General features: G+C 29.9%; 7 protein-coding genes across 21 annotated transcripts in view; 2 read left to right on the top strand and 5 right to left on the bottom strand.

Annotated features, from left to right (window-relative positions):
• Positions 1–7,406: 7,406 nt before the first annotated feature.
• On the top strand, positions 7,407–9,758 carry EXO70D3 (exocyst subunit exo70 family protein D3). The gene is given in 1 exon segment (XM_011038174.1): positions 7,407–9,758. A coding segment is annotated over 1 exon segment (1,890 nt). The 5' UTR covers positions 7,407–7,499; the 3' UTR covers positions 9,390–9,758.
• A 3,436-nt stretch (positions 9,759–13,194) lies between these two features.
• Positions 13,195–17,507, bottom strand: LOC105133978 (Lung seven transmembrane receptor family protein). Its single transcript, XM_011038173.1, has 5 exons — positions 17,047–17,507; positions 15,579–16,497; positions 14,880–14,975; positions 14,250–14,386; positions 13,195–13,642 (listed from the first exon to the last, which is right to left on the bottom strand). Exons 1-5 carry the CDS (start codon positions 17,256–17,258, stop codon positions 13,468–13,470), a joined length of 1,539 nt encoding a protein of 512 aa, XP_011036475.1. The 5' UTR covers positions 17,259–17,507; the 3' UTR covers positions 13,195–13,467.
• A 1,613-nt stretch (positions 17,508–19,120) lies between these two features.
• LOC105133977 (probable U6 snRNA-associated Sm-like protein LSm1) lies at positions 19,121–22,621 on the bottom strand. The gene is made up of 5 exons (XM_011038172.1): positions 21,945–22,621; positions 20,682–20,750; positions 20,476–20,591; positions 20,320–20,382; positions 19,121–19,497 (listed from the first exon to the last, which is right to left on the bottom strand). The coding sequence occupies exons 1-5, from the start codon at positions 22,003–22,005 to the stop codon at positions 19,420–19,422; spliced, it is 387 nt and encodes a 128-aa protein (XP_011036474.1). The 5' UTR covers positions 22,006–22,621; the 3' UTR covers positions 19,121–19,419.
• Positions 22,622–28,686: 6,065 nt separating this feature from the next.
• LOC105133976 (uncharacterized) lies at positions 28,687–31,501 on the bottom strand. Its single transcript, XM_011038170.1, has 6 exons — positions 31,172–31,501; positions 30,932–31,010; positions 29,823–30,349; positions 29,455–29,623; positions 29,281–29,333; positions 28,687–29,069 (listed from the first exon to the last, which is right to left on the bottom strand). The coding sequence occupies exons 1-5, from the start codon at positions 31,175–31,177 to the stop codon at positions 29,314–29,316; spliced, it is 801 nt and encodes a 266-aa protein (XP_011036472.1). The 5' UTR covers positions 31,178–31,501; the 3' UTR covers positions 28,687–29,069; positions 29,281–29,313.
• Positions 31,502–38,391: 6,890 nt separating this feature from the next.
• LOC105133974 (Nucleoside diphosphate kinase family protein) lies at positions 38,392–43,682 on the bottom strand. 10 transcript variants are annotated; one of them, XM_011038165.1, is made up of 8 exons: positions 43,575–43,682; positions 43,364–43,454; positions 42,742–42,957; positions 42,277–42,384; positions 42,038–42,147; positions 41,347–41,384; positions 39,513–39,552; positions 39,136–39,359 (listed from the first exon to the last, which is right to left on the bottom strand). In XM_011038165.1, exons 2-6 carry the CDS (start codon positions 43,423–43,425, stop codon positions 41,353–41,355), a joined length of 528 nt encoding a protein of 175 aa, XP_011036467.1. In that variant the 5' UTR covers positions 43,426–43,454; positions 43,575–43,682; the 3' UTR covers positions 39,136–39,359; positions 39,513–39,552; positions 41,347–41,352. The 10 variants fall into 10 exon arrangements, with proteins under 10 accessions (XP_011036463.1, XP_011036468.1, XP_011036466.1 ...); XM_011038161.1 differs by lacking the exons at positions 39,136–39,359; positions 39,513–39,552 and adding an exon at positions 38,392–38,702; XM_011038166.1 differs by lacking the exons at positions 39,136–39,359; positions 39,513–39,552 and adding an exon at positions 38,392–38,596.
• A 464-nt stretch (positions 43,683–44,146) lies between these two features.
• LOC105133972 (inter-alpha-trypsin inhibitor heavy chain H3-like) lies at positions 44,147–50,763 on the bottom strand. Of its 5 annotated transcripts, none has more exons than XM_011038156.1 (13): positions 50,201–50,747; positions 49,285–49,437; positions 48,969–49,181; positions 48,794–48,883; positions 48,521–48,637; positions 47,801–48,070; positions 47,299–47,455; positions 46,622–46,699; positions 46,388–46,488; positions 46,051–46,224; positions 45,317–45,391; positions 45,035–45,142; positions 44,147–44,701 (listed from the first exon to the last, which is right to left on the bottom strand). In XM_011038156.1, exons 1-13 carry the CDS (start codon positions 50,606–50,608, stop codon positions 44,369–44,371), a joined length of 2,277 nt encoding a protein of 758 aa, XP_011036458.1. In that variant the 5' UTR covers positions 50,609–50,747; the 3' UTR covers positions 44,147–44,368. The 5 variants fall into 5 exon arrangements, 4 of the variants coding, with proteins under 4 accessions (XP_011036458.1, XP_011036459.1, XP_011036460.1 ...); XM_011038157.1 differs by having other exon boundaries at positions 46,051–46,221; positions 50,201–50,746; XM_011038158.1 differs by lacking the exon at positions 50,201–50,747 and adding an exon at positions 49,635–49,735 and having other exon boundaries at positions 49,285–49,424.
• A 17,014-nt stretch (positions 50,764–67,777) lies between these two features.
• The window catches only part of LOC105133971 (Alpha/Beta hydrolase fold-containing protein), a 6,132-nt gene continuing 2,260 nt past the window's right edge, over positions 67,778–71,649 (top strand). Inside the window, exons 1-6 of one of the 2 annotated variants that reach the window (XM_011038154.1) lie at positions 67,778–68,038; positions 68,524–68,845; positions 69,849–70,046; positions 70,207–70,479; positions 71,262–71,364; positions 71,532–71,649. The exon at positions 71,532–71,649 is cut by the window's right edge and continues 1 nt beyond it. In XM_011038154.1, the coding sequence (XP_011036456.1) occupies positions 68,534–68,845; positions 69,849–70,046; positions 70,207–70,479; positions 71,262–71,364; positions 71,532–71,649 (1,004 nt within the window). In that variant the 5' untranslated portion in view covers positions 67,778–68,038; positions 68,524–68,533. The remainder of the gene's footprint in view (positions 68,039–68,523; positions 68,846–69,848; positions 70,047–70,206; positions 70,480–71,261; positions 71,365–71,531) is intronic. The other variant, XM_011038155.1, reaches the window with a different exon arrangement.

The raw sequence follows: 71,649 nt of genomic DNA, 5'->3' as shown, positions 1-71,649 counted from the left end.
GGTATGAAACTTGAACGTACTAGTCTTGGCTCAGTTTTCTACGAATAACACCATTCATAAAATTATAAAAACTTCATATTACATTTGGTCTTTCCATGGATATATTTTAGGCCACGGTGTATGAGCTTGTCATTCCATGCTCTCCTCCAAAAAATAAGATCCTATTATGCTTAATTGAGTAAATTATAGGAGGGAATGAAAATATAACAATAAAAACGAGAAAGTAGAAGAATGCATATGATAATGGTTCTGTATTCTTATATAGATTTATATTATTAGATATTTATATAATTATAAAAAATAATTACTTTATCATGTTGGTTAATCTAAAAAATAAGTTGTAAGTTGATGTGTTTTATTGTGTTAGTAATGGAAAATATTAGTGTTTACATGTAATTGGGTATAAAAGTTTGCACCGTGCTAACAAGACATACACAATACTTCCTATTGGAGGCAGCTATCAGAGAAAAAAACCAGACCTCTTTGAAGGTCATAACAATGCATTGTGATGTGTGCTATATTAGAGTGTTTAGAAATACGGGCTAATTTATATTTAAAAAAAAAATTAATTTTTTATATTTTAAATTATTTTAAAATATCAATTTTAAAAATAATTATAACTATATTTTCAAATATGCTTGCTTCTTTCTCCACGCCAACGGGCATGGCATCAAAAATTGTTATGCCCTAAAAAAAAAGGAGGATAGAAAAACTAAATCATCTCTGGCGAGCTGTCTTTTGTATTCATGATTGTAGAATGAAAACGTGAGGGCCGTCATGAGCCTGCTGGGGCTTGAAATTGGCCCAAATGATCGAACAGGATAGGTGCTGATGCTCTCACACTGCATTGATAAGTATTTAGTAAAAAGCCTATGAACCACTACGATCTATCGTATGAAACGATCCTAGTTTCATGTGGTGTCATCTACATCTTCTTGCTGATGAATTGAGTCTCGACTAGACATTTTTCAAATCTCTTATTCTCCCCCTTTTCATCTTGTTCCTTGCGAGTAGGTAGATGCAGTAGATGCAACCCTTTTCACCTCAATTATGTTAAAATGATTGACCGAATCAGCTCGTTCTTAAATCAAGGTGAAATCATCACCACCACAAAAAAACAGAGGGTTCAGTGATTCACCGAATGAAAAAAAGTGTACGGGTTGTAGCATTGTAATCATGCCTTTTCTCTTCTCAGGAAATGTAACGAAGCTTGTTTTCTAGGGTGATCCTGTTTTTTCTAAGAGATTCTTTAAACATTATCAAAGCAGCAAGTTTGTCTTCGCACATTTTTTATACATAGCTTTCACCAAGGGTTTTTTTTATATCTTCATCTTTTTATGAACACTGAATCGATGAAATTACGCTTAAAGTTATATATATATATATATATATATATATAGTCGTGCAGGGGAATTTTTATATTTTTATTCCAGTTTTTTTTTATAATTGATTTGGAAGAAGAGAAATTAAATTTTTTAATTAATATAAAATATTATTTAAGTAAAAAAGGAGGTATGTGGAAGATCTCGTAATATTTATGGCAACGGATTTCGGTGGCTTGCAAAGTGGCAACGAAATCTTCTCAGCAACCCTTCATCCTTAGACAGTACATGTAGCTACGTTATTTTTGGTTTGATATCAGTGGTCTTTTTTTTTTTGTCTTTTTCTCTCTTTCTTGATAACTGTGTTGACATTTTAAATTTTCTCAGCAGCTCTTTAGTTAGTTTTTCCTTTAGATTTCGTTGATGTTATTTTTATTAGTATTTGTTTTATTTAAAATAATTTAAAAAATTATATTTTTTTAATTATATTTTTTTTAATTTTTTTCAATAATTAAATTTGGTATCCATTCTTTTGATTACTATTTTTAATTTAATATAATTTTTAAAAAAATTTTACAATTCCATCCTTCTTCAATACTTTTCTTCTTATTTGTAGATTTATATATATTTTTTTAATTTCATTTTTTAATATTATTTAGATTTATATATTTTTTTTAATTTCATATTTTAATATTAAATTTATTAAAATTGAGTGTTTTAGTTGAGCCCAATCTAAAATTTTATATGTTGTGAATTTAGAAAATCAACACAAATTTAAAATATTTATCAAAGTTTACTTGATTGTTTCTTATTTCTAAAACAATGTCGAATGATTACGTTACTTTTAAAAATAAAAATAATTTAATATTTTAATAAATATAAATAAAAATTAAAAAATAAAAATAATGATGTGCCCTTCCACGTGAGGTAGTGACTTCTTCTAGAGGCTTTTATTCATTTATTATTTTTTTATTTTATTTTTTAATATTATTTATTTTAAAAAAAGGACTTCATGATTTTTTTAATTTTATTTCAATTCGGTTACAATCTTAGGACTTTGAAAACTAATTTGGTCGGTTAATTTGAGTATTTTTTTTTAGTTTTTTTATATTTATTTTTGATTTCATTATTTAAATTTGTATTCTTTTCTAGATTAAACTTTATTATTTTATTTATTTTTTAGATTATTTTATTTATATGATTTGACTTGTGAGATTTTATGGGGTTTATAATTGTTTAATTATTTTAGTTTTTTCTGTTGGCTGATTTTATTTCTATTTTAATTTTTTATATTTGAATTATTAGAGATTGACCACTATTATTATTTTTAATTTTTTTTATGAGTTTGGCTTAACCTTATTACAAGGATTGTGAATTTCACATGTTAGCTGAGATTAATTTAATACGCCTTATCTCGTTATTGTTTTATCTTTAACATCGGGTCACTCTTTTCCTCGTGGTTAACACTTTTCTTTTAATACTCGATTTATTTGTTACGATAGCTTAATTAACTTGGATTAAAAAAAAAATACACACACACTCACACTAACAATATTTAAACATTGTTTTTATATATATATTTTTTAAAAAAATCTGGTCTGCAGGAAACGAGTACCGTCTAGCTAGTCAGATACCACATCCATTCGTATAAAAGCCAAAACTTTGTTTTATATATATATATATATATATAGCTCCTGGAATTGGCTGGCCAGCAATATCATACATTTATAATTAGCATAACGAAGATCTTGAGCTCCTCTTTTTATAAGTGAGCCTGCAGCAGCGCCACTCGTGCAACTCCCGTTTAAAACTATTATCTTCTGATCTAGATCACTTGTTATTTATTAGCAAGTCATGCACAGAAGACTGCATAATCAGAAAATCATAAAAACAGAATGTGCTCTTGCTGCCGGTTTTGTTAGGAGGCCTGCACTCTTTTTATACAATATAATGCAAGCCATAAGTGTACGTGCGTGCATGAATGTCGGGCTTAATTACTTCATCCATTAGTTTCATAGTTAGGTTTTCTTTTTTGTTTTTTTGGAGATGGATTATTTGGTTTTAAGTTCTTAGAGAGTAAGGTGCAGGCAGCACATGAAGCCATTGTTTCTCTCCAAAACCAGCTGTGCTCTCAATTTCGGTGTTTGTCTTTTAAACTGTAGTGTGATGAGGCAATCAAGGACCAATGCCATAGACAGCTCTCAATCAAATGGTTGACGAGGAGAAGTTTGCCCCCTTCTAAGCCTTTATGAGGTGGAGATCTCGACATTTGCACCCAAAAAAACTGGTGAATAATCTTGTCCGCGGTGTCCCACAAATCAATCTGTGCAAACATATGCCTAGACTTCCCATATTATAATTATATTATAATTGCGGTGAATCACTGTAGTCACACCGCCACATAGTATTCATTTAAGTATTATTTTGTAATTTTTAAAATTTAATTATTTAACAATTTAGTTTTTAATTTTTTTTTAATTTTATCTTTTAATATTATGTTGTTATATTTTATTATTTTTATTTTTATTTCTTTGATAGATTATATACTGGTTTCATATATTTAATTTTTTTTCATTATTATTTTAACATTAAAGTGATGTGTCATAATTTACTTCAATTTAATAATTTAGGTGATAAGTTTAATAGGTTATTTCATATTGATTCGGGTAAGGTTTTTTTATTATCTTTTCTAATTAATTTTTTTTAATTTCATCATTTAACATTGAATTTTAATTTGCTTTCTATGAGTTTATATAGAACTTATAACCTAAATCGCGAATTTGACAGGTTGATCTAAGTTGACTTATTATTATTTTTCGTCCTGATTTAATTGATTTTTTTTTAATTTCACCCTCCAATAACTCAATTTTCTTCTTTATTTATTTAGATTTTTTTCAATTTCATCTTTTAATAATAGGTTGTTTAGAAATTAATTTTTTAATTTCTTTAATTTTTTTATAGAGTTATCCTAATCTCATGGATTTATTTATTTTTCATAATTTCAACTTTCAACATTGAATCCGTTAGAAATGGAGTTTCGTAATTCTCTTATTTGATTTTTATAAAACTATTTCGGTTTCATGATTCAGGTCACAGGTTTAACATGTTGCCCTATCTCAACTTGGGTTGTTCTTTTCCTTTCTTTTAATTGATTTTTTTATTTAACCATTCAACATTGAGTTGGAAGGAAATTAAACTTTATAATTTTTATTTTGTTTTCTATGAGATTATCCTAATCTCATAACCTGGTACATAAATTTGATAGATTAACTTGGGCTAACTCAAATAGTTTTTTATTTTTTTTGTCAAATTTGTCTTATAATATTGGATTTATTAGGAATTGACCTTCAAAATTTTTGTTGACTTGATTTCTATAATGTTATTAAGATCTCATAACTCGAGTTAATCCAATATGCCACAGTCTTAATAATTTTAAAAAAATATCATGAAATATGTCATCATATCAATATTAAAAAAAATTTAATTTAATAATAAATTCTTTTTATTAAACTTTTTTTCTCACCAATTACATACTTTTATGCCAAATTGAAGGTCAATTGATTCTATTTTATTGAGGAATAGTAGAATTGAAGGTATGGGATCAATATAAAAAACAAGAAGAAAATAGATAGCCATTTTGAAATTGACTAAATAAATTTATTTTAATCCTCTTGGATTGCAACATACCCATTTTTTATCCCTTGAATTTTTATCAAAGTTCACTTTTGATGCAAAACTTTATTTCTCTTATTTTTTGATCTTTGGCTTGAGGTATGAGAGAGAAATTTATCAAATTTTATTAGTAAAGAGAAAATATTGATTGACAACGATTCTTGCTATTAAAATGGTTAATCTTGGTGTCTAAAAATTCTATTTGATAAGAAAAATTCTAGCATGAAAAATTAAATATAAGCTTATTGTTGTTTATTTGAAGGCATAAATGGGTTCATTTTAGGTTTTGAAGTGTTTTGAAGTCAAAAAATAATTAAAAATATATTTTTTTTAAAGGTGCAAAACACTTTTGTCTTGACTTTCTGGTGATTGATGGTTGTTGGAATCTAATTAGAATAGGTGACACATCATCTTGTATTTTAAAAGAAAGTAGATTATTTGCCCTAAAAAAAAGCCCAAGGTATGTGCTAGGGTTTTTTTTATTTTTATTTTTTATTTTCTCCTAAGGATCCTTCACAATTAGATCTAATAGATTATTTGCCCTAAAAAAAAAGCTCACTAGGGTTTTTTTTTTCTCTCCTAAGGATCCTTCACAATTAGATCTTTTTTTTTTTTCTTGTTTATATATTTTTAATTTTATTCTTTAATATTTTATTTATTTTTAATTGAACAACATAATTTATTTTAATTTTATATTTTTAGGTTTATCATAGTCTGAAACAAACACCCTAATATTTAATTAATTTTTAATTTTATAAATATTTATTTTTTTTATCATGCAGTTAAATAAAAAATTATTAAACCTGATTAAGTTTATAATACTGATTGCTAACTTAACTAGTTAATTTTATATAATTTTTTTTTCTTATCATATAATTAAATAAAATATTAATGCAATATCATCATATTTATTTTTTTGCGTTGAAAATAAAATCCCATGTGGGATGCAATACGAGCTAGGCTTTCTTAGAACCATTAACAAGATTTAACAAGATTTAATGCTTAAAGAAATCCATTATCTTATTTTATTAAAAATAAAATAAAATAAAATGACGCAAAGGATAATACCTCCAGCAGAGGAGGAGGCCTCCAAATTACGCAAAGGTTTCAGAATCATTTCATTTAAATGTTCTGATACCGAAAATCAAAAAATAAATTTTAAATTTTCTTTGACAAGTTTCTTTTAACCCCGAGGATTTTTCCTAGTCCTAGAAAATTCACCAAATTCAGCTGCAACGTTGCATGGATCTAATGCTTAAAAAAAATCCATTATATTGATTTATTAAAAATTCAAACTTTAAAATCATTGGTCATAAAATTTATTTTCTTCAATACACTAGATTAATTAGATCAATACAAGGATGTGTTTTTAGATAACTAAAAATAATAATTAAATTAATATTATATTATTTAAAATTGTAATTATAATTATTTTTTAAAATAATTTTTTTAGAAACACGTTGAAATAATAATATTTTTTATTTTTTAAAATTTATTTTTAATATTAATATATCAAAACAATTTTAAAAAATAAAACAAATGTGAAGATTTTAAAACCATAAACGAACAACAAAAGCAAAAGCAATCACTACTTGGATAAAGTGGGAAAAATGATCTTCTTCTTCTTCTTTTCCAGGAATCATCATTGGAAAAAGTAGTCAACAGGAAGAATTACTCCCCCGCACAAATCATCAGAAACTGTTGTAAAACAACCCTAGCAATAGTGCGGTCAAGAATGGTATGATATGGTGTGTTGGCTCATATCCATAAAGACTTGCCTTCAATATTTCCAAATGTCAAGTGTGAAATCCTATTATAATTAAAAGAAAGAAGAAAAAAGAAAAAGAAAAGGAGAAATCTCCAACAGTACCGAAACCAGCTCGGCAGGGTAGCCGGTATATTCTATAACAGATTCCGGCAAGTGTGAAAAAACAAGTCAAGCTTCCAAAAAATGAAGTCTACCTGTTGGATTTTCTGTGTTCGAAATCGAAACTAATCAAACGTTTCACGTTCAGACAAAAATCCCTAACAGTAGCTGCCTTACAAGACCACACCAAAAGTATACTCCTCCTCCAAGGCTCCGACTACTATACTCCTCCCATCACTTTCACTAATATCCCCAAGATACAAATTCCTCTTTAATTTCACTCCCAAATATTTCATATTTCTCCTCCCTCCTTGTCCCACCACCATCCACCACCGTCGCCTCCTCCTCCACACACACACACAAAAAAAAAACAAAAAAAAAACACCCCTTTATCCAGATTCCAAAAATATTTCCATCTTTAGCTCCATCCAATTCCACCATCTTTCTTAACTCTGTACTTGCCAAGATGTTAGGGGAAAGGAAGTAGTTTTGTGTTAAATCCAACAACACTTACCTAAAAAAGAGCAAAACATCTCTTTTGAAGTTGTGATATTAATATAAAATAAACATATCCTTTTCAAGATTAAGATTCTGCTTCTTTTTACCTAGGAACCAGAATCTGAATCCTCCAGTCAGTCATGGAACCACCAGAAAATTACAGCACGGATACCTCTTTTGCAGTACCTTTTGAAGATGCCCGGAACATAATTCTAAGGTGGGACTCGACAGCATCTGAAGAAGCAAGAGAAAGAATGATCTTTGATGGAGATCGTCAAGAAGTGGATCTATACTGAAAGGCCGTAAATGAAATCCAGAAGTCTATGTCATCAACTTCAATATCATCTGACCATCATGATCAAGATAGTAATGATAACAAGGTCACCTCTGCTATACAGATCGCCATGGCTAGACTTGAAGATGAGTTCCGCAATATCCTCATTAACTATTCAAGCCCTGTTGAACTGGACTCTCTTATCATTTCTGATCGTGCTTCTTTGAACCATTGTACTAGTTCGGTAAGAAGCATCACTGAATTTGATCAGGAGGAAGTTCGTCGTGGCGGTGGTGATCATGATGATGGTTTGGATCCTATACAGCGTGCAGATTCGACTAATAGTAGTGCCAGTTATCGATCTACGAGTAGTATTCGTGAGATCGATCTGATTCCTCAAGAAGCTGTAGCAGACCTTCAGTCCATTGCGAAACGGATGGTCTCTGCTGGGTACTTTAGGGAGTGTATCCAGGTCTATGGGAGTGTGAGAAAATCAGCTGTGGATGCGAGTTTTCGGAGACTTGGGATTGAGAAGTTGAGTATTGGGGATATTCAGAGACTAGAATGGGAGGCTTTGGAGACCAAGATCAGGAGGTGGATTAGGGCGGCCAAGGTTTGTGTTAGGATATTGTTTGCTAGTGAGAAGAAGCTTTGTGAGGAGATTTTTTATGGGATTGGTACTGCTATCGACGATGCTTGTTTTATGGAGACTGTCAAGGGTCCAGCGATTCAATTGTTTAATTTTGCTGAGGCAATTAGTATTAGCAGGAGATCTCCTGAGAAAATGTTCAAGATTTTGGACTTACATGATGCTTTGATGGGCTTGTCGCCCGATATTGATGTTGTTTTTGAATCAAAATCTGCTGACTCCGTTCGAGTTCAGGCTGCTGAGATTCTGTCAAGATTGGCTGAGGCTGCCAGGGGGATTTTATCTGAGTTTGAGAGTGCTGTTTTGCGTGAGCCCTCGAGGGTTCCGGTGCCTGGAGGGACAATTCATCCATTGACAAGGTATGTGATGAATTATATCAGTTTGATTTCGGATTATAAGCAGACCTTGATTGGGCTTATTATGTCAAAACCATCTACTGGCTCGAGATATTCGGGTGATCCAACTACCCCTGATATGGAATTTACTGAACTAGAGGGGAAAACCCCTTTAGCCCTTCATTTGATTTGGATTATTGTGATTTTGCAATTCAATTTGGAGGGCAAGTCCAAGCACTACAAGGATGCATCATTGGCCCATCTGTTTATGATGAACAATGTTCACTATATTGTTCAAAAGGTCAAAGGCTCGCCAGAATTGCGAGAAATGATTGGAGACGATTACTTGAGAAAGCTGACTGGGAAATTTAGGCAGGCAGCTACTAGTTACCAGAGAGCAACTTGGGTAAGTGTTTTGTATTGCTTGAGGGATGAGGGTTTACATGTAAGTGGGAGTTTCTCTTCTGGTGTCTCAAAGAGTGCTTTGAGAGAGAGATTTAAGACCTTCAATGCTATGTTTGAGGACGTTCACAGGACTCAAGCAACATGGTTGATTCCGGATTCTCAGCTTCGGGAGGAGCTTCGAATTTCTATATCTGAGAAGTTGATCCCAGCTTATAGGTCATTTCTTGGACGGTTCAGGAGTCATATAGAGAGTGGAAAGCATCCAGAAAATTATATCAAGTATTCAGTGGAGGATTTAGAGAATGCTGTCTTGGATTTCTTCGAGGGTTATCCTGTATCTCAGCACCTGAGGAGGAGATCCCAGTGAAGGAATGGATGAGTTTTGCCGACTTAGAAACTAGGACACATTCTTTGAATTTTTTGTGAAGTGTTTGGGTGATGTCATGCTGGTTAATAAGGGACTGCCCTGTGCTCTGCAGTTGTTTTATGCATCATCAGATAATTTGCCTTGGATCAGAACAAGTAGAGTTCTTTGGGAAGATAAGGCGCAGCTCTCTTGAACAGCCAGGTTTCTCAACCTGAATGCTTCCACACTGTAAGCATGTTGTTTGTTTTGGTTTACCACATTCTAGGTTTTTTCTTTTTCTTTTTTCATTTGTTCATATGGGAATTGTTGTACGTGTGATTTCTCGGTACTATTTATTATGAGAAGCAGTTTTCGTTTCTAGCACCAAAATTCTCCTGGAGCAAATCTGTTTGTGGCCTGAGTTAAATGCATTCGGAAAATGGAACTGGACAAGCTTTGATGATGTTGAAAAGGTGATAAATTTAAGGTTGGTTTAAATATATTTGGGTTAGATTAGACGCGGGTATTTTTCCATTGATCCAAGGAAATATGAATATTCGTTATTGGAAATGACAACTCAAACCTCTAACGAAGAACTGAAATCACCAAACCTGCATTTATTGAAGATGGATCTGCGCAAGTTTTCTTCCCTAATTCCAATTAAATCTTCAGAAATGACGCTTAACCATGGTGCTTGTGACCATCTTTCAACAAGTCTGTTGCATTAGAACTTTTACAATTAGATACTGCAGCTAGTACTTGCTCGCTGCAACCAGTTTTGTGTCGCTTGATGATTTTCCCTTTGATTTGTTTCTGTTTACCATTGATTTCAATAAAGTTGATACCAAATAGGTTTCGAGGTTTAGATCTGTCACTGACACAAATTCCTGCAAGATATGGCAAACGCTGTGACCTTTTTGTGCGAATAAATTTGGAAGCTTTTTATGCCATCTTTTTTCCTGAACAACCTAATCTCCAGCTGGCTTTAGGGTAGCTTTGACACTTTGTTGATTCAAATTCCGGATTGGTGGGGCATGCTATGAATCCCTGCTAGATATAGCTGTAACCGAAGCCTTTTTCTACCAAAAACTTTTCTTCTTTTCTTTCTCAAAACTGCTACTTGATTGATAAGAATTCTCTCGACGTGGGGGTTTTGGACCTAAATGCTCTCTTTAGAGGGAGTGTTATTCTTGCCAGCTGATCCAGAAATTTATTGATTCAGTTTGAGCTTAGGGTTTGATATGTTTTTCTATTTCTCTCGAAACCAGGCTAGTAGTTTAGTCTATGCTTGGTTTGCTTGAATTTGGTGACCCAAGTGCAGATATATACTGTGTTGTTTTAATTTTAGATAGCTGGACATTTCATGAGATCTGGTTGCAAATTAAAGCTCGTAGCAGCCTGCAAATGAGGTATACCACCCAGACTAGGCTACATCCATCCGAAAGAGGTTTGGCTAGCTGATGTTTGAATGGTTTCCATGAGTTTTGTCATCTGTGCAAAGAAGGAAACTCGTCACCCTTCAATCTGGGACAAATCCTGTCATCAGCATAGATTGATGGTTGGTTGTTTGATATTGAAATGAAATGGAAACTGAGTTCTCCTAATTGTCTTTGCCTCCAACAAATCATCAAAATTGTGTATGGACTGGAGACAAGCAGGAGAAAAAAGGTAGGAAACAGGTCTTATACAGTTGTTTGTATGAATCTAAACCCAAACTGGCAGGGGTTTTGCCTTTGTTTGGTTCCCGTGTCCTCTAGGGTAGCGGACTACAGGCCGACTCTTTCTTAAGCTGGCAGAAATAGTTGAGACATCTTACCATCTGGTGGGGTATCCCTTGATTGAGTGCTGCAAATTTGTGTCTTTGATACATGAACAGCAAACATTACATGCCTTGAATTGAAGTGGTAGAAACTGGGTTCGAATCGCAAAGGACAGCGTTGTTCTTGGTGTAAAATAGAATTAAACGAGTAGAAAAGATAAAACTAGTTTGGAACTGAAATTTCGTCAGAGGTGCCAGTGCAAGTCGGAATAGTTTTTTGAGGTCTGGAAATGCTGTTTTGGGAGCATTTCCAGCATTTCCTGGTGTTCCATTAATTGATGGCATTCAAAAGAGAATTGGGAAGTTGGTTTTAGGTTATTCTCTCTTGTACAAATGAGGAATTCATCTCTTCTCTCAAAAATAATGGATTTAATTGTATCCCACGAAAGTAAATATCCCGAAAATGTTCAAATCAAGCCAATCACAACAAGGATACATGAGATAGCCCTGTACTAGGCATTGGAAAGACCTCTCTTCCCCATCACGATTCTCATGCTGAAGCATTTCAACAACGCCTATCAAGTTACAAGTAGAAGGGGAGAATCGAGTGCTAGAATTTAAGAGATCTATCCTATCTATTTTCTATATTTTATGTAGTAACATGATACCCCAAAACCTTGCGTCTTGATTTTTTATCTAATTTAAATTTAAAATTACTAAAACCTTGCGTCTTGATTTTTTATTTAATTTAAATTTAAGTTTAAATTATATTCAAATTTAAAATTAAATTATATAAAAAATTATATTAACATAATCTTATTAATTTAAAAAGTTTAAAAATAACTCAAACAATTATGAAAAATCATTGTTTGACTTAAAAAAATTCAAAATAATATTTTTTATAAATATCAAAATGATGCATATTGAATCAATCAAGGTTTATCAAATTCATGATCTGATTAATAAATACTATTAGGTTTAGAGCTTTGCTATTTAAAAAATTATTTTTTATTTAATTATATAATAATAAAAATAAACATTTATAAAATCAAATACAAATATAATAAAAATCTAATATCCATGTTTATATTATGATAACCTCGTAGAAAATAAATTAAAATTATTTATAAAAATATTAAAAATTAAATAAATATTGAAGAATAAAATTTAAAAAAAATACCGCAAGATTTTAAAATGTGCAACATGATTTTTGCTCTTTTTTTTTTAATGTATGGTAAGTGAACATATGATCTATTTTTTATGCCAAGCGTACAATTTTTTATTTTCTATTTTATACTCAAATTTAAAAATTGATATCAAATTGGCAAAAAATAAAATAAAACACTATAAAAATATACAAAATGTAGGTTAAATATTTTTATAGTTATGAGATCTGCTACTATATCTATTCAAATACACATAATTATAAATTATAATGACTACGCTAACACAGACAAAATGATAATAATATAATCAAAACACTAAACAATTTACTATATACTAATAATCCAAGCATGTGAAGAGTTATAAAGCGACAAGCATGCGGGCCAATGGTCATCTTCTATTGCATCCAAATTTGCTTCAGCCAAATCCCCTGCTCTGCAAAACCATTGAATGCTTACTACCATAGAAAGTTGTCTGTCAAATCCAAGCATTCGTGGGGACCCAAAATAAATTTTGAAAGGAGAATTTGCCACTGTAAAGGGCCATTTGAACTTGTGTTTAGAACCGTATTACTAAAAAATTTAAAATGTTTTTTTAAATTATATTTTATATGTTTTAAAATTATTTTTAATGTATTGTTTTTAAAAATAATTTTTAAATTAAATTATGTTTAATGTATTGTTTTTTAAAATAATTTTAAAAAATAAAAAAAATTATTTTAATATATTTTTAAATGAAAAATAATTTAAAAAACAATAGTCAAACACCTTATTTGTAGTTTTATTCAAAACCCCCCAACATGATCTTCCTTCCAAGTAAAAACCAGAAGCACTCATGGCATTTTTTCTTATAGTTATCATTTCCCGTATGCGAAAACATGGCTGGAGAAGAGCACGATCCATAAAGGCATAAAAAAAAAAAAACAAATAATGCACATTCAATGATTACTGTAACAAGTACACAGAAAATTTATCTAAAAAAGTAGTCAGAAATACCACGAACAAGAATGGTAAACTAGAATTAAAGAAAGAAAAGGTCATCCTATCGCAATCCCAAAGTGGACTTTTCTCTGTATGAGTTTGCTCCTGCAGTAATTCTCGACGCAGATTTAGAGTTGTCGTTGCAACGATAACAGATGATAACACCAACCTTAGAACATAAGAATTGTGACTTGCATTATTCTGTCTTGTCTTCTTCCAAATCACCATTAGATGCTCCATTGCTGGTTTGCAATGGTATGGGTTCTGGCGAACTTCTCACATCCTTGGAAGGTATTGTGGATGGTTTAATGAGTGTTAAAGTGCCATCATCCCTGTCAAACTCATCGCTTGCATCATCTGAGTAGGCGTATCTGTCAAGAAAGCAAGAAGGTAACAAAAATATGGCAAAGTCAATGTCCTGACCTAAGACGATGATGATCCAAGCTGTGGCAGTGTTCCATAATAAGAGCACAAGTTTTCTTGAAAAAACAATGATATTCATTCCATATAGCACAAAATGCACGCATGTTTATATGGAAATCACCATTTATTACAGCAAGACAGGAATGCTTAATAACTGAAAGACAGCAGCACAGCATGTTGGGCAGGTATGGTTGTCAGTTCCATAACTCTTTACACGAATATAATGGTATGAGAATGTACAACTAAGGGTTTTTTTAATGCCATTATGAAGTTATAAAGTGCATATTTCTAATACCAATACAAGCAAACTGTAATTCTATCATTAATTTTCCTGTTGTACTAAAAACGCTGACAGTTCATGAAGTTGACTGATAACACTTCTCATACCCAGAGCATCTTATTCAATGCACCGGTTTCATACATGGGCTAAGCACCAAGCTTTCATAGGCAATTACTGGGGCCTATTAAGAATTAACATCTTTTGGAGGTTGAAAGAGATTTAACAATGACATTATGGAATAAGAAGGAGAAGGTCTTGCAAATGAACTGTCTTACCGCATTGAGGTCTGGGAGGGAGCCCAAAGAGCACAGATGATGCATAGAAGAGAAAAGGAAAGGACTTGCCAGAAAGCTGGGATGACCCATGCATTCTGCCACTGCTCATTGTAAACATCATTTGACTTGAAATACAACTGCAAGTAGACAACTTCAAACATTTTAGTAACAATGAAATTCCATGAATGAAGTTAGATCTGCAAAACATTGCACAGACAGTTCTTCCTTATCCTCAATTTTGATAAAAACTGCAAAGTTATACTCATACAATACAGTTAATTTCAAATTGTCTTATCTTATTCACAATCTAAGCCGTCTCATCCTAGATGGCTTACAAAATAATGGAAGTCAGCAACAAATTTTATATTTCAAAAACATTGCTAACACACACACAAAGAAAGAAAGAAAATGAATTTTCTTTTCGTTCCCTTCCAAATTATGTAGTGCTAGAAGCACTTATTTAGCTTACAGCAAAACATTGCAAGTAGTGAGAGAAAGTTCCACGGATTCTTTATGCTTTTACAGTAAGTTTCTGTAGAATCATTGTCCAGTGACAAGGAGAATAAAACAACACGTTGGCATTAAGCCTCATCTTCTTTACTTGTATAGTCAGAGATTAATGTATATTACCTCATAGCATATCCAACCCACTGACACAATAACAGCTACTACCAGAGCATTAGTGAATTTCCGGTATATATCCAGCTTGACCATCATCCTCCTAGCCTGAGACATCAGATGAGGAAGAAAACGTTACTACTCAAGTTCACTTAACTGTATTTGAACACATACAAGTGTCGTATCAGAAACTTTGATGTTTAAATGCATGTTACGTGAATGATGATCCAGATGCTCTGCTTCTGAATAGATTTTATAGATTATCAAATCATCTGATACAGAGGTTATCAAAAGTAGTTCACATCAACATGAGAAATACTTAGTTAACACCATATGAAGTCCATATGTATAAGGAATGAAATGCCATGTTGTCATGCATCTAATAATACCTTTAGCGGGTGTTTGGGACGTGGATAGAGATTGGTTTTCAAAGTATTTTTTGTTTGGAAATTCATCAAAATATTATTTTTTAAAAATTCATTTTTGATATTAGCACATCAAAACGATCCAAAAACAAAAATAAAATAAAATAAATTTGAAGCAAAAAAAAGTTCAATTTTTTTCAAAACTCCAGTTCAACAACGAGACCAAACACCCCCCTTAATAGTGATGGGTAAATTAGCAATCCATCTAATCCAGTATCCACTACATGCTAAGAAAATAAGAGCATTGCTGTAAAATAAACATCACTCAGAATGGCAAAGCAGGTACCTGAAGCTTACTTAAAGTGGCAGAAAGTGACTTAAATATCCAAATAATGATGAAAGCATCCAAGAAGGCCACGGGAAGAACCAAAAAAAGTTTGGCCTTGCCAGAAATGTCACTAACAGCACCAACATTTTCTACTAATTCAAGCACTTCAGATGCCACGAAAAAGGTCACTCCAACCAATAGCACCTTTGATGTAAGACCACCTAGGGTAGGTCTCACAACACCATAGCCCATTGAAACAATCAAGATGACAAGGCGTGCAACTGAACGTTTAATAGTACCAAAAGTAACTGCCCATACAGTGATACCAGTTGGCCTAATTCCAGTCTCATTGAATTCAGCATAGTCAAAATACCAGAAAGCCATCTCAAACATGCCTAGTGTTATCACCAATGTTATGCAGTTTTGCAATGGAAAAACTTCTTTCCAGAATCTTGCATACTGAGAGAACCAGAATAATCCAAGTATAACAAAAGCAAGGGACATGAACCCGTAAAATTTCATAAGTGGTGCCATTCTACCAGGTAAATAACCACTGGGATTTTTCCATATAGTATTCCCCTCTACAACTACCTCTTTAAGATTAGGATCACAATGCATGAAATACAAATTATACATCCCAGTTCTGGAAATCTGTATTGATTTTGATGGCAATGTTGCAACTAGTTCGTCTGCATAGAATGCAACACCAAAGACCTGAGGCCAGCCAGGATTTTTAGTTGACGGGCGATGAATGATTTCTCCTTCTGAGCACACACCCAACTTTGCAAGATCAGCTGTGCAGCAGACAGCTCTTTGACCACCATAAGCAGAACCCCCAATTGACTCCCTATCTTCTACCTCAAAAACAATAGCTTGTACCAACCCCGAACTAAAGTTGGAAAATTCCTGGGTTCTCCGGAATGTAATCTTTTCAAAACTGGTGACAAATGACCACATAAAATTAGTCATTGGGAATAAATGTAACTGAAATATAAAGCATGATGCTGTGTTTTAGACAACATAACAACCCAAATTACACATTTCTTGCTGTATGATAATGAGTGGAATTTCTTAACATACAAATACAAGGTCCTGAACAGTCCCAAATTGAACCGAGTACCAGAGGCCCAGGTTAGAAATTTGAACTACTGAGCTCAAAAGCATCAAATCCATATTATTCCTATGCTTGTATGATTCAATACCACATTAAATCAATTAGTTATTATCAAGAGCATTATCTACTCCAATTCTGAAACTTGAATCACAATGGAATACCATTATTAGATTATTGAAACCAAGAATATAATTGGCATGACCCATAACTTGTTCTTCTCAGCAAACCCCAATTTTTGTTCCCATTTCTACATCGCATGTGTAAAGCATAACTATTTAACAAAGATGCAAGAGATCTGATCATAATTACACTAACACACACATAGAGATGTAAGGTAAATAGACAAATTGTTAGGAAATAAATTGGAATTACCGTATATAAGAGTCCCCATTAGCAGGAAGGACACTCTTCTCATTGACATTTTCAGAGGCAGAAGAGTAAATCCCTTCACTGCCGCCGTGAACCACAAAGGCATTCCCTTTGCCCACAAATCTCTCTCCTTTATACTCGTGAACTGAACCTTCAACAATCAAGCTCATAAACAACCACACACAAAACAATATAGATTCATAGACCCTAAACATCCTTACAGAGAAAGATAGAAAATGGATTTGCGTGCTAGATCTTTCTGGATCTGCAAGTTGAGATCTTGCTGCTGAGTTGCTAAAACAAGAGACACGACGTGTCAAAGCAGTAAAAATGAAGTGTGGAATTTAACAGTGATGGATCAGCCGCTAGATTTGAGTATTCAATTTTGGGTTTGGGGAAGTGATACTATATCTTGCACGTAGCAGCTAGTAAATAATGGAGCCATTGGATGCTTCAACTTTTGGGTTTTGGATTGATGGGAGATTATGTGTGTGGTTGTGATTTTGTTGTGTACTGTGTGTTCTGTGTATATTATTGTATGGAAAAGAAAGGAAGCTGTTGGTTTCTGGTTTTATATACTGTCTTTTTCTCGAGGAAAATGACTAAAAGTGATTGTAATATTTTTAGACAAATGATTTGAGGCAACATTTGTCTCCTCGCATGGATAGTGTGTATATCTTGGTACACTGACATATACCGTTCATTCATGTTATAAATATATTTTTTAATTGATGATGGATTAGATTTTAAATTTATTTTTTAAAGATTAGATATATTTTTTAATTGATGATGGAGTAGATTTTAAATTTATTTTTTAAAGATTATTTGTTTAAGTTTATAAATTTTAAAGTTATTTTAAATTTATATTATTATTAATTTTAGAATTTGTAAAATTAGTTAAGAAGTATATAAAGTGGTTTGAATATCCACATTAAATATATATATATATATATATATGTTAATATGGTGAATGTGATTTTTGAAAAAGAATTAATATATTAATTTAATTTATTTATATTATTAACATATTAAAATTATTTAAAAAAATAACTTAACATTAATACAAAACACGGGCATCTAAAAACATAAATTGTTGCACTCAGAGACACTAAAGCATGTAAAAGAATAAGGTTTTTTTAGTACAGTAAGGAATATTAATAAAAAACGAGCATTCCACCAAATATTTCGGTAGATATAGATAGATTATATGTTTTATATTTAAAAAATTATGAATTTAGTTTAAATTTAATAAAATATTATGTAAATTTTTTTATGTTTTAATTATGAAGTGTGAAACGTGTTTAATTTTTTAATTGTGATGTTTGTTGTAAATGAATTGTGTTTGTATTGCTGCTGAATTGAGTTTTAGAAAGGAGCAATGAGACTCGAAACAATTATCCTGACCTGTAATCTTCGCGTGAAACTCAGTGAGTTATAGATGAGACTTGTAACTCGCTAATCTGTGCTTCCTTCCTAAATATTTTATAAACGGTAACATTTTACCCTTCGTACCGTGCTGATGTTAAGAAACACTCGTAAAAGAGTCTGAACGCTTTAAGTTCAGGGATTTTTCTTGAAAAAATGCTGCCAGTAAAGCTGATACTAGCACCCCACTTTCGGATCTAACTAGGTCAGCTAAAAAGGCAGAGCACATCATTTTCTTCCTCTTTTACCTTTTTCTGTTTCCATACAAGAAAGTTACATGTTCCTTGATTTCTTGTGGTTCCTTTAAACTTCACTCCATTGAGTTCTTTAGCAAGAAGACATCAGGTTGGAATGAAAGCAGGTTTCTCCCTCCCTGCCCCTGCGAGTGGAATTTGAGGCTTCTAAATCGAATTTTATCATACGGCTACGATTTTGGGCTATCAATTCTAATTTGCACTTCAAATTTTGTAAGGCTATAGAATAGTAATTAAGAAAAAAAACATAAAGCCCGCCTTGAAACACCTTATTTCCAGATATAATGCTGCAAGACTCTGGTCACCTTGCCCCAAATTTCCTGAGCTGCGCGAAAATTTGAATTGCAAATAGGGAAAATACCTCCTGCTAAGGTAATGAAAAGGTGAGAAACTACGACTTCAAAGATGAATTTCAGCGGTGCTATTTCAATTTTCTGGATGAAGGATCATTACAACTGAAAAACTGCAGAAACAACTTGGTTGTCAATGGAATCGGTGCACAACATCCGGTGATCCAAACTTGAACATGAATGAAATCCAGAAAGCAAGCACTGATTAAATTTGTCACGTACATTCTTTGCAAAATGTTTACAGAAACTTCGAGTCTTCAACAAAATAACATCCACCTAATCATATCACCTACTCCACTGCCCGCTAAAATATGTGCGGATCACATAGCCTGGATGTAAGCGATGAACTAATCCAAATCAAGGAACTCCATTCTTTTCCTCATTGTACCTTTGAGATCTGTAGCCTCCCTTTCTGCTTTCTGTGCCTGCAAAAAATTACAACGCAACAAAATTAACACAGTAGGTAATACAGATCACAAGTAGGCGAGCATCTTTGACCTCTATAGGAGATGAGAGCATTAAGAGAAATTTTATGAAAGCGAAGTTCTGACATCTCTTGTTAGTTCAGCAACTGTGCCAGGTTCTTTTATGCAAAAACAGTGGTTAACTTTGGGTGTACCTGCTTAGGTGCTTGCATCATAATTTTACCCTCACACACATCACGATTATATTTAGAAGGAAAATAAGGGATGTTATTTGTTAAAATGGAATAAAGTTCTAACAACTGAATAAATTAGGTTCAATAGGCAGGGTGTAGTACTATCTGGAGAATGAACAGCAAAGCTAAAAGTTAAGTGTTTAATTCAAGAGGAAAGAATCACCAAATACAATTCATGTCTCATCACTCAGGAACTTGATCAATATAATGGAGGCAGAAAAAAAGTCAGTCAGAAAGTTCAGTTAATGATTAGAGAAAAATATCAATGAGCCATTTAATAACAAAATGCTTATTCTTGGCATATTTAGCATCAGAACCACAAGTGAGAACGCAGTTGTGCACATACAAAGCTATGTTCCTATTGTCCCCTTCAGGGAATTGCTGTGTCCAAAAACCTTGCCCATAATGTCAAAAGTCATACCACAAAGCCGGCTTCCTGACCTATCAAGTTTATGGTTAACAATTTTTTTGTAGACTCTATGCTAGAAAAAAGTTGGTAGGATGAAAGTTATTTGGGCCTCAAGTGATCTGATATATCAGTCTTTGGAGTTAACTTTATCAGCAAAATAGCAAATTGAGGAACACTTACCCTTTTAATTTCTGCTTCTGAAACACGAGTCATATGTGGTGGAAGTTCCTCCCTCTCCAAATCCTGAAGAGCAAAATGCAAATTGTAGAAGAATACCATACAGTATGCTACCATATAATACATTCACAGCAACCAAAGAAACCAATCAAATTGTACCAGCTCCCCAATTAAGACAACATTCTCGCCACGAATTACATATAGACCCAAGTGGATGTCACAGTAAAGGTCGCCAACAATAGCTCTTTCACATGCACCTTCAAGAACAGCATTGGCTGCACACAGTAAATTTTTATATTTTCAGACATCAGAGAAAAAATATATCAGCAAGTAAAACTAGGAACAATAAGAAGTAGAAAATTTACCAAATTGGTCAAAAGAACGAAGTATTCCCATGAGCTTTCGGCCATCTCGTAGAAGCACAAGAAGCTTCTCTGAAGCATGAACAAAAGAACAAGACCCCAATCAAATATGAACAAAGAAAAAGTACTAGAAAGTCCAGAGCAAATATATTAATCCATTTTGTAGCTGAATTTCATGCAGAATTTTGGTGCGCAAAATTCTAGTGTTATATTTTCTCAATTTCATTCATATATCAAACATGACTACTAGAATGAAATAGAATTGGAAATCATCGAGACAACTCTACAGAAGAAAATGTTGATGACATAGGACCATGAACCCATTTTAGTTCATTGGCATACATCTTGTGCATAGCTTATAACCCATTATTTTAATACATCCTTTCAAACCAATTTCAATTGAATATATATATATATATATATATATATATCCCAAAGTTGGGTTTTACAAACTGCAACAATTTGGATTACAATGCCTGAAACAAGCATGAATGTACTAGGGTTCAGCAATATATATCAGGAAACCTCAACAACGGCCAAAGCAAATAAACAAAGCTCCCAACTTTTATTCAGAAAGAAAGGCTGTTAGACAATTCATCGACAGTTCATTCCAGAATCTTGAGCAAGGAGGAAATGGATGCACAAGAGGAAATGGAAACAGAAACTTTAGGAAACGCTACTAAACAGTACCACTGGCCAAAACATTAAGGCCATGCTGAGATATGTCCACCTATTTCAATTGGAAGAAAAAAGGCCCTAATCATTTTCCATAACATCATGTTAAAGAGTACAAATCCGTGAAAAAAATTAGCTCTTGCGATACCAAAAGCATCCTCACCAAAAAAAAAAAAGAACCAAACTGCAATGAAGAAACAAAATCACATTATGAGCAATAATCAAGATTAATGAACACACTGTTTTACAACCCTGCTCAACTGAACAAAAACTATAAGCCAATTGAAGTATTAAACGCAGTGAGCTATAAAGTTCAATACGGAGTCAAAACAACCACAAAATAGCACAATCTTGGTAAGATAAACAATATGATTTGACGAAATCCAAACAATTTCAATAGCAAAATACGTAAACTGGTAGAACCCATCAACACAAACATATGCAAGCAACTACTTTTTCCAATTTTTTGGCATGAAAACAAAAAAAAGGTCTTATTTTTAGGCAATTCTTGTAAAGTTTACTTTAAACGCAGAAACAATCCAAAGAACACTGCAAAAGGGAGAGGAAGAGACAGAAAGAGAAAGAGCTTACTATCAAGATAGCTAGCAAGAGAAGTAGAGAGGTAGATATCTTCCGGGCATGCCCAAGACATCGTTTGATAATGGTTTCAAGGTAATTAATCTAAGTTGTAAACTTTTCGGTGCTCCAAAAATAACCGAAAAATTCTCCAAGTAGCAATCCACAAAATATGGCATTGGCTGCCTCCAGATTCCTCCTTTTTACCCTTAGCCACACAGACGCAACAGCAATAAAAACTCTCTCTCTGTCCCCCTCTCCCCCTCCCCAATCCAGAACAAAAGGGATTAGAATCAACCCACCAACAAAAAAGAAAAACCTAACACCAAGAACTCCCCCCTTAATTTTTCAAGAATTCAGATTCCAAAATCCAACTGTATTATTCATGAAAGATAAGAAAAAAGAAAACCCTTCAATTGAATACTGTGGTACGGACCCAAGAAAAAACTAAAGAAGAAGTAAGTGGTGGGTTTGTAAGAGATAGGCACTCAGATCCAGTCGCACCGGGAGAGATTAGGAGAGAAAGAGGAAAAGGAAAATTAAATGTGGGAAATTGTTTTTATTGAAGGAGATGTTGATGTTTTTATTTTACTGACTTAGGGTTTGGTGGTGCTTTTTTTTATTTTAATGATGGAAGGGGGAGTTGAAGATATGAGAGAGAAGGTGCTCTTTTTTCTTTTTTTTCTTTTTTATTGTAGGTTGGCTCTCTTTATTGATTGACAATATCTTCTTCTTTTTTTTTCTCAAGATAATCATACATCTTTATTTTACAAATAAATAAATTATGGAGTAAAAATATTTTTTCATAATTAGTGCTAAAAATAATAATAAATATTCTTATAATTATTTATTTTTTATATTATTATAATAATTATTATTATCATTAGTAATATATTAATCCAACAGCCCTTGTGTGCTCATCAATGTATCCTTCTTCAAAGGCTCTTGTATCATAGAGACATGTGAATTCGACGGCACACAGTTTAAGGCATTGTAATTGTGTTTTTTTAATAAAAAAGGAAACAAAATCAACATCCTGTGCAATCGTCTTAGTTCCAACCGGTATAATAGGTTGATTTTATTTTAATTAAATAAAAATAATAATATATATATATATATAAATTAAAAAATTAATACAACTTGAAAAAATAGACCTTTAAAAAGACGAGATTGAATAAAAAAATAAACATATTTTTTAGATAATAAAAATTGAACTAACCCGAATTAATTTATAAAATTTATTATTTATATTATGTGATCTTAGATAATAAGCTATTTAAAAAATTAATATTAATTAAAAAATAAAAAGATATTAATTAATATTAATTTTTTAAACTCGTAATTCAAGTTATAAGATTAGAAATATTATATATAAAAAAAATAATAAAATTTAATTTTTAATAAATAAAAAATTAAAAAAAAAATAACCATGTAAAAATATCAAAACCAAAAATAAGAAATGAAAGAGTAAGAATAAAAATCACAATAAAAAATAAATTAAAGAGAAATAATAATTTTTTTATTGAAGGGTTCAATAAAAAATAAAAAAAATTAATAGAAAAATCAAAAAATTAGAATCAAATTATATATAAAAAAAAAGCATAAATTTAGATTGGGGGTGAAATTTAAAACTAATAAAAATTATACAAAAATACTAAAAAAATTAGAAACCAAAAAAATTAAAAATTAAAAAATTAAAATTCAAGAATAAAATTATATATATAAAGAGTCAATGACAAAAAAGAAACAAAGGAGTTGTAATTAACCAAACACATGTAGATTATTAATCTAAAAATCACATTTTTTGTAATTTAAGAGGTACATATATTGATTTCATTGTAACAGGCGTACTAGCGTGGCATTCATATATTAAGTGGAACATGTGAGGAGGAAGGAGTGATGGCAAATACTTTCAGATTTAAATTTAGCACTTTTATCTCCAAGACCTCTAGTCGAGAAGAAATAGATGCTTTTTATTTTTATATTTTAAAAATATTTTTTAAAATTAATATTTTTCTAGTATTTTCATTTTATTTTGATATATTGATATAAAAAATGTTTTAAAAAATAATAAATATGTTAATATCAAAAATATTTTAAAAAATATTATTTTAATATTTTTTAACTAAAATATACTTTAAAAAATAATCATAATTACATTCTTAATCAGCCCTGACACCCTTATAATATCACTTGAAAGGGTATTTTTAATTTTTATTTTAAAAAAAATTGTATTTGCGATCCTGTCATCAATGCAATGAATGCCAAAGATAAGCTTCCAAGAGATAATTAAGATTTAAGTTCTATCTATTGTTTTTAAAACATAAGTTGATGTGATACATAATAATATAATAGACATAAAATATCTTTACAAATCAAATAATTCAAATATCTATCTATCTTATACTTATTTTTTTCAGTGGCTTTACTCCAATCCAAATACCAACTCAAGGATATGTCTTTTAGATCAACCCCATCTTTATATTTACCGTGTTCATTTTTCTTTCTCCATATTTATTTATGTTATTGATCATTTTACTTCATAGCCTTGCCCTACAGGTCATAACTGACATAATTGGGGCTCTGAAAATTAAGGAAAAAATTAAAAAAATTATTGAAAAATGAAATCGATAAAATAGTTTTTTGAATAATATAAATATAGTTTTTTTATGTATATTATAATAATAAAAAACTATTTAGAAAAATCAATTATATTTTAATATATTTTATATTAAATTAATTTTAATATAATTATATAATTAATTTAATTTAATTATGTTTTATATAATATAATCACGATGTTATTAATACAAAACAAAAAAAAAAAATTGACCAACATATACATGTTAGTTCATGTACTCATGTACTGTTAGCTTCTCTATAGTAAATATAGAAATAGCTTTTCAAAATAAGAATAGGCATTTTAGCTATTCATATAACTTATCTGTTTGAAATGGTTAAAATAAAAATAAAATAAAATAAATACATGATTATAAAGTTGTTGATTCAAAAATAAATTTTTTACATATATGAATATGCAAAAAAGCAACGACACAATTTTATGAAATCAATATAATATTATTGTGAAGCTAGTAAAAATAAAATAAAATAAATACATGAGTGAAAAGTTATTAATTTTGAACATGAAATTTTTTTATTCAAATGACCATAAAAATGAAAAGGTATAATTTTTTAACCAACAGGCTTGTGGCTCAGTGGTTGTTGGGGACGCTCTCCTTCCTTTGAACTTGGTTCGAGTCCCAGTAGGAGTGGGGCTGGAGAGTTCTTCCCTTCGCGTCTCTATTGGGTCCCTTTCTGCGCGGTACGTTTGTCACCCTCACGGTGCCTTACCTGCTCACTGGGCTTGCAGGATGTTCAGTGGACCGTGGGATTAGTCGTGGTGCCTGCAAGCTGGTCTGGACACCCATGTTAATAATAAAAAAAATATATAATTTTATGAAATGATTTCAAAGTTAATAAATTTCTGTCTTTGAAAATACATGAAAAAATAAGGGGTAAAAAATCAGATATGAAAAAAAAAAACTCATGTTGAACACCGATCCAACTTTTATGTGTTTTTATTTTTTATCAATTCATTCTCTTAATATTATTTAAACAAGTAATTCCATCTATAATCTTTACATTAAATGTTGAATTGGCTACTTATAATTATTTTATGTTATTATTTAAACAAGTAATTCCATCCATAATCTTTACATTAAATGTTGAATTGGCCTAACTTTTTTTTTCTCTAATGTTAGATTAAATTATCTTGCATGTGATGTCTATCCACATTAAATTACTTTAACATTATTTAATTTTAATAAAATAAAATAAAATTTTATATAAGAATGATCGATTAGCTATGATTTGTTATGATGAAAATCATATGCATTGTTAGTTTTCATACAATTATAATAAAGGAACTTTTTAAATAGTCCTTGAGTTTATATCAATTTGAAAAATTAGCTTCTATGTTAAAAATTTAGTCATTATTTACCCTATATTTGTGCAATTTCATCCATCAAGCCCAACAGGACTAAATAATGAACGAACTTCTAATTGTCCCAAGAGATATTGAAATGAATAGTCATGGGCACTTTTATGCCCTTGGATTTAAAGAGGTACGAGGAGAAAACAATATCATAAATATATATATATATATATATATATATATATATATGTATGTATTGCAAAATAATTGCATGTGTTTTTATAAGATGGTTTTGGTTGAAAAATATCAAAAAAAAAAATTTGTTATATAGTCTTAATAACATAATATTAATAACATGAATATATAAATATACAAACACGCACTTACAATTATACAATTATATCACCAAACATAGGAGTTTGTTCCCTCTGTGGTCTCAAGTTCGAGTTCTTGGTTATTCATATGATGACTACTAGAGGTTTACATGATTGTTAGCTTCAGGATCTGTAGAATTAGTTATGATATGCGCAAACTGACCCAAACACCTATATTAATCTAAAAAAAATTATATCACCAAACATGCCACACATTAGAAGACTATATTATAGTTTTATAAGAAAGATTCAATTGTTATTTATTTAGTTGTTCTTCTTTTTCTTTTTCTTTTTGTCATCACAGAGTGTGGCCTTAATTTATGGTTAGAGCGACATAATTATTATTATTAACATATATTGATAGTTTGGTATAGCAATTAACAATGAAAAATATTTTGTATTTTTAGCAGATTTATTTTTATTTTTATCTCCTAACATTAAATTTGTTAAATATATGACTTCATAATTTATTTTAATTTAATTTTTATAGAGTTATCCTGATTTTATAACCCAAATTGTGAGTTATGCAAGTTAGGCATGTTAATTTGAATTATTTTTTTGACAATTTTAAATTAATTTTTCTAATTTCATTTTATAACATTAGGTTTACTAATTATTGAACTTTATAATTTCTTTTAATTTATTTTCTATAGAACTATCAAAATTTCATTATTCAGGTCATGAGTTTTGCTAGTTAGCTGTGTTGACTTAGGTTTTTTTGTTTATTTTTTAATTATTTTTTTTCATTTTCATCTTTCAATATTGGATTGACTGAGGTAAAACTTTGTAATTTTCTTTGATTTACTTTCTGTAGTGTTACCCCTAACCTAGGTTTGAAAAGTTAACCCGAGTTGATCCAAGTTATTTTTTATCTTTTTAATTTTTTTAATTTAATCCTTCAAAATTAGGTTGATTAGAAATAAAATTTATAATTTTTTTATTTACTTTTTATGGTATTATCACAGTATTATGACTCGGGTCACTGTTTAAGCCAGTTGACTCGGGTTTTTTTGTTATTTTTTAGTTGAATTTTTGTTTTAATCTGGTCCTTCAATATTATGTTGTTTGAAAATGAAGCTTCATACTTTTTTTTATTTGTATTTTATGAGGTTATCTTAATTTTAAGATATCGGTTACAGGTTTGATCAGTTGACTCGAGTAGTTTTTTATGTTTTTTAATTAATTTTTTTAGTGTAACCTTTCAATATTAAGTTAACTGGGAATTAATTTTTATAAATTTTTTTAATTTGTTTTATATAAAGTTATCTCAGTCTTATAACCTATATTTAGTAAATTAACCCTAGTTGACTTGGCTCAATATTTTAGTTAAATTTTATTTTAAATTCTATCATTCAACATTGGATTGATTGAAATTGAGTTTAATAATAACTTTTTATTTGTTTTTTATAGGATTATCAAGGTCTCAAGATCTAGATAGTAGATTTGAAAGGTTAACCTGAATTATTCTAAGTTGATCTAATATGTTGTTATTTTAATATTTTTAAAAAGATGCTATTCTAATTTTTTTAAAGTCAAATTATATTTTTATTAATAGTTTGGGTTATCTTTGAATATGTTAAGTCGATCAAATCATATTAGATCGATTTTTATATAATTTAATTTTTTTTATTAAAAAATACATTAACAATACTTGAAAATACTTTTTATGTTAATTTTTTTTTTCAAACCACAATGTAGCACAAAAAATAACTAAGTAAAGAGCTAAAATGTTTTATGCAAGATTTAAATATGGGTTTTTGGGTTATTTTTTGTTTTCTCTTATTTGTTTGGCTTAACAAATTTTATGATATCATTATTTGCGTGTTTATTTATTATTGTGATAGTTTTTGCTTTTAAATTAGTTTTTATATAAAAAATCAAGTTAATTTTTTTTACATAGTTTTAATATGCTGATATAAATACATATATATATATATATAAACACTATTTTGATGTTTTGTTCAATTAACAAATATTTTTTAAAATATTTAAACATCACACGTTACCAAACACTCATTGAATCTAATTGTATACTTTCATCAAGATATTATTTTCTTCAATAATTAAAATAAAGATCATTTTCATTAAAAAAAAATATGACAAAAAAGTAAAAATACACCTAAATAGTTTATTTTATGAGATCGAAAGTGGGTTTCACTTTGAAATCATGATACAATATCTTGTATAACATTCTCAGGACATTTTCTTGTCATATTTTCGTTATATTTAACATTATGTTCCGTGAATCTAGGATATATAAATTCTCACTAGTGTCATTATGTCTTTTAATGTAAAATAAATATAATTTAAATGACATTTAAATAAAGCATATAAAAATGTGTTTCGCCATGTAAGAATTTCCATTTTTCTTTCACCCACCAAGGCAAATCGAAACAGAATAATCGATCCACGATCGACTGCAAGAAACAGGGTTCTTTTCAAAGACCTTGAAAACAGGGTTCTGTCAGTTTTATATTATTAACGTCAAGATCATGTATATTACAACGAGAAAACATAGCTAAGAGAAAAGGGCGTGGTGAAAGAGGACTGAAAAATGTAGGGAATGTCTAGCTCTCTGTATCCTGTTAACATGTGTTGCCCTGAATTCACAGATGCAAACATGGCAAAAAGAAGAAAAAAAAAGTGGGGCCGGGGAAGAACCGTAAACTAGATGATAGCCAGTGACATTCTTGATCAAAAAATGCTCTCCTTGTCCTCATGAATCCATCCTCGAAGTAGCTGTGACATTGTTGATAGCTTTTATGGTCTTGAAATTTCATCTCTTTAGTCCATAATTCCAAGTATCTCACTAGCTTCAATCCACATTTGAATCTGGAATTTGAGTCATTTAGCATCCATGTCAGAGATCAAATTGCCTTGATAATGTGAGCATGCACAGGGATAAAACTATACATTTCTATATTTGTTTTTTGAAAACAGTTATAATATTTAGCCAATTTTGATATTTGAAGTTCTGGTTTGGCGAAAGTTCTGCTGTGCTAGTATTGAACAAAGCTGAGAAAAAGGATCTTCTTGTACATACCTTGTAATACGAATCCTTTAATGGCATGAAGATTTAAATCTCTAGCACAATATCTGCATTAAAATTGAAAAATAAGATCAGCACGTTGATATTAGAACTGGATCTTAATCATATATCTGATATACATGGTTTTACATGTCTTAACACCCATGGAAAGAAAAAAAAAAAACTTACACTCTGAATCTGTCTTGACCCATTTAGATCCATTACTGGTCTTGTCCCGCTTTTCATCATCTTCCTTGTCCTTCTTCGGAGTACTTCTGTCCTCAATATATTTCTTCATTGATGACGCCCGGGAAGTACTTTGTGGGTTAATCTTCTTGTGAAGCAATGTTCTCAAAAGCTGTTTGCAAGTATAACAACAACCATCAGCAGTCGTGTATATATATATATGGACTCTTGAATCGTACTCACTAAACTAGTCGAAGAAACTATTGTGAAATAGTCTTGGCATGGAGAAATGTTTTTGTCATGAGAAAATGCATGCTGACTGATAGAAATGCATGTAAATGAATAAAGTAAGCCTGAGTTCGTGAGTATACCTTCTCCATTCTTGATTCATGAAGAGTGTCTCTCAAACTTGGTTGTGGAGCAAACCCACTTGTACAGACAAATATCTTCTTGAGAAGGAAAGAGATCGATCTCTTCCCAATAGCTTTCTTCTTATTATTGCTGTCACAGATGTCTTTGCATCTGCCAAGTATGACACTGATTGTCCTCTCAATATCATCCTCATGGTTATCCACATCGCTAATCACTGTATTGCTGATTCTTCTGTCAACCTCCAAGCTTGACGGGCAATTAAGAAATCTATCCAATGGAAGGTTTGCAATTTCCTTTTCCTTATCCTGAGAAGATGGCTTTCTTGTTAAAAGCTCTGTCAACTCTTTTTGCAATTTCCCGATTTCCTCAGGTGTGAAATCTTGTAAATCATCGGACGGAGACGGGTCCTCTTCAACATCTTGGATTTCATTATTGTCTCGAAGTTCGTTGTTGCCAAAGGTTCCAATTGCAAGCAGGCCATGAGGCCAATCGCTAAATTCCTCTCGGGACTCTTGCTTCACATGCTCTGTCCAGTAGACAAAAGAAAATATTTGAGCGATAAATTTAAGATGCAAACATCTGCTGAGAAGGTAAAACGAGTAAGAAAGTAAGATTTGCAAATATAGAAGGGTGAATCTGCAATTCGTACAAAGTGCTCAATATTTATCAATTCCATCCTCACTCTTTATTTTTTTCCCTTCCGAATCCACACTTGTTGATTTGTCTAATAAGCAATTGCGCTTATCAGTAGAATGCATTTCAATTAGGATTATATATATATTTATATATATATATATATATATATATATATATATATATATATATATATATATATATATATATATATATATATATATATAAAAGATTAGTATTTCATGTCTCCTAGTGTGGATACATCGGCTTATATTCCTTTGCTAAAACTTAATTTTAGGGAAATTGTTAAATTTACAAAACTAATTTATGCATGGACTGATATTAACGACGTTCCTCAAAATCAACCGAAATGCTGAAGCAAAGATATAAGATGGGTTTGAAGAAGGATCAGAGAGGGAGAGTTATCTCGAGCAAGAACACTTCCATTAGATAGAAGAGTTGGAAGAATGCTTACGAGCAGCTGAAAGCACTGTGTTTGGCTTTCTGCATTTCCCTTGTTTGCCATTAATCTTATTCTGCATCCAGCTGAACAGCTGCCAACAGCCAAAGAGAACCTCTCATCAAAACACCATTTATATATAAATATACGTGGGAGTGTGTGTAAGATAGTTGACGAATCCGAATCATGGATTTGAAACGAGGAGGCCTGTAGCTCCATGATATATATATATATCTTCACTAGCAAACAACTTACCTTCATCGGGAGCCTCTTTTCAGCGCAAAATATTAACGCAAAGGTGGTGTGGTGGGGAGCTGAGACTTGGAGAATGGTGTGTGTGAGAAACTGAAGCTTCCGAAAGCTAAACCTTAAAACTCGATGAGAAATCAACTTTAAGAGTATCAAAGCACAGGTGGGAGTTTGGTGAATTTCATGACCGAGCCTTGAGCAGATTGTTCTTGGTTCAAGTTCCCAGAATCAACTTTTTTTTGCCACTCTAGCTAGCTATGTCCCCCAGCTCTCAATTTCCACCATTATATATATTCGTCGTAGTTTTCTTCTCTGGTAGCAATCAGTGCATCACCTTCTCTCTTACAATCCAACTAATATACCCCCCTGCCCTGCCCTACAAGCACATGAAAGACATTCTCCTTTTTTATTTCTTTGATTCTAGTACTAAACCCTCTTTTTTTTTTTAATATATGGCACATGTGTGGGAGGACGTTCTCCATGGAAGAACCTCCGAGCTTCGCTTCGTGGCATGATTTATGTCCACTTGAATATTAGCATGCAAATCTAAGGAATAATTTAATGGAGATACTGTGTTCAAATGATAATCTCCAAACACCTTTTCAAATGATAATCCAACGATGAAAGGATTGACACGAAGGGGACGATGAAAGGATTGACACGAAGGGGAGTTTAATTAATGGAGATTCTGTATTGAAAGGTACGCTTCAGTTCCTTTTCATCAGGTTAATATACTTTATTGGTACTGTCCAGTGCTTTTTAATAATTTTAATGGAAGTTATTTTAATACATTGTTCAAATTAAATATATACAAAAACAAATATGATCGCATTGCAAAACAGACAGGATTCATCAGGTTAACCGTCTGCTATTAATTTGAAAGCAATTAGTATATACATTATGATGTATAGGTAGATGTGCTCTTCCTCTTTGTATTTCTAGAACTTGTACGGGTCAATGGTCACCATTTGTTTTGCAGGACTAGACGTCCCATTAGTATTTGCTTCAAAATTTGTGAAATAAATGGGTGCTACTAGGCATTTATTATTTCAATGATACTCTTCTTATTTGTATTCCAGATTATTCTAATTATTATATATATATTTTTATTATAATTTGTTTTATAACTATATTAAAAATTTAGTTTGTTTTAAAAAAATCAACACAACATCATTTTTTAAATATTAAATGATAATATATTATATCGATTCGGATAAAATCAGATTAATCTATTGAATCTGTTATCCTTGTCATAAAACCCTAATAATACTATAAAAAGCAAATAAATTAAAAAAAATACCAATCTCAATTCTCAATTAACTCAATATTGAATGAAAAAATTGAAAATAAATATTAACTAAAAAGTGAGTTAAGTCATCTCAAGCCAACCTGTTAAATTTGGATTATGATACTAGAATAACCTTATAAAAAGTAAATCAAAGCAAATTATAAAGTTCAATTTTTAATTAACTTAATATTAAAGGATGAAATTAAAAAAAATTAATTAAAAAATACACAAAAAACCACATGAGTCAACCGAACCCGTAACTCAAGTCATAAAATCAGAATAAACTCATATAAAGTAAATTAAAAAAATTATGAAGTCTAATTCTCAATCAATTCCTTCTATTGAAAGATAAAATTAAAAACAAATCAATCAGAGATTAAAAAAAAAAACCTGAAGTTAACAGGCCTAATCCGCAACTCAAGTTATAAGATTGTAATAACCACATAGAAAATCAAAAAATAAGAATTAAGAAGCCCAATTATCAATCAACCTAATGTTGAAAAATTAAATTAAAAAAATAAAAAAAATAACATAAATCAACCTATGTTAACTTATCAAACTCTAGTTAGAAGACTGAGATAACTTTAAAGAAAGTAAATAAAAAAATTATAAAATTTAATTCTCAATCAACCTAATGTTGAAAGATAAAATAAAAAAAATATTCAAATAAAAAACCAAGTTAATCTGTTTAACCCATAAAACTTGCAATCAGGATCATGAGCATATGATAACCTCTTAAAAAAAATAAAAAAAATAATTATGAAGTTTTATTCCTAATAAACTCAATGTTGAAAAATAAAGTTCAGAAAAAAAAAATAGTTAAAAAATAACAAAAAAATAACCCAAGTCAATATAGCTAACTCGTAAAACTCGTGACCTAAATTATGAGATCAGAATAACTCTATAAAAAGTAAATCAAGATAAATTATAAAGTTTAATACCAAATAAATCAAATATTGGAGGATAAAATTGAAAAAAAAAACTTGAAATTAAAAAAAAAATCATGAAAGTTTTAAGAATCAAATTGAAAAAGGATTGATATTCTATTGCTCATTATTATAGTTAAAAGCCAAGCCATTTTAATATATATTAACTAGATCATTGTTTGTACTATATTGTGGGTCGAATTAATTTTTTTAATATAAAAAAATATTTAGAAGTTGTTAATATATTTTTTAACAGAAAAAAATTAAACTGCATGAGGATTAATATGGTGTTAGTTGGTCAACTTTGCAGGTCTAAAAACAATTAGAACAATCGATAAAAATATTGTTTGACTTAAAAATAATATTTAAAAAAATATATTAAAATGATAACATATTAAATTAATTTGGATTAATATGTCAAATTTACTGCTCAGGTTATGAGACCCTAATAACCCTATACAAAGCAAATAAAAAAATTATTAAACTCAATTCTCAATCAACATAATATTGAAAGATGTAAATAAAAACAATATTCAACTAAAAAAAATGATCTAAGTCAACCTATGCTAATTTATCAAATTTTGATCATAACATCAGGATAATCTCATAAAAGATAAATCGAAACAAATTATAAAACTAAATTTGCAATCAATCAAATGTTGAAAGATGAAAAAAATCAATTAAAAAAATGATACAAAAAATGCTCGAATCAACCGACAAAATTCGTGACCTAAGTCATAGGACCAGGATAACCTTATAAAACATAAACCAAAACAAATTATAAAACTTAATTCTCAATTAACCTAATATTAAATAATAAAAAAAATTTTAAAAAAGAAAAAAAATCTTCAAGTCAATTGGTCTAACCCTTAATCCAAATCATAAGATCATAATAAACTCATAAAAAAATCAGTAAAAAAAAATTATGAAACTCAATTCCAAATCAATTCAATATTAAAGGCTTACATTGAAAAAAAAACAAAAAAAACTATAAATTTCAATTCTCAATCAAATCAATATTGAAGTATAAAATTAAAACAAAAACAAAAAAAAACTTGAATCAACCAAGTTAACTCACAACTCACTACCTGGATTATAAAACACAACTCCATAGAAATCAAATAAAAAATAATTATAAATCTTAATTTTTAATTAATTTAATATTGATGAATGAAATTGAAGAATAAATAATTAAAAAAATAACTTTAATCAACATGACTAACCTATAAAAAACACAATTGTGAGACATGAGATTAAAAAACTCTATAGAAAGCAAATCGAAATAAATTATAAAATTCAATACCTAACAAATTGAATATTGAAAAATAAAATAAAACAAAACAAACTAAATTTAAAATATATAAAAAAATCCTCACAAATGTGAGGATCAAAGTAAAAAAAAAGACTTCACTTCACACCTCTCATTGCAATCACTTTTAGTATATGTTAAAGTAAAATAGGAAAAAACCAGAATAATGAATAATTAACATAAGACCAAGTAGCTTAATCCAACCATTTTGTGACATAATTTGTGCACCATCAATCAAATATGTGTGTGTATGTGCACACATGTTGGTCTCTTTTATTTTCAAGGGAGCAGCTACGTCAACAAATTATGGCAAGATTCTGTGAGAGACAAATGAACTGAGCTTTCAAGAACCGAGAGCAAGGGCACCATGGCGGCAAAATTACATTAAGAAGGTGATGAAAGCTAGGAAGATAATAAAAACAAACACTAGCAGCCTCGCGGTGATGGCCCCCCTCGCCGACCAAATCGACACCCGAATCTTACCTGACCCCAGTTGTCAACCACCAAAAATCCCATTTAGATTATGGGCGGCATGCTCTACAACACAACGCATCTGAGAATATAATAATCATTTTTTAAAAAAATATTCTTGTTTAAAAACATATTAAAAGTTTTTTTTAAAAAAAATTATTTTTATATGAGTAAATTAAAGTAATTTTAAAATAAAAAAATATTAATTTAAATGAAATAAAAAATTATAATTTTTTTAAAGTATTTTTATAACGTTAAAATAAACAAATCTTTAATCTCGTGCAACCTAGTGAGAAATTAAAAAAAATAATCCATTATCAATGTGTTATGAAATTAAGAGTAGTTGTAATGTCTAAACACAAGAGGATTTTCATAAACCAAAGCACTTGAAACTTGTTTAATAGAAAGCTATCACCACATTGCATAAAACCAATAACGAAATCAAATTACTATCTCTAGTTTCCAATTTTAATCACGAGGAATATTGTATTTATACATTTTATTTCAACTCTTTTTTCTCCCTTTTTGAAGAATATGTCAGTTAGTTAAGCTTTCCCTCATATTTTTGTTGTCTGGTGTTTAAGAACGTAGTCGGAGTGCTATTTTTATTGTTTGATGTTTGAGAATTTAGTTATAGTTATTTTTATAATATTTTTTATTTTAAAAAAATAAATTTAAAATATTAGTGAAGTAAAAATTATTTTAAATTAAAAATATTAGTGAAGTAAAATATTAGTGAAGTAAAAATTATTTTTAATATTAGTGAATTAAAATAATATAAAAATATTAATTTAAAATAAAAAATTAAATTTTTTAAAAATTATTTTTAAAATATAAAAAGAAACATCGAACAAGTCTTCTTGTCTATTGATCTAAACTCACGAGTTCTGAGGATCGTCTCCTGACGAATCGCTGACAGGACACCACCCTCTCACGTGATTGGTCCACTGAAGTGTTTACTTGCAGCTTCGGCCTAGACGAGGTTAGTTTCTTAAGAACAAAGAGGAAAGAAAGAAAGATAAAAGTTAAAAAGTGGACTTCATAGAAAAATAGCATTTGAACGAGACTTTGGCAGTGTTTGTAACACGGCTGTAATCATGTATCTACAAAAAAAAATTTATTTTTATAATTTTTTTAATATACTAATATTTAAAACATTATTTTAATTTATTTTTAAATTAAAAAATATTTTAAACCATAATCATTATCATATTCTCAAATACAATAATTTCCTTACTCCCAACTTCACTTTAAACATAATTATTAAACCCAAATTCCAGCACCTTCTAATCAAGATAGGTTTTGTTTTTTCCAAATAGTTCATTTATTAATTCATATTTATTTAAAAATATCTAATAAAAACTTTTATAACATCAACTTGAAAAACCTATGAAATAATTAAATAAAATACAAAATTAAACCGAGTAAAAAGTTTCTATCAACCTTGATCTATTATTTCAAATAATATTAAAATTTAAAATAATTATCATTAAATTTTATTTTTTTTATTGAATAAATCATATTAAAATCAAAATTAATTTTTTTAATGGCTGAGTTAGGTGAAAACCAATGACTTTCTCTATTCTCACATGAATTCAATAATTTTTTTTCTCTCCTCTCTTATATTTATAAACTAAAAAATAAATATTTTGATCAAATTTAAATCCACAATATCTATAAAAAAATTAAAAGAAGAAGAAAAAAAACAGAAAGACTAAAATAATATTTTCCCCACAAATTTTAGATGGGACAACATATTTCCTTTTATTTTATACTTTGACCCTCTATTTGTTAATTTTGTTCATCCTTAACACATTTTGATTGATAAATTGTAATTTTTCCATTGAAAATTTTAATTAAAAAAAATTAATGATAAAAATAAAAAATAATTGATAGAGCTACAATGCATAATGTAGTTGTTTTAGTGCATATAAAACTAGTTTGTTTTTTATATTTTTAAAGTATTTTCTAAAAAGATTAAGAATTTTTTTTCAAAAATTTTTATTTTTAAATTTTTTTAATGTGTTAATATCAACAAATTAATTTTTTTTAAAATTTATATTTTTTTAATATATTTTTTAAAAAAACTTTACAAATAAAAATATAAGTTATATCCCAGTATAAGTAATGGCAATGGGACCAGGTTATGATAGCTGGCGAAATACATTCGATGATCTTTTATGGACCAACACGTGTCCCTAAGGGGCCTTGTTGATCTTTCCTTTGAAAGAATCCATTTCCAATTCAGAAAATGCCATGGTGATAAGAACTAACACCACTCATAGAGTTGAACTAAGAATTGACTAAGTTAAATAAAAAAAAATTGTATTTTTATTAAAACCATATTTTATATTTTGGCCCTTTTTTTGTTAATTCTTTTCATCCTTAACAAATTTTGACTAATAAATTGTAATTTTGCCATCAAAGATTGCGATTGAAAAAAAAAACAATTCACAACCAAAATAAAAAATAGTTGATGGAGCTACAGTGAAATTTAGCATGTTTGTTTATTTTTTTGAAAAACACTTTTTAAAAAATTGATTTTTTTTATTTTTTTAGTTGCTTCAATTTTCTTTTTCTTTTTAAATTTTTTTAACGTACTAATATCAAAAATAAATTTTAAAAAATAAAAAATATATATTATTTTATTATATTTATAAATAAAAAATATTTTTAAAACTAACAATTGTAATAATACCAAACATCCGTTTTAAAGCAATGGAATCAAATTATGAAAAATGAGGGATCAACACATATCCCAAAAGGCCTAGTCGATTTTTCATTTGAAAGAATCAATTTCCAATTCATAAAATGCCATTTTTATGCCATAGTGATAAGACCCAACACCACTCATTGAGTTAATATAAAACCTAACTAGGTTTAGTGAAAAAATTAATTAATTTTATTAAAACCATGTTTCAAAATTTTTTAAAAGAACAAATTAGATAAATTATCTAATCCATGACTTTAACCTTGAAATAAATTACCATTCGAATCGTGTTTTATAACCATAATAAAAACAATCTATTTATCGATGATTAAAAATAAGATTAGGAAAATAAATAATAATTATCAAATAATGAATTGATATTTAATAAGCATATGGTTGTATTTTGTTTCAAGAAAACTCTTTCTTTATCTCATCAATCTCTCTATATTATCCATTTTTTATATATTTCTAAAAAAAAGCATGAAATAAATTGGAAAATAACATGTGAAGGATAAAAATATATTAAATTATAAATAAGTCTTAAAATACGGATGAATTATATTTATGAAACCACAAGGACTAACTAATTAGTTTTGATAAACTAAAGGGACCAAGTTATAATTGACTCAAATAAAAGAAACATTATATATATAGGAAATATTGGAAGAAGCCATTACTAGATCTTTTCACTCTAGATTTCAAAGTGGCTTCCTTTTCGGCTCCCTTTCTTTCCTCCATGGCACATGTTTCAAATCACACGATCTTATGATCATCAGCATCTTAACCAAAACCCTTAGTCTACTTAAAGAGGATAATAGTGGGATAGAACAAGCCTAAAATAAAAACAGATAGAATTAATTTGCCATTACAACTAGAAGTATGGTTTAAAGTGGGTTTCACCTAATTGATTGCCAAGGAAAGCTTGTGTAAGGTTCAAATGGTTTTCATCTGTGTGGTTGGTGTGAGTTCACGTCGATCATGCTGGATCTAAGCAAAGTTCAAGAACACAATGAACTATGTGTTCGATTTCTTCGGCTTATATAAAATAGAAGTTAAAAACAGCAACCCCAAAGTTAATTTGATACGAGCTTGATGATCAAGAAATCCTGCAGAATGAAAGTTCATTTATCCCGCACAAATCGTCATCCTGCTCGTCACGACAACGCTGGCTTTAAGCCCAAAATTTTTGATATACCAGTAAAGCTTGTCATCGACACCTCGAGATGCAAGTAATGAAGAAAGCAAAATGAAAAGGTAAGCCAAGGATCGCAGGAACCAAGATAGCATAAAGAAATAAAAGCCATGTGGGTTACCGCGTCTACTAATGTCTAGGGTTTAGCAACCAAACCTGCAAGGGTTCCTAATTCAGGAAGGTTAACACTCTTCGGCTAACATAAATTAAGACCTTGTATGATGTGGAACCTCAATCATCCACGAAAGTGCATGGTGGCCATCATTGAGTTTGACTAGCTCGCCCTTCATTGGATCTTCTGCTAATTAATAAACAAAAGTGTCATGCATTAAGACTAAGCAAATGTTTCGTCGTGCTCCCATGACAACCTCATCATGAATCAAAATATATTATCCTATAATCATGGTGGTAAAACTTTGCAGACTCTTTCTCTCAAAGAAGATGTGCGCACCTTTCATTCCTGGCCGCTAAATAGGACCTTGATGGTACCACTACATTACACAACAATCACATATCATCTTCATGTAGCTATAAACCTAGCATGGGTGCAATGCAATAACAAGAGATTTGCATGGTCTACTAAGACGGCAAAGCAGTGACACAGGTATACACTACTGTGAGTTTTGAACTATGAAGCGTCAAATCATGAAACTTTATTTGACAAGGAAAAGAGATGGAAAGGAAATAATAGAGTAAAAAATAGTTACGAACATTCAAGCTTTATCAACCTGAATTCTTGAAAATAATTCACATGCCGTCCAAAGAATATGATCAGTAACACATTGAAGTTGAAACTTTTGTACTGTAGCATGATACATACAATATCTGTACTAACTACGAAGCTTGTAGAAGCCAATAAACAAACAGAAAGTAAAATACACCAGGAAATCGTTCTCCTACAATTATTATCATTCTTTCCTGTACAGCCTCCAATTTTAATTTAATAAAATTAAATTTGAATGATAAATTTGTTCCAAATTATTTCATTATAATCCTGAATGATATATTTGTTCCAAATTATTTCATTATAATCCTACGGGTATGACAAATTGGCTTGGTGATTCTTGCGACAAATGCTGAGGATCATTTGACTAATTGGAAGAAATCTAAGTCCATGGTTATATGCATGTATCTCCATTTGTGCTGCATTTCTTCATGTATCTAGATATCAATTAGTACACACAGAAAATGTATGCTGATGGTTATTGCAATTTGCAGCTTTCTATGCTGTTGCCAAAAACAAAAAAACAGTAGCTCACTTGCAATCCCGATGACTGACAGAATTGAGTCTTTATCCACTGACTATTCAAATTATGTTCTAAACATGACCCTGATAGTAAATTTTAATTATTTTCGTTATTGACCACCATCATCCATAAAAATGAAATGCCATTCCCTTATGTTCAACTCAACTCTTCAAAAAGTTCATTGCACCATCCTTTTGATCTCAACCAACGAAGTAATTCTTTGGAGTCCTCTAGATTCATGAGAACTGTTTTTAATTGAATATGAAGTTACAGACAACCCATCTCATCCTTTTCTATTGATATCCGCTCTGCCAAAACTTATAAGCTATTAGTCTAAGAAGAGTAGTGTCTTGATTACTAGTTTGAGAGAGGATGGAATAACCATCTCATACAAGTGTCTGGCATTACAAGCTTAAATGAACTATCTGTTACTAAAGCTTGCACTTCCAGCAAGGCCCAGCACTTCCAGCAATCAGTTAATCTTCTTATTACAAGATTCATGTTGGCATAAAGCTGAAAGATAACACAAGCCCTATCACCTATACAGAGAATCATCCACTGTTATAATGTTTTCAGTAGCTAAAATCAAGTTTCCAATGCTATAATGCAAATGGAACAGGCATAACTTTTCAGAGCAGGCCTCCTATGTTCTACCTCAGCCCATCCAATTCTGTTATCAAGGTAAGCAACAACGATTTCTCTCAAAGAGAAAGCAGGAAAGGACTTGGGAGAAAACAAAATATTTGGTGTTCCCCTTGTATATCTATGAAATGGCAACTAATTATAGCACTTCCATTCAATTACTTTTCATGAGTATTGTGATGAATCGGCCTTTTTTAAGATTGTACTCAAAATAAAAGGACAACAAAAACAGGAAGCAAAAAAAAGGAAATTCAATGAAACTGTAAATTCGAAAGTCTATTTTAACAGCAGATGGCTAACCACCATAAAACTTCAGCCATTGCAGCTGCTGTAGCATGTGTGGGTTCGAGAGAGTAAAGAGACTTGAAAAAACATGTAATTTGTCTGAGTGTTTACCAGCTGCTAGAGCTCATCATGTGTTGTATTTGTTTCACCTGCCAAAAATAAATACAACCACCAAATTATTGCTTGAAAAAATGATACTTTTTTTATATTTTATGGCATTAGCTAAAGCAACCAAAACCATGATTATTATTGTTTTTGCTTTGAAAATGATCGTACTCTTATATTGGTGTCAATGCATAGCTAGAAAAAATAGTTATTCACCAATAGTAAACAAGGTTACATCGAGATTTATTTCATGGCACTAATATTCAAACTTCATGAAAACAGTCATGAACTCACAGGGCAATTGTACTCTTATATTGGTGTCAATGCATAGCTAGAAAAAATAGTTATTCACCAATAGTAAACAAGGTTACATCGAGATTTATTTCATGGCACTAATATTCAAACTTCATGAAAACAGTCATGAACTCACAGGGCAATAGTTCTCATTTGTAAAATCTATCTTATAGCATATAACAGGAGATTATTAGGGGAAAAAATTACAATTAATGAAGAAGAACCAAACGTATCATAATGATGTGTTGTAGCTATGGGCTCAGAAGATAGTATACGTTATGTGCATATAATTTCATTATATTAGGTTAAAACGGCAAAAACCAATATTATGCACCAAAGTTAAGAAAAAATAAAAAAAAAGTGAACACCATTACATATGATAAAAACAATATATATATATAACCTGAAGATACATCTTCAAAGAAAAATGAGATTTCCCTTTGAGCTGATAGGAGAGAGTCTGAACCATGAACACAGTTCTTTTCTGAATCCTGCCCGCACATTGCTCTGATACTGAAAAAACAAAAGAGTACTGTTGTGAAGCTATGGAGGAGAAAGTCTAATGACAGTGACTTGAAAACCTAACCTTACAAAGCAATGAATGGGATGGGTATAAGAAACAGAAGCTTATACGTGAATAACCTGTTAGGATGAGTAATCTTAGCTTTGCATGCATCAGTTGGTCCAATCAAAGTGCGCCAATCAGCAATTGCATTTTCCTTCTCCAAGAGCATGACCAAAACTGGACCACTATCAAAAGCTATGAGTCAACATATAACGAAGCAAAAGAATGAGAGCAGATTTCTCCTTCATTCAAACAATAACCAACAGCACGATGAATGTCAACTTGGTATGCAGAATCACAGCCCATTAATACAATGAAATATAACTATTCAAAGTGCAAGGTCCAAGGTTTCAATACATTGCCTAAATGCCTGAAATACACGAACAAAGGCCACAATCTTCTTTGTCTTAGGCATCTGGAATATTTTCAGGAAAATCCAATTCAGAACTTTGCAACTACAGCAATAGAGTTCAGGAAGCTCACCACAAATTGGTCCACTGAATTGCCCCCAAATCACAATAATAAAAATGAAGTAAAGATACCTTGTCATGTATTTGATAAGACTTGGAAAGAAACTTCTTGAAGAGTGTTCAGCGTAAAAGCTTGCAGCACTGTCTTGGTCAAGTTGAGCGGTAATTTCCCTCAAGATGCTAAACCCATAATCCACAATAACCTCCTTTATTCTTTCAGTGTAATTACCTAGCAATCCATCTGGCTTGATCATAGCTAAAGTCTTTTCCTTTTCTTCACTCCCACTGCTTGAAAATAGCCCACATTTCATGAAGTATTCAAGATAACAAAACCAGTCGGCTAAATAAAAACTATATTGTATGATTGCACCAACAAGGACAAGCAAGATTAAACCAATCCGGTCCTCACCGAGGCCCTACATCTATTACAAAAAATTTAATCGTGAAAGAAAAAATTCCAATATTTTTAAGTTTCACCCTGAAATGCTAACCTTGGCAAGATTAAGTTCATCGACTAAAATAAATATTTCACCAATCGAACAGATCTAATTACAAAATATAGTAACACAGAACAAAAGGGAAAGAAATGTTTCTCGTACATTTGTAAGGTAAGGTTCATAAATAGTTGATACAAGCAAGAACCGTGTTGATCAACTAAAAAGAGGGGGAAACCCTGATTTTTAGTAATTGTTACCTGATAGGGAAAGAGGCAGAGAGCACAAGGAAGAAGACGGAGAAGAAAAGGCGAGGAATCATTTGAAATGATTTGCTATTACTACTTGAAACTGCAAAATGTAAAAATTTATATAAAAAATCACAACCAATTAATACAATAAAAGTAATCTTGCTTATTTATTATTCATTAACTGTGCATGGATTTTTTTTTTCTCGGGAAACAAACATACCTGGAATTAGGAAGGAGAAAGGCGGGAAAGAAGAGGAGATTTTTTAGGGGAAAGATTTTGGTCTCCTATCTTTTCGGGGACTGTCTAATTAACACACCATTCTGTCACTGAGGCTCCTCTGTTTTACGTTTCAAAAAGAGTTTTTAAAAATATTTAATTTTTTTTATTTTAAATTAATTTTTTTAAACATTTTAGATTTAATGTAAAAAATAAAAAAAAATATTATTTTAATATATTTCTAAATAAAAAAACACTTTAAAAAAAGTAATTAGTTATTTAACTTTTTAATATAAAGAATTTTTTAATAAAATAAATAATGTTATTTTAAATGAAATACAATTAATAATTATAATTAAATTATTCCAAATATAATTATTCTCAATTTTGATTTTAATTTTTTAATAATTATTATAATTTTAATTTTTTTATGAGAAATCATTGTATGCTCCCACCAAATGGACAAATTTTCCAATTTTTCATTAAAACATTGAAAATAGAAAAGACAGATGATTTTCTACGACCTAACACAATCTTAATTTTTTTTTCAATTTGTCTTCACCTTGTCCTCAATATACAATGGATGCAAATCTAAATTGTTTAGAGAAAGGTTTTACAAATCCGACATGAATATTATGTAAAATGATTGGGATTGAGTTAAGGATTTTCTTATTATTTTTTTTTTCTAATGGAATAATAAAACAGATGAGTATACAAAGCAAGCTGCAGCAGCATAATACACACAAAACATTGCAATTCTTGAATCTCTGCGTGTTTGGCGACCAGTCACAGCATATTTATCCGCATTCGCAAAGCTCGATGCAGCAGTTTATGCACTCAACGCAAGCAAGGGCAGCGCAGAGCTGGGAGAGGACAATAGAGCATTGATTATTCATATATGAACAAGTTTGGATGAAGCACATGCAACAGCAGCGATCCACCACCCTGCCACAGCAGTTGGAAGCAGCCTTGACCAGCATCCCGGTTGCTTCAGATGACTTTGTCTCCTCGGTTCCTGGAGGAATGTTCTCAGCTGTCGCAGTCAAGTTGCCAAAGCCAACGCAAAGATTCCTCAACACGATTGTCTTCGGAAAGTCCATTTTCTTGAGAGGGTTCATTTTGTTGAATACCTGTTTTCATTAGATATAAAGGAAGTTAAACAGATGAGCTTACGGCCTTGCAAATAATCTTCCAAGTAAAATCTGAGGTTAAATTAATGGTTTTAAGAAGAAGAATCATATGCAAGCTTTCCATGTGAGGGCAGTTGAAAATCATCGAATAAAGCAAGGCCAAAGTCAGGGGGCTGCTTGATCAAAAATGCTGGATGATAGATGTCACATTTTTAATTCAAATGGCGATGCTTTTCTGCTTGTCGTGTATAAGGAACTTAGGAAAAAGAGCATAGAGGAATTCTTTCAATAATTTAAGAAGCTTGAATATTTAGGAGTCAGGCAAGTGCATACATCCTGTATCAGGATTGTTTCTGGCGCTTTCTCATCTGTAAGAGTCTGATGCAAAACCATGAGGGTGTATTCAGATGGAAACCCAGTTTGGATGCTCATTTTTGCAACCTACAGCGAAGAAGAAGAAGAAGATCAAACAAATTAGATTTGCGTGAAGAAACGATGATTACACACATCACCACAACCACAAAAACCATGCCAACCTACAATGAAGAAGATCAAACGAATTAGCTTCGCATAATTTATAGAAGAATCAGAATCTAAGCAAATTCAATAGCAAACCTTTTGTTCCAGCTCTTTACTCCCTGACAACCATGCATTAGCAGTGAGTAAATCAATTTGTCTCCTTCCAACTACCTGCAGAGTTAGTGAAGAATAGTTAGAGAAGAATGCACCAGAAACAACTTTCTAATTGTGCAAATTTCTTTATAGTGGTTTTCTCTAGTGAACTAATATGAGCGAATTGCTGAGTTGTGAGGGATGGATGCAATCTCATGCTTGAGAACTGAAAACAATTACTTTCTACGAACACCCAAACAGCTAAGGTAGATAACAAAAGAAATGAAGTAATCTGGTTTGAGCATTACAATAGCAATTGACAAGTGTAAGTGTACAGAAAAGCAAACAAGGCAATTGATTTTGTATCATAATTCAACACTGGGGTGAAGCCAGATCCCTGAAGGGATGCCGTTCACAGAGAAAACTTCATGCATAATGTAAAGATCATTGTGACAAAAGAATGTAAGCGTTCCACCTCCAGGGCATCCCAATAGAAGACAGAACTTTAAGATTCTCCTGTTAAATATTCAATAAATCATCTTTATCCCGAAAGCACGGGATTCAGAAAAAGGCATTATAAGAGACACCACAAAGTGCAGTCCTTTAGGTAAGACTGATTCACGATTATAATCATTCTTGGACAAAATGATTTCTATCTATGATAATCTATCTTGCAACTACTTTCTGATGTTAAGTTCATCTTTATTAAATAATGTCATGTCCTGAAGAAACATTACTCTATCAAATGGCAGATCCTTTGTCTTTTGTGCTTTCAAGTCTATTGTGAACTTTCTCTTATCTGCCAAGGTGCCACTTAATTTGACAGGGTCTGGAAAGTTTCCACTATATCTGCCCGATACAATCAATGGGCTTCCACGTGAGAGGTCTGGGATACAAAAAGGAAGCAACTGCTAGGAGGTCGGAGAAGACAACATGTCAGAAACAGCCAGAAAAAATGAACAAGACAAGAGAATCAAAAGCTCCTCTGTTAAAACATAATTATGCTAAGAGAGAGCATGAAATAATCAAGGCAGGATTGGCATAAAACAATATTCAATATCTTGAATTGAGCACCTCAAGCGAGTCCAGATGTTCCAAAGCATCAACAGTTATATCGGCTAGAATGATTGATGATGCAGTTGTGAATAATTTCTGCAATCGAAAATCAACCGAATCTGGCCAAATAAAAGAGCAATAGAGAAAGTGACTGTTTAAGAATCTTTTCCTGCTTGGCTTTATAGGGTATTGAGACACAAGGCCTGCTGCACCATCAATTACCTTCCAAAAAGCAATTGGAATACAACTAACCTGCATCATAAGCAGTATCAAAGTGACCCCTCCCAATCTGTGCTAGCATTCGCAAGAAATGGTGGTTACAATATGTACCTGAAAAGGTTTTTCCAAGGATCTTTAACAAATTATATAAAAGGTAAGAAGTGGTGTGAGGATTTAGTATATAATTTAGTTTAACATTTTAATATTTTTTAACTGCAATGAGAAGATATATGATAATGTCAAAGACAATGCTACTTGGGACACAAGCCTAATGTCCCCTCATTAACATAATCGGCAAGTAAGGATCATGAAAAATTCCCACTATAAAGAAATGATTAGGGAGGCAGACCAGTTTTCTCTCCGGGTAGAATTACCAACTTTAGTAATTGATAGAGCAGTTCATTTAAGCTTGTCCAACACAAAGCTGGTAAGCTTGAGCGTCAGGTATGGTTGAGGTCCATGAAGCTAATTATATGTTGAAATCTCGAATACTCAGTATGATAACAAAACAGATGGAAAAGTTTTGTGAGCTAAACTGTGACTTTCAAAACACATTTCTTGTGCCCAAATGTGAGTTCAGTCATCAATTCAGATATGAAGTGTGTGTGAGCGCGCGCGTGTGCAGGCAACACCCCAAATGACAGAGCAAAGTGATCAAGACAACAGGTTTCGAATAGATAAAGAAAAGGCTGAAACACCAGATACCTCACCTATACCCAATGTACTTATGCGAAGAGAAATTGATCCCCTGCTTGTGAGATAACCTTTGACAAAATTACAAATATCTCTTTCATCTTCAACAGCTCCATCAGTGATGAGGAATATGACAGGAATTGAATTGGTTGTTTCAGCCAACAGCCTTATAGCCTAAAACAAAGCACATTACAAAATAAAATCAATAAGATTCTTGTCGCAAGTATCTTGTTAGAGATGTGAATGTGGAAAATGAAGCATCTAAAACATTTTCCAGGTAAATTAAAGAAGAAGAAGAAGAAGAAGCAAATAGGATGGGGATGGAAGGACTCTAGGTAGTGATTTTCATGTTAAACAGCACCAGGTTAATTATAGAGATGGACGCCGGCAGAGTATAAGCTAAAGTTAACTGCTTTATTTTCACATACTAGTTGAGAACTGGATTTAAAAGACATTAAAACAATATGCAACGCAATATCAAGATGTTTGAAAGGACAAACAGTGAAACATTAGACATACCTGTTTGAGGGGCACTAAAATGTTGGTGCCACCACCTGCAGTTAATGTATCATTAAGCCACCGGGTAGCTTCTATTATTGCTTTTTCGGTTGCCAGCTCCATTACTGATGAAAATAGGTAGGTCTCCATATTGAAAGCTATAATGCTGAAAGAATCTTCTGGGTTGAGCTTCTGAAGAGATGACAATAGTCCATTCTTTGCACTCTCAAAAGGACCCCCTTTCATGCTTCCACTAATATCAATTATAAATATTACTTCCTTCCTGAAAGCCTGCCAGATTCACACGGAAGAAGAAATAACTGTTTTAGTAAATTTGAAGCCTTGGTTCAGACTTCTGACTCAAGAATGTTTGGTCCTTTTGAGTTCCCACAGCAGATCAGATCAAAAGCAAAATGAAACCACAACTGAGGAAGGCAAGTATTCCTCTAACAAGAACATTTTTTATTTCATTAGCACTGTTTTGTGCCTCGATCAGTTTAGTTTTAGTTTAATTTGCTCTCTTCATATTTGTGTTTCATGGCCACATTCTCCGCCACTTTAGTGCAGCCGCCATTCCAGCGGTGAGAAAAGTTCTATCCTCCATAACTTTAGCCCAAAAATTAGCAGCATGACTGATTCTTTGTTTTTTAAGAATAGATTATCCACAATGACCACTTATCTTCTGCTGGAATGAAATACGTTAGAAACAAATAACCATGCAGCAGATCAAAGGAAATGAACCTTCATGCTCTGGTTGTTTCCAGGAAAAAGATAGAAGCAAAACATCTGTCTGTCATCAATATCTCGTAATAATGGGGACTGCAAAAGCACACCACCAAATAAATCCTTTGAGCAGACCTGTGAACACAGCAGTCAACGACAATAAGTGCTCTTATGGCTCCCTGCATGTTTCGTATATTCATAGCATGACCCATTAAATCGATGGCGGTACTATAGAGCTAAATATATCTGGGGAGAAAAACAGCAAAGGGTGCGGTGCGAGCAAGGTCTTACATTGTAGGAAAAACTGAAGTCAGCACTTGACCAAGTCAGCACTTCAGCGTCATATAAGAAACCCATTTTACCAACTTCACGCCTTATCTCCTGTCAAAGCATAATCATCACCTCACTTCTTTTGTTGAGCTAACAAAAGCAGATTGAAACATTATGGCAAACAAGAATGGCATACCTTTAGAGCATGACTTGTACTCTTGCATAAAATTTCTTTACCGACACCAGAGCTCACATTTAACAGTATCTTTTCCCTCTTAGAAATCTTCTTGCCAACGGGATTGACAAATGCTGGAAAACTAAATGGTACATTGAGACTGAATTGACCCTCATGATAAAGTAATTTTTGTGACCAAATCACTTTGATTGAGACTGTTGCCCCTCCTTCAACCTGAACAGCAAATTCTTTTTCAGACAAATATCTGAGAAACGAGCAATCTGAAACAATTCGCAATCCATAACCACAAAGAACATCAAATGCACCAAGGAATCACCTGTGGGATTTTAAAAGTATATACGCTGCCTCTCATTAAACGTCCATTCCCTCCTTTGCTTACTTTTTCTTTGTAATTTGCATCTTCTGCTTCGATCAACTGGCTATGATAAGATCTCCGAGGAACATCAACCTCGACACCTAGAAGTGAACCCTGTTAGCCACATCATGTTTTACTTGAGAACTTTAAAAAGAAGTTAATTCAAATATTTAGGAAAAGCAAGTAAAAATAGAATTCCACATGTTCTAAAGACGCAAATTAAGCAAAAACATTTGCTGTTCAAAGAAACAATACTATAAACAAAAAAATAAAAAGAGTTGAATTTCCCGTTGTGCAATCAGCAACGGTACCAGCAACAAGTCGTGTTTTCATGTAGAACCGGCGCGCGTGTATTTTCAAACTGTTCACTTGTTTAGATACATAGTAGATTGGTAAAATACAGGACATGTACGAGATATGTTAGGTGTTACGTTATTTCCAGCTATACATATGTTAGAAGTGTATTTTTCTTTCTTTTTAATTTATTTTCAATATTATTTTATATTCAAAAAATTTAAAAAAAATCAAAAATTTTCAAATATAATAACCGTAATGATGACAAACACCGCCTAATCAAACACATATCAAAATTCAAAATCATCTATACTTTTTTATTAGACTTTTGTTATTATCAAATCACTTCTTTCTTACCTCAATCATTTATTGAAAACCCACCATAACCAACCCCTTGTTGGATTTGAACCCAAACAGATCCTTACGACCATCAAAATCTTAATAAAAGCAAATGAACTTGAGGCAAGTTGGCAGCTAACACCATTCCAGCTTTTGTTTCTTCCTAGTAATTTATTTAAAAAAAACAAAGAAAAAGGAAAAAGAAATCGAGTGACCATAAACAAGGGAGCAACATATGCCGTACCTGCTCGCCTATGGGAACAGCTATGCGGACATCACACTTGCTATTCCCTTTAATACAATGCACGCGCCACGCGCCGCTAAAACAAACGTTTGCGTGATCGAAACAGCAATCAATCTCCATAGTCACCACTCCAAGCATGTGCAACGGTATCAAGGCCGGTGGCTCACACCGCCCGTGAACGTACGGCTGGTAACTCGGTACGTCCGGATTTTCGACCAGCTCCGGCTCCGATACCACCGCATAAGCCATCACCGCTGTCGGAAAGTAACTCTCTGCCACATCTGACGACTTTGCTGACATCGACCGCGTCATCGCTGCCGTTGCCGCAGGAGTCATTTCCTTTCCGTAGTATATTCTCTTGGAAAGATTCAATCCATACTCCACACATGTGGCAAACTCTCTCGCCATGACGCCACAAAATTTATTGGGCGAAGAAGTTCGTCAGAGCTGTCAGTTATGTTATGTGGAGGTGAGGTTGCTTTTTGAAATGCAGTTGGTGAATGAGAGGGAAGCTGGAAGGAGCTGGAGAACAAAGGTGCGTGGAAATTAATATTTTAACAGTGATAAACCAGTGATCGTTTGACACGTGTGATTTGGTAAAACTTTCTTTATTTCTACGGGGAACTTAGATGGTGATTATTTACAGAAATAAAGACTGTAAAAAAATTAATTTTTTTCAACAGTTTCCAAAGATAGAAGACTTTGAATTTAGTGATCTGTGCATGTTTTGTGGACTATAATGTAAACATTCTTTAGAAATGAATTTGACTTTTTTTCATATAAAAATTAGATAAAAATCTCGGATGAGAATTTCTGAATTTTTTAAGATTCAGTGGGGAAGTTATTAGAGTAAATAGGGATTCATGAGAAACTAATCGGGATTATTTTTTTAAGGAAAATAATGGTTTATGCATGTTTTGAATTGTGATTACAAAATTAGATACTAAAGAAAAATACAATTAAGCTCATGATTCAAATGAAAAAAAAACAACTAGTTGGAATATGATACGAGTTCATGTTAGCACTCCCTCTACTACAGATTGGATGAATTTTTTTAAAATATAAAAAAATATTAAATATATTTGATAATATTATTAAATTTGATCCGACTAATAATTTTAAAATATTATATGTAAACTAGCTCGAGTTAAATCGATTGATTTCATGAGTTCATATATATTTTTAATAATCGATAAAAATATGATTCAACTTAAAAAAACTTTAAGATAACAGTTATTTTAAAAAATATTCAGACAATGATAGAGTCCCCTAATGACCCGTTTCATGAACTATATTGAGTTTAAATTTTTTTTATAAACTATTTTTTAATTATATTATAAAAATATATGTTTGCAAAATTAACATCATGAAAACATATATATATTTGAGACAATAAGAACCTTATAGAAAACAAACAAAAATAAATCATGCAGTATATTTATTAACCGGACCAATATTGAATGACAAAATTAAAAAAAATAAAATAAATGACCAAAAACAAAAACAAAAAAAAAACATATATATTCAGTGGGTAAATTGATTAAACTTGTGAATGAAGTAACTCGGGCTAATACATCAAACTTATGAATTTAGTCATTAACTCCAACAAAATTATAACTTGTTATTTAAAAAAAATTATATTTTATTTGAATTATATGATAATAAAAATAAACGATCACTAATTCAAACACCAACCTAATACTAAAATGTTGAAAATAATAATTAAAAAATGAACAAAAATTTTAACTTATCAGACTTGTAAATTAGATCAACAAGCAAAACCCAAGAACATGTCCATAGATTTTATAAAATTTAATAACATGACTTTTATTGTTATTATTATTTTTATAAAATTTAATAACATGTCTCTTAGTATTAATATTATTTTTACTATATGAGAAAAAAATTAACAAAATAAATTCAAGTTTAGTTAAAAAAAATACAATTCATTAAACTCGTAAATTGTAGCAACATGGGTTACTCTAATAAACCTGCAAGCTATACTAACTCTATAAAAAGAAAAACATAAACATAAGGCTAGCGTTATTATTATCGTAATTGTTGTTATCGTTATCATTATTATTTTTGTTGTTTGTTGTTCTCCTTATTGTCATTCTTATTGTTAATTATCATTAATATTATGATCAATGCTATAAATATTATTCTAGTTCTAATTACAATTACAATAGTAATAGTAATAATTATTATTATTATTATCACAAATACTACTACTATTATTATTATAAATAGTATTGATATTATTATTATCTACAACATCATTGTTATAGTTGATGATATTATTATCACAATTATCACTGTTATTATTGTCATTATTACAATTACAGATATCATAACCACCACAAACATCATAATAAATTATTGCTGTTACCATTATTATTATTATTATTATCATTATTGTCGTCGTCATTACTCTTATTATTATCACCACCATCATTATTATCTTAATAAACTATTATTATTATTATCCTACCAGTACTACCACATGATATTATTATTATTCTCTTATCATCATTATCATAATTATTGCTATTATTAATATTATTATTGTAATTATTACCATGGTTGCAACTATTATTGTCTTCAAAAACTATTGTTATTACTACAATTATTATCAATATTAACAATATTGTTAGTATTATTAATGATTTTATTATTATTATTATTATTATCACCATCATAATAAACTATTACTAACATTATTATCACTACTAGTATTGTTATTTGTAATATTGTTGTTGTTATTACTACAACTACTATAATTATCACCATCATCGTTATTATTACAATAATAATGACGATGATGATCATTATTGCTATCATGAATATTATTGATATTAATATTATTATCATAGTTAACATCATCATAATCATTATCAGTGTTATGATAAATTATTATTGTTATCATTGTTATCATTATTAGTAATAGTATTATAAATATTTTTGTTTTTATTATCATTATTATTAATACCATTATTATTATTGTTACTATTAGTATCACTACTATTATTATTAAAATAACAAAAATTATAAATTTAGTTTGAATAATAAAATAAAAAATTATAAAATTATGATAAAAAAACAAAAATATAAATAAAAAGTTACCAACAATGATGATCCAAATCAATCGTACTCGCGAGTTCAAACTTCAAACTTATTAGTTAAAAATTAATATATGTGTGTATTAATTTTAATATTTTACATCGTTAAAAAATAATTTTATGCAAAAGAAAAAATTGTATGGTGCATATATATTTTTTTATTTAAAAAACCTGTAAAGAAAAACTATAGATAATATCTAAAACATGTTTTCCAAACTTATTACTAATTTTTTAAAAAATTAAGTTTTTATTTCTTAACTCCAGTTTTAAATTGAAATTTTTTTTTTCCTGAACGAACTTTAAATGTTTCAGCATATAATCTAATCATAATTTAACTAGCTATTTATAAGACTGGCCACGGTCCAAAATCATTCTCGTTTGATGTCCCCCTTGATTAAATTGTTTACATGAACAATCCTTAATTTCCATACTTGCTATTGTAGTCCCTAAAGGCGCGATTGCGATACAAATAGCTCCACGTAATAGAAAAGAAAGCAGAGAAGGAGAGGGAAAGAACGGGAGAGGAAATGCCCAATTTTATCACAGCCCTCGTAATCTGCAGTTGCACGCGTACTCGGGCGCGCGTCAACCTCATAAGGTTAATTAGCAGGGTAAGTGTTTGGAAACTGTCATCGATTTTAGGGTGGGCCAAGGTCGACCCGCAATAAATTCGATGAACATGAACACTGTGGCCTCACACACTTCAACACTTGCACTCGTCTCCACCATTGGTTAATAAATTTTAAAAAATAAAAATATATATTATTTTAATATATATTTTAAATAAAAAAATATTTTAAAAAACAACGAATAATTCACATCTAAATATTACCATTAACATAAATGACTTGACACCTTTTTTGAACGACATTGACACGTTCACGACCTGTCGTTCTCAATTTTTTTTTTTACATCACAAACACATCCATGATGCGCTGGTCAGTTTTTGTTCCTTCCTTGAGGCCTGAACCGACCCCCAAATTTTGACTTAATGCACATTTCCCCATGAGAAAATGTGCTCGATTTGTGGGGCCGCCGTATCGATCGGAATCGATTAGTGCTGACAAGGTAGCATCACTTGTTCACGGCGAGCAAAGTTTTCCAAGAGGCAAGAAAGGCATTTAGATAACCCTAACTTGTTCTAAGCATAGCACCATAATTAAGTAAATTATATCTTTGATCCCTCGCTTGGAGCGGTGTTAATCTGCTATTTTCTCTCATAAACCAAGAAAAAGGCATATTATATACACTCTACCGTGAGAATGAAGAAAGTATGACTATCAATCCGTGATAGGCAAAATTTAAAAAACAAATTATATTAAATTTTTTATATTTTTAGATGATTTATAGGTTAATATTAAAAATAAATATTAAAAATTAAAAATTATTATTTTAATATATTAAAATAACTATTTAAAAACATGGCTTTCATGATTTGATTTTTGACATTTACTGATAGCAGCGCTGCGAGGAAAGTAGTCGAGAAAGGAATCTAATGTCCCAGAAAACAAACAATGCCTGGGCTATGCTTAGGTTGTCATTTAGTCACACATTTATTATTCATTTTTCATCCACCCACTGAAATGACACCTGTGCACTGACGAGGTGAACAGGTTTTTAATTGAGGTAGTTGAGCAATGGGCAGCCTGCTCGATTTAGGCGTTAGAAAACGTTTTTAAAAAAATTCAAATTATTTTTTATTTTAAATTAATATATTTTTAATGTATTTAGATTATTTTAATATGTTAATATTAAAAATATTTTTATAAAATTAAAAAAATATTATTTTAATATATTTTAAAATAAAAAATACTTATAAAAAACCATCATCATTATATTTCCAAACATCAATCGACTGTAGAGCGGCTGAGCCACACATTCTGCGCTGATTGCGGGTGGGAGAGGAGCTTGGTTGGTTCGCTGGAAAATTGAAACTTGGATTTATTGGCCATAGCTATCTTCTTCTTTTCATACATACTTTTCGTTAATTTTACATGTAAACGGTGATGAAGTTCAAGACATTTTTTAGGGGTGGCAAACTAAATGTTATTTTTTTAAAAAAAGCGATATGAAAATCAAAATTAAAAAAATAATAAGATAGGAAAACATTGTTTCTCAAAACATGATGCACCATGCATTTAAACAATGTTTTTCGTCTTGGTCTTTTACTCTCTTTTTTTTACTATGATCATTGATAGTTGATCTTGATGTATTTTATACTATTTTTTTAAGTTATTATGATCTAAAAAATATTTTTAATTTTGAAAAAAAATATAGTTTCATTGTTTGTAAAAAATTTAAAATGAAGGGATTAAAATTGAAATTGAGATAAAATAACATATCATTTTTTCAAATAAAATTTCTTTTTATTTTTATCCAAATCATTAATTTTTTTTTTAAATTTTATTCTTGGATTGTATTGATTGGTAATTGAACTTGATAATTTATTTTGTATTATTTTCAGTTATCAGGTCTTAAAAAAAATCATAATATTGAGTCTGATGTTGATTTTGTTTTTGACTTTACAAAAATAAATTTAGTTTTATTGTTTGTAGGAAATAAAAACAAGGGGCATAATTAAAAGTTAGGTAAAGTAAAAATATTTTTTCTTAATAAAAATGTGGTGTCTATGATTTTTTGGAAAATTTTACTTTTGGATTTTCTCAATTTCTTTTTTGATCCATTTAGTTTTGCAATTATATGATTTACTTTGAACTTTTGTTCTGTTTAAATTTTAATCTTTGAGCTTGAATGGGAAAAGAAAAAATCGTTAAAAAGAGAAGGGAAAAAAAAAGAAAAATGTTAGTTAATCGAATTTCATTAATGGAAATGGTAAAGTCTAGTGTCAAAATATTCTCTTAATAAGATAAGTGTTATTAAGGTATTTCTAACTTTCTTGTTGCTAAAAAAAATATATATTGGATTGAAAGAGATTTTCCAATCTGCTTTTTTATTCTTTTAATCAATTTATTTATTTTTATTTTTTTGAGTTTGAGAGTTGGTTTATTGAAATTATAAGAGTGTTTTGAAGTATTTTTATATGAAAACAAATTAAGATTTATTTAGACTAAAAAACCCACACTAATTTTTTATGGTGATTGAAAACCAGACGTGTAAATGATAGATTATTTGCTTATTTTTTCACAAATGAGAGAACAATGTATCATTAACTTAGTTTATAAAATAAAAAATATCGAGGCTCATGGGAGCATATTTGCACTGGGCGCTCGGACCTCTACGTATGGCCTATTTGTTTTTTTTTTTAAAAAAAGTTTTTTTAAAACATTAATTTAATTATTTGAAAAGTAATTAATTTAAAATATATTATTTTATCAAATTATTATATTAACTAGGAATATATTTTAGATTTTTTTTATTAAATACAATTGAATTTTTACTTTGTCTTCCAAAAAAATGTAAGAATTTTTTTATGATATTAAATACAATTCAATTAAAAAAAAGTTGTTTGTTAGATAATTAAATAAAAAATATTTTAAAAAAATAAAGTTATTAAACTCAATAAAATTTATAATATAATACTTAATTTTAATGGATTAACTCAAATCAATCTAATATATTATTATCTAATATTAGAAAAAAAGTACCTTGAAAGAATTAAAGGACTCCCTACAATATATAATTAATTATATTTATTTAATTTTTTTCTCAGTTTCACGATTTAATTTTAGTTGGCATTAAGATTTTTATTTATCATTTATTAGCATATATTATCTTCAATTTATCTTATTAAATAAATACATTAAATTTTGAACTCATGATTAAAAACATTTTTAATACTAGAAAAAACCTTAACAATATCTACATATTTTTTTTATGTTAAAAAACAATTAATCTCCAATCTGGTAGCTACTGAATTAGAACATCATGTTTTAAGGTACTTTTGAGAAAGTAAGAAATTTTTTCATGATGCAAACATAAATTATCATCCATATTTCGCCTCCTAGTATCAAATAAAAATATCAAGAAATGTAAAAATAGGGTGGGCCTGACCATTGACCTAAAGTCATGAATCAATGACATGGCTAATGAGAAAATATCACATGAGATAGTTGGTCCAACCATTTAGTTATCTAAAAAAAAAATTATTAAAGATAAAATTGGTTTTTAACATAATTAATTAATTTTCTCTATCTTAAAAACTAAATATTTTAAACAATTAAACTCAATTAAAAAATCAAGTGCAATAATAATAAAAAGGAAAAAAATATAAAAGCTAAAATAAAAAGAATTATAGAGAAAGAGAGGAGAGAGAAACTTGTTCATTGATGGAATCTAATTGAAATGGATACCAATACAATTATCAAATTGAAGCTCTCACAATCACCAGTCAGGACTTGTTGAGACTTTTGATGTATTTTTGGCCAAACAATAAAAGTAGATAAAGACTTTCAAGCTTTGTTATGTCTTTCCAAGATCTAGATTTTTATTATTAAAAAAAAAAAACATTATTTTTTATTTTAAAATATTTTTTTGTTTTTTCATGTCATTTAATATTTTAATGTTAAAATAAATTTTAAAAAATAAAAAATATTTTTAATATATTTTAAAATAAAAAATCAAAGACTAAATGCATGTAGAATTTGAAAGATGTATCATTTGGTAACATTTTTGAAATATAATTGGGCCTATACCACAGCTTTGCTTGCTCTTTGACAAAGCCCAAAACACACATGGGCTTTCCAAGCCCAGAACCTAGTTTTGTTTCTTTATTTTCATTTTTTTTTTAATAATCTCCTCTATTTGATTTTTTATATATATTCTACATACAATAAAATATATGATATTTTTTTGTTTGTTTTTTCTTGAGTTTTATTTTACATAGATTTTTATTTAAAAACAACAATGTTTTTCCTTGCAATCCTTTGCATTGTATTTTTGTACTATTAAATTATTAAATGAATATGGTAGAAAGTTAGTTAGTTAAAATAATTTTTTTTTATATGTAGTTATATCAATGAAAAAAGATACTTGGACAAGTAAAAAAATATTGCTCTCTCTCTCTCTCTATATATATATATATATATATATATGTAATGAATGAAATTTTAAAAAATAAAATTAAAAACCATACCCTACATGTCACATTGAGAATACAATAATTACGGGTAAATTAAACATTTTCTATATCTTATTATGTTTTTTCCTTTAATATCAAACAAAAATAACAAATTTTTTGTATTTTCAATCACATCAAACAAAAATCAATCTTGTCCCTAACATCAAATTTCATATATACGAGTTTGAAAAATAAAAAAATGATAGTCCATGTTGTGCTAGCCAGTAATATTCAGAGCCGTATAAAAGGGTTGTTTAGCTATCGCATATTGTAAGCCTGTAGTTTTTTAGTGACCAAGATTATCGCTATCGTTGTCATTAAATTCAAATGATTATTTTCTAAACAAGAATATGCATCAAATTCAAATATCATTCAGATAAAAAAAAAACCTTCAAATTAAATTGGGTCTTTCAACAATTGCTTAATGAGTTAATAAGATGAATAGACTTGGCCACTTATTAATGAGCTACTGCAATAACTGAATTTGACCACTACTAGATGAGATTATAGGATAATTAGACTTAGTTATTCTACACTCTTTTTAAAAAATAAGTCTTCTATTATAATTAAAAACCTTTTAGTATTTAAGTTTATAAATACAGATGAAGAATAATGTAGAGGAAAGAGAGGTATAAAAGAATGTACGATGAGATGAGCAATATGATATGAGTTAGTACCCAGTTATAAAGGGTGGTAGGCTCATGCGCATAAAGTTGGGTTAAGCAAGAGAAAAACCTTTGTTCCCCTTACACACGAGGGGATGTCTATAGTTTCTGAGCTTTTGTCTTCAATAATTTTTTTTTATCCTTTAAATTAAAACCATAATTTCTGAAACTCGTACAATTTATTTTCCTAACAAGTATAATTTTTTTCTAGCAACTATTTATTTTCTCTAACAACTATATTTTTAAAGCTGATTGCATTCTTTAATTCTTTATTTAATTTTTTTATGGATGTTTAAGATTTTAGGCTTGTATATAAACACCTGCACTCTTTAAAGAGCATAACCACAATTCATTTTAAATTGCCAAGCTTTTTTATTATGTTTTATCTAGTTGTTTTTGCTTTCCTTAATTTTGAAAGAGAAACATGTTAAATCATGGAGGATAACCTTTTGTGAAGGAAATATCCTTAAGGATAGTGTCTATGACATGCCTCGGTTTTTTATTTGTTATCTTTATTTTGATTATGTTCTTCCTCTATTTTTTTTTTTGGTTACCAACACCATTTTACTTGGTTTTCTAAATACATCGTCATTAATAAAATTGATAAAACATTGATTGAGTTTAAGATTTTCCACGATTACTTGATGAGCTAATGAGATGACTATATTTAGTTGATTGATGAAATGATAAGGTAACTGGACTTGGTCACTATTTTATTATGTTTTATCTAGTTGTTTTTGCTTTCCTTAATTTTGAAAGAGAAACATGTTAAATCATGGAGGATAACCTTTTGTGAAGGAAATATCCTTAAGGATAGTGTCTATGACATGCCTCGGTTTTTTATTTGTTATCTTTATTTTGATTATGTTCTTCCTCTATTTTTTTTTTTGGTTACCAACACCATTTTACTTGGTTTTCTAAATACATCGTCATTAATAAAATTGATAAAACATTGATTGAGTTTAAGTTTTTCCATGATTACTTGATGAGCTAATGAGATGACTATACTTAGTTGATTGATGAAATGATAAGGTAACTGGACTTGGTCACTATTTTATGATATGATAGGATGACTAGACTTGGTCGTTCCATGCTATCTTGTAAAAAACAAGTTTTTTTATTAAAATAAAGGACTATATGATGCTTAAGTTAATGATATATAATGGAAATAATGTATGGGAATAAAAGGTGTAATATAATGTATGAAGATACAAGCAAAATGTTTCTGTGTCCTTGTATGTTTTGTTTTTCTATGTTTACACGGTGACCTAAGATATTTATATATTTTGGTCATATAAGTTTACTTTATAAAGAATAGAGTAATAATAAAAAATAATTGATTTTCTTTGAAGATAACCTAAAAATATGAGTTATTGATTGTTTTGTGTTGTTTATGACATCGATAGAAAAAATTGGTGTTCATGGATAATTGGTAAAAGAGTTTGGTGCCCTTTGAGAAGGTGGGCTAGAAATAGAGATCCATTGACATGAAAGGTAGGTATTTTCTACAAATAAATATTAACGTGAGATAACTATTAACAAGAAAGGTAGCCATTATACTAACAAATTATACATAAACATAGAAAAGTGTGATGTCATATTGACTTTCTAAGATGTAGTAACTATATATTATGGAATGTGTTAGTCGCTAGGTTTCTCGGAAATTTGTGTGGTAATGGAAAACAATAACGTGGAATAAGTTTGCTAAGCGACCAAAACAAATATCTTTATAGCTTTTTTTATTAAAAAAATTAGTATTATCACCACTAATATATCATTAATAATTAATAGTTATGAAGCATTTTATACTTATAACCTCTACACCTCTATAATAAGAAAATAAAAGAGGTCAACGTGTGGCATATAAAATAGTTCACAAATCATTTCTCATTTTAGCCTCTAAAATAGAAAGATATGTATTTTATAAATAAAGGCTAATTGTTTCGTGCATGAGTGTAATATCCCTTTTGATATTATATTGGAGTTTTGTAATTAGTGGTATGTTTCTCGTCACTATAATTTTTTTAATATGGGATACATTACAAAGAAAGTGTTCCTAAAGGGGGAGAACAAAATAGACAAAGCATTCTCTTGCTTTTCCAACCCGTGGCTTAAAAGCTACCCTCTTTTAGTTGGATTTTGGTCCATCCTACAATGAAGATCTCTTATTTAGCAACCAAACGTATAAAAAAGAAAAATGGCATTAAAACCATTTTCTTGTAAGGGTTATAGTTATAATGCTTACTTCTTTTTTTTTTTTTTTATGTGGGGTGTCTGGGCTAGCTTGCGCGCACCACGACTAATCCCTACAGCCCATTGAATACCCTGCAAACCCAGTAGGCATGTAAGGCACTGCGGGGATGACAGACGTGCACGCCAGGGCTCGAACCCAGGTGCAGTGGAAGGGAAGACAAGCCCCTTCCACCGCTAGACCAAGCACTGAAATATTACGCTAGTTATAACGCTTACTTACTATTAGAGAAGGGAGAAATGACTTCTTTTAGCTAGCTTACAAGTTTGAAAAACTGTTTTTCCTAACTAATATTAGTAAGGGTTCTATAGTTTCTATACCACCGTGTTTTCATAGTTAATAGTTTTAGGGAAATATTAGACTATTATTGTCTTAACTTCGTTTTTATATCCTATTTATTTTTATATTTTAAAAGTATTTTTTAAAAAAGTTAATTTTTTTTTCTTTATTTCAAATTTTTTTTCTTTGTATTTTCATATTATTTGATGTGAGAATGTTAAAAATAATTTCTTAAAAATATTATTTTAAATATATATAGTTGCAATATTAAAAAAAATGATGTAACAAAAAAATAAATGTGCTTTTGCTAAAAAAAAAAGAAGGAAATATATGTACTAAAAAATGAAATTTTTTTAGTAATATTTTTTTATTTAATTAAAACCTAATCTGACCTGATTTTAAAGTGATATCTTTATTATTGTTTTTTAATATTAAAATAATAATATATTAAATTAATTCAAGACATTTCTAGTTAATTAATCATTAAATTTATGATTCTAACAATAAACATGATTTAATATACTAACCCGATAAATCAACTATTTTATTCTCTTTGTTTTTCCTTTTTTCTCCCAATACAATGCATTCACCAAACTTGGGTTGTATTAAACAAGAGATTAAATTGATTCCCGTTTTTCATTAAATATGAATTAACAATTAACTTTCAAGCATTCAAATTGGGATTGCAATACTTCATTTGTTATATTAATTCCCCAAAGCATTATATGCTTCCATTTAAGTTGGAAATATTTCAATTATTACTGTTCTTGTAATACACACACACTATAATATTAGATAGATATAACGATATATTTTTTTGGATCTTTTTAATTTTTAAATGTAATTTATAATTAGATGATATTTGATTCCACAGTAATATTATGAATACAAAGCATGAAATAGTATGAGACGAAAAAGTAGAGATGAGACTTTATCTTTTGTCTAGTGTTGTAGATAAGAGCAAAGGTATAAATTTTATTGCTATTTATGTTTGGTGTTGGAGAAAAAAATGCATAAAATATTTGATTTACCGTCATTTATTATATTTCGAATGCAATATTTAGGATTCTTTGTTAATTTCACAACAGTATATATATTTATATGTTTTTACTTATCATGGTATTTTTTTTTATGTATCCTAATACCTTTTTCATTGATATAAATGGTCTATGTAAAAATCTTAAATTTTATTTTTAATTAGCTATTTTTCTACAATATTCATTTAATAATTTAATAGCACAAAAATACAACGCAAAGGATCACAAGAAATATCATGTGTTCACTTTTAAATAAAATCACCTGCAAGAAAAAGAAAAGAAAAACTCAATTAAAAATACTTAAAATGCATCATATGTTTGATTGTATTTATGATATAAAAGGAGCCACCACCGGCATACCGGTTTGAGGACGAAACTGGTTTTGTAGAGAAAAGGGTACTATAATTCCTATTCCTATCCTTTTATTCCCTCTTTTGGTCTCTATACATAGAATGAAATCCCTGTGCTCCATGGACGGCGCAAAAAGTGACACGTTTTTTTAGAGTTGGTGGGTGTTTGACAATATAATAATAATTATTTTAAAAAATATTTGAGGGAATAATAATTATTTTAAAAAATATTTTTTTATAAATATATTTAAATAATATTTTTTATCTTTCAAAATTAATTTAACATCCTTTATTTGCCATTTCGCCTTGTTCTATTACCGCTCTCTCTCTCTCTCTCTCTCTCTCTATATATATATATATATATATATAAAGAGTAAAAGAAAAGAAAAGAATACATCATTCGTGGGCTACTGAGAAATTATTGTTATTTACATAAGTAGCTATTTTATTTTATTAACACTAATATAATTATTAAAAAAAGAAAAACAAAACAAAACATTTAAAACAGTCAATCAAACTAGATGGCCTTTTAGCAGCTTAAGTCAGGAATCGGGATTAAGAGTGTTTGTTTTTTGGGTAAATTTTGCAATTGTAGTTTAAAAAAATATGGTTAGTTATAATTAGTTGGATTTAAATATTAAAAATTAAAGTTAAAGTTTTTAAATAATAAAAAAATATGTGTAAATTTATCAATTTAAAATAAAAAATAAAAAATTAATAGTTTTAAATTTAATTTTTTAATAAATCTCATAATATAAAACATAATTTGATTTGTAAATAAATATTTTAAATAAACAAAGCATAAGAGTAGAATAATGGTCAAACTTTATTTCGCCACTATAAAGAGTGGATTGTTGAAAGTAAGGAACCAGACGCGTATGGTAGCGACGGCTATAAAGGAGCGGCCGACACCTTTACTCTTTGCAATTCGCAGCAGCCATCAATGATGCAGACTGCAGACGTCTCACGTGAAAGGCCGAGAGAGAGAGCGGCCGATCCCTCCACTCTTGGCAATTTGCATCAGCCATCAATGGTGCAGAGGTCTCACATGAGAGAGAGAGAGAGAGAGAGCAATCTAAAAACATGGGCTTTGATAATTAGTTGGATGAAATGGGCTGCTGTAAATGGGTCTTACGTTTAATCGGGTGTGTTGGGTCAAGTATTGGGTGGGTTTGGGATTTAGTTAAGGGAGGATATGAGATTGACTTTTTTGCCCCGAGCTGGTACCTTGACAGGTCTTTTTTGAGTAACTTGCAAATTTGTTTCTGCTAGATGATTGCCCGTCAGTTGGAGTAAAATTTAAAAAATTATATAAAAATTGACACGATCTAATTAATTTAAGGGCATAAAAATATAATTTGATTTAAAATAAATATTTAATGTTAATTTTTTATAAATATTAAAACAATAAAATATTAAATCAATTCAAGTTAACTTAAACTAATTCATTTGCATAAGACTATGATAATCCTATATAAATAAAATTAAGATGAATTATAAAGTTTAATTTTCAATAAACTTAACGTTAAATGATAAAATAAAATAAAAATAAAAACAAAAAATGACTTAAGTCAATCTGTCAAATCTGCAAGTCACGAGATTGAGATAAACCAATAAAAAAAAATTAAAACTCAATTTTCAATTATCTCGGTGTTGAAATATGAAATAAGTAAAAAAAATAATTTTAAAAAGATATAAAAAATAACTTAAGTCAACTCAGATTAATTTTCCAAACTTTTGATCCAAGTTATAAGACATGGATAATCTCATAAAAAATAAACCAAAACAAACCATGAAGTTTAATTTTCAATTAACTTAATATTAAACTATATAATTGAGAAAAAATCAATTATAAAAAGAAAAATAAACTAAGTTAACTCATCAAATTCATGGTTCAGGACATGAGATAATGATGACCTTATAAAAAATAGGTTATAAAATTTATAAAATATAATTTTTAATAAAACTTAATGTAAAATAATAAAAAAAAACACATGTAAAGATCAATGAGAAAAACTATTTTTAGAATAAAAAATATTAAATTTTAACTAGAAATGCTAATTTATAATTTATTCATCTTTTTTGTTTGAATAAAACTTTGTTTCGTATCATTTATGAATTCTTTTTAACTTTGTGTTATAATTCAAAAATTATTTTATATTGATTAATTATGGTAAAAGTGAATTGAAAAAATGACTTAAAGCATTTTTTTAATAGAAAAGGTGATGCTAGTTGGAATTTCGCAGGTTAAATGAAAAAATATTTTTTTATTAAAAAAATTAAATTAATATTTTTTAAGTTCAAAATTATTTTTAACGAAACATGTAAACAGCGAAAAGAAGCTTTTTAAATTTGGAAGAGAAAAACACCATATAATTAACAACTGGTCGTTCAAAATAGCACGAGCAAACGGCTTGTCTGCCGTACATTCTTCAAGAAAGTTAAATTAAACTTTTAAAACACTGATTTTGCATTTCAAAAAAGTTTTTTAAAAAATAAATATTTTTTTTTATTTCAAATTAATATTTTTATACGTTTTTAAATTATTTTAATATGTTAATATTAAAAATAATATTTAAAAAATAAAAATATTATTTTAATATTGTTTCAAATAAAAAATATATTTAAAAACAACTGAAATTACAACAACACTTCTAAATATTTTCTAAAACTATAAAAAATCAGAAATTATTATTAACATAACATAAAAAAATATGACTGAATTATTAAAAATTATTATTATTATTATTATCATTATCATTATTATTAACAATAAAAAAATACAAGAAAAGTACTATAACAATGAATAGTACCATGCCTTGAAAAAAATATTTTTATTTTTAATTATTTTTTTTATTTTTAATATTAGATTTATCTTTTATTGAGTTATCCTACTTTGATGATATATATTACGGGTTTGGTGGATTAACTCGACTAACTAAGCTATTTTTTTTATTTAATTTTTTTCTTCTAATTTCAATCTTTAATATTGAGTTACTTAAAAATTATACTTTATAATATATTTTGTTTGCTTTTTATTATATTAACATGGTCTCATGATTTTAAAATAATGCTTAATGAGTTACCGAAGTTGACTTAGATTTTTTTTATGATTTTTTTATTTTTTTAATTTTATTATTCAATATTAGGTTGGTTGAAAATTGAGTCTCATAATCTGTTTTAATTTGATTTTACAAGGATATCTTGATCTCATGATCAAGATTGCGAGTTTTTATATTTTAACCCCGTTTAAATCAAGCTGTTTTTTTTTCTTTCCAAGAATTAATCTTGGTTTTATATCTTTTAACATTGAATTTGCTTTTTATTGAGTTATCCTCGTTTGATTACTCGGGTTATAAATTTGATAGGTTAATCTAACTTGTAGTTGTATTACAAAACATTTTTATTTTGTGTTTTTTTAATTTAACTCTTTAATAACCCAAATTTTTTCTATTTAGTTGTTTTTAATTTTTTTTTATATTAGATTATTTAAGGAAATATGCACTATAATTTTTTTTCAATTTTTTTTGTTCATGTATATATTAGTCTCATAAATTTATATTTTTTCTCTCTTTGATTTCAACCTTTAATATTATATATGTTGGATGTGAGGGTTCGTTATTTTTTGTTAATTTATCATGATTTCATGATTTTGCTTACAAGTTGGAAAAATTAACCTAGAATGACTCAAAGTTATTTTTTTGTTTGTGGGTTGTTTTTCTTATTAAATTTGTTTTTTTGATTTCATCTTTTAATATCAAGTTAGTTGGAAACTAGGCTTTACATGTTTTATATGAGTTTATTTTGATCTCATGAACTGGATTGTGAGTTTGGAGAATAAACCCGGGTTAACTCATTTTTTTTTTATTTCTTGGTGTGTATATGTATATGTATATACATTCAATTTTACCTTCCCACAACTTAATCTTTTTTTTTTATTTAGGTTTTTTATTTTTTTGAATCTCACATTTCAATATTAGGCTTTTTGATAATTAAGTTTTGTAAAATTTTATTTAATTTTCTTTGTGTGAAGTTATCTGAATATCACATATTTTCTTTTCTTTTTATTGATCTTCAACATTGTATCTATTGAAATTAGAGATTCATGATTTTTTTTTAATTTTTTACGAGGTTATTCAAATTTAATGACTTAGATTGCAAGTTTATCAAGTTAATCTTGGTTGACTTGAGTTGTTTATTTATTTTTTTATAATTTCATTACTTGACATTATGCTGATCGAAAATTGGGCTACATATTCTTTTTGATTTGCATTTTGTAAGGTTATTCCAATCAAATGAATTATGTTATGAGCTTGACAAGTTAATCAAGATTGATCCAGGTAGTTTTTTTTTTTTAATTTAATATTTTATATTAAGAATTGATATTTATAATTTATTTTAATTTATCTTTTATAAATTTATTTTTATCTTATAATTCAAATAATAAATTTAACAAGTTAACTAAATTAATTAAATATATTAAAATTTTAATATTTTTTAAAATTATTTTAATTTACCCTCTATAAATTTATTTATATTTTATAATTCAAATAATAAATTTAACAAGTTATTACATTAATATTTTTTTAAAAATCATTTAATATATCTATATATTTTTTTTGTATTAAAAAAATTAACCAGACTCGCAGCACATCAAATCATGTAGCGGCCATTAATCTAATATCTTCGCAATTGCTATTTATCCATTAATTTAAATTAATGGATGGATCGAGTAAGGTCGGTTTGAAAGCCTTTCTGGATTTTACCTCAATAGAAGACCAATATTCAACAACCACGTGTCTGAACAAAATATTTGCCTTAAAAAACAGAAGAAGAAAACAGAGAGCGAGAGAGAGGTTTTGCTTGTTGGGTGTTAGGTCCCTCGCAGGTTGTCCAAAGGTAACAGAAAGAGAGAGGGAGGAAGACAAGGCAAATCAGTTTCCTTTCCTTGTTATTAACTTTAGATTTGATTTTTATTTTGATTCCTTAGCCAGAAAGTCTTATAATTAGCACTCCAGCCTCAGCTTTCACGCACGCAAAAAAATAATAATTTCAACCAGGTTTGTTTCTTTCCATTCCTTCCTCTCCTATTATCATGTTCAGGTTCTCAATTCCTTCCTTCTTCTTCTTTTCCCTTTTATTATAATCAAATTCAAATATTTTTTTTTTAATTTTTAGTGATTTCAGACAAAAGTAGACTTGTTAGAATTCTTTTTTTCTTCTTCCTTTTCACTTATTTTCTTGCAACCCCAAAATTGGGTCATGTATAAATTGTTTGGATTAGCTTTTGTGTGTGTAAAGATTGAAACTTTCTTTCTTTTTAGAGTGAATTTTTTGTTGGTAAAGAACCCTAGTAAAATTGCACTAAAGAATTATGGGTGTCGCCTTTTTTTTTTTAACAGTATGCCATTTTATCAGATAATTTATTGAATTTCCCTTTTGAATACAGCTTTTGTGCTTGATTTTCATCCTTTTCAATTAACAATGAATTTTAGATTTTAGAGGTTGCTAATCATAGTGCATTTTTGGTTCGTGCGTGAATTAGGTATAAATTCATGGCAACTGCAACTATGGCTAAAACAGCCGGTGCAGCTGCTCTTTTGTACTATACTTTGAACCGTAAATTAAGGTCTAGCACATCTCATGATGATGACGATGGTGATACTGAGAATGACAGCGGTGACGCACCTAGTCGCGTTCATTTAGGTATTGAACGCGTATCACATAGGTTAATTCAAGCTCCTGCAACGTGGTTGGAAACGATCTCAACTTTGTCGGAGACTCTCAGGTTTACTTACTCTGAAACTCTAGGGAAGTGGCCTATTGGGGACTTGGCATTCGGGATCAACTTTCTATTGAAGAGGCAGGTGAGCCCTTCCTTTGTTTCATGTCTAATTGTTTATGTTTGTTCTTCTTGATCCCAATGGTGAGAGAGCTGTTTTTATAAAATTTCATGAATGTGTTGGTTTTTTAGAACAATATTGTTGTCCTCAATTATTTATTATTATTATTTCATGAATGTGTTGGTTTATATGGCATGCCTGTATGCATTTATTTATGTTAAACTGGACCTCTTCCTGTATCAAATGATGTCGTGAATTTTTGTATTGTATTTGCTAAAATTGAACCTCTCCTTCCCCAAAAAAAAAGAAGAAAGGATACTAGACTAATATGTTGGTGTCACCATTTGAATCCCAGACAAGTTGCTTGATTATGTCTTAGTTTTCATTTACTGGTTTTGAAATTTTATGGCTATTTTTGTGAGAACAGACATAAAATTTTTTGAGATGTTAATTAATTGTTTGAATCTTAGTATAATGCCTCAACCATGGTGGTCATGTTGGAAGAAACTCCAGGAACATGTCTTCTACAATCGAGTCTTTTACTAGATTCATAGAATAATTCTGACAGCCACACCTTTTCGTTGGTGGTCATGTTCGAATAAACTCTTGTCACACACCTTATAGATAATCTGAATCTTGAGATGTAGTTAGTTGCTACATTGAGGGTTTTTAGATTGCTAAGGCAGAATAGTAGTTATACAGAGTAAGAAACTCCTTTACCCCAAGGCTGCAGTTCTATAATTGTTTGAAGAAACCTCAAATCCATTTTCTTGGTCACTGGAGAAAATAAATATGCCTGCATGCTTGCATTCCTGTGCTGCATTAGTGGTGTTATCTGGCCACTCAACATGACATTTTTGTTTCCAGTAACTCTATTTGCACTATATCTTTTGCTCCTGACATTACCAAATAGTTTTTCGTCTTTATAGGAAACAATGAGTTCATGATGCAGAGATCTTCTGAATTGTTTTCTTTTTGGTGCTTTCTTTTGTTGGGCCGATAATCTGACTTGTAATCTTATTTGCAGGGCACCTTACATGTTGGCAGTGTATTTGGCGGTGAAGATAGTGTACAGCTTAAAGGATTAGAAGTAGCAGCTGAACTTAGATACCTCTTAAACTTGTTGACCTTGTGTTGGCATTTCTCAAAAAAACCTTTTCCTTTGTTTTTAGAGGAGACAGGTTTCACTGAAGAAAGTGTTCTTCTTCAAGAACCCAAAGCAGGAGTAAGTTTTATATAATGCTTCTATTGTTGAATACTTCACTTAAAGGTCCTGTTGTACCTTTTGCTTCCTTTCGCATTGTTGTTTTGACAAAAGGTACTGAGCATGATACCTGTAGTATCCATGCTTTTTCTGAATGCATCTTCACATCTATGAAATGCAGATACTGAAGCCAGCTTTTACAATTTTAGTTGATCACAAGACAAAATATTTTTTCTTACTGATACGTGGAACACATAGCATTAAAGATACTTTGACAGCTGCAACTGGAGCTGTTGTGCCTTTTCATCACTCTGTTGTGCACGAGGGAGGAGTCAGCAATTTAGTTTTAGGCTATGCACATTGTGGGATGGTTGCAGCTGCCTGGTGGATTTCAAAGCTTGCAACACCTTGTCTCAAACAGGCGCTTGGGCAATTCCCTGATTATAAACTCAAGGTAAACGCAAGTTGGAAACTATTTTTCCCCTCACTGTGTGCTCAATTCATTATGTGGCCATGTCATAAAACCAGAATCATTTCTGTTTCTATCTCAAAAAAAAACAAAACCAGAGATAGGAACAATATTGAATCTCAACTTGATTCAGTATCTTGTACTTCTAAGTTTGAGCTCATAGCTGAGCTCATTGCTATGTTTGAGTTGTTTTTTTTTTTTTAACATATTTTTTTTTTATTGCAATTAATTTTAGCTCTGAACACTCTAGTCAGGTTTATAGTCTTCTGGAACCTATTTGCTGCATGAGTGTTTTCAAGACACTACACATTAGTTATTGCTTTCCTCAAACTTTCTCCATCCTTCCTTTCTTTTGTGAAGCCAAGAAATTTTGACCAGAAGATGAGAGTACATAACCTAGTTCATGGTTACCTTTCATTACCCAAGTGTTTGAATCTGTTCCTACTGAATGTTCTGAAACATTTGCCTATGAACATTCAATACTCTTTGTATTCTTTAGTGTCCTGTGCAACTGGTATGTCAAAACAAGCACTAGCAAGATTCCATAAACTGCCTGTTGCTTTGGTTCTACTCTTAGTTTATCCTAGCAAATTATATCTATGATTCATGCGAAGAAACATTTTCATGAAAAGTGCCCTCTTTGAATCTCCTTTCAAAACTGAATAAAACTGTATAGAACATCCTTTTTATCTTTACATTTGATAATATCTTGTTTAAGGTGAATAGGTGAACAAGTTTTACTAAGATCACTCCTCTTGAATCCAAAGATTGTAGGGCACTCTCTTGGTGGAGGCACTGCTGCCCTTTTAACATATGTATTACGAGAACAGAAGGAATTATCGTCAACTACGTGTGTCACATTCGCTCCAGGTTTCCATCCAGAACTTATCAAATCTTCAGTGTTAACCTTGATGCCTTTCATCTCTCTCTCTCTCTCTCTCTCTGTGGCACCTGGGTTTGCTTTTATATATTCTATAGAGTGGTATGGTGGTGTGCGCTTACTTTCTATGTTCACTGACTCGATGCTCAATATGCAGCTGCTTGTATGACATGGGAATTGGCTGAATCAGGCAATGATTTCATTACTTCTGTTATAAATGGCGCTGACTTAGTGCCTACATTCTCAGCTGCTTCAGTTGATGATTTACGTGCAGA

This window comes from Populus euphratica, unplaced genomic scaffold, assembly GCF_000495115.2.
Source record: "Populus euphratica unplaced genomic scaffold, PopEup_1.0 scaffold38.1, whole genome shotgun sequence".
NCBI classification, from domain to species: domain Eukaryota; kingdom Viridiplantae; phylum Streptophyta; class Magnoliopsida; order Malpighiales; family Salicaceae; genus Populus; species Populus euphratica.
Note: the sequence above shows the minus strand (reverse complement) of the source record. Positions and strands in the feature narration are given on the sequence as shown.

Excerpts from the sequence above, each read along its gene's own strand:
- LOC105133978 (XM_011038173.1), bottom strand. The coding sequence starts at position 17,258 with ATGTTTAGGGTCTATGAATCTATATTGTTTTGTGTGTGGTTGTTTATG. Across the intron at positions 16,498-17,046 it reads AATGGGGACTCTTATATACG|TTTTGAAAAGATTACATTCC; the intron begins GTAATTCCAATT and ends ATTTGTCACCAG. Across the intron at positions 14,976-15,578 it reads CCACTTTAAGTAAGCTTCAG|GCTAGGAGGATGATGGTCAA; the intron begins GTACCTGCTTTG and ends CTGATGTCTCAG.
- LOC105133977 (XM_011038172.1), bottom strand. The coding sequence starts at position 22,005 with ATGTCTTGGGCATGCCCGGAAGATATCTACCTCTCTACTTCTCTTGCT. Across the intron at positions 20,383-20,475 it reads TTGTCTTAATTGGGGAGCTG|GATTTGGAGAGGGAGGAACT; the intron begins GTACAATTTGAT and ends TTTGCTCTTCAG. Across the intron at positions 19,498-20,319 it reads CAGAAGCAGAAATTAAAAGG|GCACAGAAAGCAGAAAGGGA; the intron begins GTAAGTGTTCCT and ends AATTTTTTGCAG.
- LOC105133976 (XM_011038170.1), bottom strand. Across the intron at positions 30,350-30,931 it reads CACAGTGCTTTCAGCTGCTC|AGCATGTGAAGCAAGAGTCC; the intron begins GTAAGCATTCTT and ends TCTACTGGACAG. Across the intron at positions 29,334-29,454 it reads GGTCAAGACAGATTCAGAGT|ATATTGTGCTAGAGATTTAA; the intron begins GTAAGTTTTTTT and ends ATTTTAATGCAG.
- LOC105133974 (XM_011038161.1), bottom strand. The coding sequence starts at position 43,425 with ATGATTCCTCGCCTTTTCTTCTCCGTCTTCTTCCTTGTGCTCTCTGCC. Across the intron at positions 42,385-42,741 it reads CTTATCAAATACATGACAAG|TGGTCCAGTTTTGGTCATGC; the intron begins GTATCTTTACTT and ends AGCTTTTGATAG. Across the intron at positions 42,148-42,276 it reads AAGATTACTCATCCTAACAG|TATCAGAGCAATGTGCGGGC; the intron begins GTTATTCACGTA and ends TTGTTTTTTCAG.
- LOC105133972 (XM_011038156.1), bottom strand. The coding sequence starts at position 50,608 with ATGGCGAGAGAGTTTGCCACATGTGTGGAGTATGGATTGAATCTTTCC. Across the intron at positions 48,071-48,520 it reads GAAACAACCAGAGCATGAAG|GCTTTCAGGAAGGAAGTAAT; the intron begins GTTCATTTCCTT and ends TGAATCTGGCAG. Across the intron at positions 46,225-46,387 it reads AACATCTGGACTCGCTTGAG|CAGTTGCTTCCTTTTTGTAT; the intron begins GTGCTCAATTCA and ends CCGACCTCCTAG.